At 37.0% G+C, this 72089-nt stretch overlaps 1 protein-coding gene across 1 annotated transcript; it reads left to right on the top strand.

Annotated features, from left to right (window-relative positions):
• The first annotated feature begins 26388 nt into the window (after positions 1-26388).
• SPACA1 (sperm acrosome associated 1) lies at positions 26389-56662 on the top strand. The gene is made up of 7 exons (XM_026666496.2): positions 26389-26723; positions 27277-27333; positions 31808-31909; positions 33594-33700; positions 37435-37570; positions 53169-53289; positions 54600-56662. The coding sequence occupies exons 1-7, from the start codon at positions 26564-26566 to the stop codon at positions 54796-54798; spliced, it is 882 nt and encodes a 293-aa protein (XP_026522281.2). The 5' UTR covers positions 26389-26563; the 3' UTR covers positions 54799-56662.
• Positions 56663-72089: the final 15427 nt, after the last annotated feature.

Below are 72089 nucleotides of genomic sequence, written 5' to 3'. Positions count from 1 at the left end.
ATATAACCTACAGACCCTGACATAATGAAGACATAGTGTTACTAAATTTCAACTTCCAATATTTAAAAAAAACAATGCTTTAATGCTGGATTAATATTACTTTATGTGCTTCTAGGAATTACGATTATCCCTTTCACAGGAAGAACCTACAGTATAGATACAATAGGTTTCACCTAGGTATATTAGCTTCCAAAAAAGGCAATTAAGAAGGGACATGACATTTTCAAATATCTGAAGGGCTGTCACATAGTAGAGAATTCAGGCTTATTCTCCCTTGATCCAGATGGTAAGACTAGAACAAGTGGGTGAAACTTCAAGGCTCTAGAACAATTAATCAGTGGAAGAAATTGCCTCCAGAAGTTGTGAATACTCTTAACACTGGACGTTTTTAAGAAGAGACTGGACAATTATTTCTCTGAAATTCCTGCCTGAGCGAGGGGTTGGAGTAGAAAACTTCCAAGGTCCCTTCCAATTCTGTTATTCTGTATAGATAGAGATTGGTCATTAGGAAGTACTTCTTGATTGTAAGAAATCTCAGTCAATGCAAGAGGTTGCTGCAAGAAGAGATTCACCTTAGGTTTTCACCTTAGGTTTTCAAACAGAGGCTGGATGGGAGATGATGTAGTAAATCCTACAGCGTGAAAGGGACTGGATTTGATGGCGTCTTAAATCTATTCCAACTATGATTCTGGGAATGATCTAGATAAAAAAGTCTTCAGTATTTGCTAGCCAAAAAGAAAAAGGATTGCATTTTCTTTTGATAGTTCTGTATCAGAAGGATGTTTCTTTTAATGAAAATATTTAGGTGGCATGTGGGGTAATGCATACCAAAAACAACATTTTTATCATAAGCCAACAGTTTTTTTAAATGGAATTTATACTATAGTACAGGTGAAACTCGAAAAATTAGAATATCGTGCAAAAGTTCATTTATTTCAGTAATGCAACTTAAAAGGTGAACCTAATATATGAGATAGACTCATTACATGCAAAGCAAGATAGTTCAAGCTGTGATTTGTCATAATTGAGATGATTATGGCTTACAGCTCATGAAAACCCCAAATCCACAATCTCAGAAAATTAGAATATTGTGAAAAGGTGCAATATTCTAGGCTCAAAGTGTCCCACTCTAATCAGCTAATTAAGCCATAACACCTGCAAAGGGTTCCTGAGCCTTTAAATGGTCTCTCAGTCTGGTTCAGTAGGAAGCACAATCATGGGAAAGACTGCTGACCTGACAGTTGTGCAGAAAACCATCACTGACACCCTCCACAAGGAGGAAAAGCCTCAAAAGGCAATTGCAAAAGAAGTTGGATGTTCCCAAAGTGCTGTATCAAAGCACATTAATAGAAAGTTATGTGGAAGGAAAAAGTGTGGAAGAAAAAGGTGCACAAGCAGCAGGGATGACCGCAGCCTGGAGAGGATTGTCAGGAAAAGGCCATTCAAAAGTGTTGGGGACTTTCAGAAGGAGTGGACTGAGGCTGGAGTCAGGGCATCAAGAGCCCCACACACAGACGGATCCTGGACATGGGCTTCAAATGTCGTATTCCTCTTGTCAAGCCGCTCCTGAACAACAAACAACGTCAGAAGCGTCTTACCTGGGCTAAAGAAAAACAGACCTGGTCTGTTGCTCAGTGGTCCAAAGTCCTCTTTTCTGATGAGAGCAACTTTTGCATCTCATTTGGAAACCAAGGACCCAGAGTCTGGAGGAAGAATGGAGAGGCACACACTGCAAGATGCTTGAAGTCCAGTGTGAAGTTTCCTTTGGAGAGCCATGTCATCTGCTGGTGTTCATTTGGAGAGCCATGTCATCTGCTGGTGTTGGTCCACTGTGCTTCATTAAGTCCAGGGTCAACGCAGCTGCCTACCAGGAGATTTTGGAGCACTTCATGCTTCCTTCCGCAGACGAGCTTTATGGGGATGCTGACTTCATTTTCCAGCAGGACTTGACACCTGCCCACACTGCCAAAAGCACCAAAACCTGGTTCAATGACTGTGGGATTACTGTGCTTGATTGGCCAGCAAACATGCCTGACCTGAACCCCATAGAGAATCTATGGGGCATTGCCAAGAGAAAGATGAGAGACATGAGACCGAACAATACAGAAGAGCTGAAGGCCGCGATTGAAGCATCCTGGTCTTCCATAACACCTCAGCAGTACCACAGGCTGATAGCTTCCATGCCACGCCGCATTGAGACAGTAATTGCTGCAAAAGGGGCCCAAACCAAGTACTGAATACATATGCATGCTTATACTTTTCAGTGGTCCGATATTATTCTACATACAATCCTTGTTTTATTGATTGCATGTAATATTCTAATTTTCTGAGATTGTGGATTTGGGGTTTTCATGAGCTGTAAGCCATAATCATCGCAATTATGACAAATCATGGCTTGAATTATCTTGCTTTGCCTGTAATGAGTCTATCTCATATATTAGTTTCACCTTTTAAGTTGCATTACTGAAATAAATGAACTTTTGCACGATATTCTAATTTTTTGAGTTTCACCTGTATATTTTTCTGCTGGATTAATTTTATCATTGGGAAAATAGTTCGGGTCAGATAACATGGACAGTTCTCTTTCAAATCTCTATACTGCCATAAACTACTTTACACTTTAAAGGGTAGTTGAAATATCATTAATTCACTTATGTGGCTTGAACTTTAGTGGCAAAAGTACAGTTCAGTTGTTTATATTTCAGAGGAGAAATCATTTCTTTTGATGGGGCATGTGTGCTATTCAATATTACTTTAAAAAACACGAGGATGGACGATAAGCAAATGTTCAGAAAGGTTTTAACTACTATTACTGTCAAAACATTTCTATCAAAAGGCACTCAACATGCAAAGAAAGGTCAATTCCATTTAAAAATAGGGCAATGCCTTCCATGAGTCACAAGGAAAGTCAGTTTGTGGCACTTTTAAATAATGTCAAATGGTTCATTTAAATATTTTAATCGGAACAGTAGAGAGTGTTTTGAAGATTTTTGCACTTCGGGCTTTAACATTTCCTTGCCTGAGGAGACAATGAACCAAAAAGAGAGAAGCAGTGCATTAAAAAAAAAAAGGGGGGGGGAGAGAAGGTGCTTCATGATACAAAAAAAATCTTAGAAGTGTCAGTCATTCTGGACAAGTGCAGTGCTTGGAGACAACCTCCCTCCCCCTACATGGAGGCAAAAGCATTATTATTATTATTATTATTATTATTATTATTATTATTATTATTATTATTATTATTATTATTATTATTATTATACAGTTGCCTTGAGCCAGGAATTCAGCTTGAAAATATTGGGCTTGCATTAAAAAAAACAAAACACCAGGAACTGCCTAGGAAAGGAATTCTTATTATGTTTTTGTAATAATCTATCTGCTGGTAGTAATTATCCCCGCCCAGATGTGCATCCATACCTTACAATATTTTAGCTGCTTTTTCAGCCATTTCAATGGTATTATTATGCCTTTAAAATGGAACAATATAGCTGAACGATGGTTGCACTTGAGGTGTTGGAAGCTTGCAAGTTCGATGGCATGACCTTGGGAGTGCTGGGAATTAGAACTGTGGGTATATCTTTACTATAGCATGGATAAAACACTGTCTTCATAAGTTGAGCTCCCAGGAAAGGACCATATGATGCAGACTCAGAGCCCTGAGGCTGAAATGACCCCCCCAAAGTTTTGAGGATTCCTTTTAAAATCAAGAAAAACCATGTCTCGTTTCCTCCTCTGTCTTCTCTAGGGGCCCTAAAGATAGGAAGAGAGAGAAAAATCACAAACAAGAGTACATGTGAGAGGATGCGCATGTGACTGGAGGGTGTAAGTGATGGGAAGAACTAGTTGGGAGCTCCAAAAAATATGTTTCCCTCTGAAAGTCTCTTGGCTGTGTATCCTCAGCTCCAAGGGCCACAAGTGCGAGTTGATTCAATCAAATACAATATTAAATTTGAAAAGCTCTGAAGGAGATCAGTGTGTACAAAATGCATAAGGATGTGGAAAGACTCATTTATAGACCTCCTTGTGAAAAGGGAGTCCAATGATTCACTGTATTCCTCCAATTTAAGGAACAAGTAAATAGATCTTGGCAAGGGTTGTTGCTTGAAAGGGAGGGAACTGTCATCTCCTGAGGATATTCTGAAATGAACGCGTGCTTTACTTTCAAGTACACAACTGGTAGTGGGAAAGTACACTCATTCCAAGCATCAGGAAGGTGTAGAACATGCTCCCACCAGGACTAAATTTAAAAAGATGTGCTTGGCAGAGAGGAACATATGCCTAGCATATGGACACGGCTGACAGAAGGGCTTCAAGATGAACACTCACAACTCAGCTGAACCATGGCAAATTTCAAAAATCTACGTCACTTCCTTGCCACGAAGCCTGCATTTAGTCATCTGTTGTCAGAACGTGACAGCAAGCTAGCTTCACTGTTGCTGAAGACTGATATGCTTAGGTTCAGAGCCATCCATCTTAAATGCATCTCACAGCAAGCAGAACTTATCTGCTCTTTTCCACTTGAAAAACATAAGTAAAAATGGTAAACAAGATGATATCCTTTAAACTCTGCTGATGAAAAGCACTACCTGATAAACTCTGCTCAGCATGTGTCATTTCGTTTGGGCTATATTTCTCTCTCCCTCTCTCCCACTCCCTCTCTCTCCCCGTGTGCATGTGTGTATGCATGTGTGTTTATGCGTTAGGAAACATACAACCTTTTGCTCAGCACTTGTTTGAACTGATATAATGCAGTAGCATTTGATACTACTAAATAAAACACTTGCTGGAGAAGGATAAAGATTAAGTGTACCCATGTGGTAAATACTGTAATGCAGTTAGTTCTGTTCTAATTAAAAAAAACAAAACCAGAGTATTCTAGATCACACCTTGTAAAGACTGTAACAGCCACTCTGTAGGATAGACAGGCAGACAGAAGTAAGTCAACAGAATCCACACTGCTATTCAAGGTTTGCTTGTGGTACCCTTTTTACGGCATATGAGCATCAAGAAAAAGATGTGCCATGGGGAATAGAGCAATATTTTTGTTAGCGTATTTAGAATGTTGACAGCATAGAAAATGTCTTCTAGGGAAGGCTGTTCTGATTTATAAAATGGTTGCTATGATGGGCAGAGCTAACTATGAGACCCACCTAACTCCAGGATTTGAATTAGGGTCAATGTAGTAATATACATATTGAGATTCAAGGCCCAAGTTCAGGTCTGCTTCTAATGAGCAAGGTGCTACCTCTTCAGGGCCAGAAGTCCTGAAGAGGTTGGGGAATCACAAGCACCTGTTAAGAGGAGATGAAGATAACACTTATTCAGAAACAGGAGCAGCTGGATGTGAGGCACTGATAACATCACACACAACATGTTGCCATTGGACCTGCCAAGATTGAGAATGCACAGGCAGGCCATTCTCAGGGGGAAGAATATTTTGGAGTTCCCGCCATCCCTCCCCACCCCAATATGTGCATCCTCTTAAATATACGTGTCATTTCATAACACAAGAATGCTTAGAATAAGCATGATTTTTAGCCCTCTTCTCCAAGGACTGCACCCCTTGCCCTAGCCCTATCGCCTTATGTTCAAAGTTGGCATTTTTCACAGCAAAAATCTTAGCTAACAATATACTTATGAATAAGAAGCATTACGCACTACACATACTTACACACCTACTTCTTACTTTATCCAAGTAATAAAAAAAATCCTGGCAATAAGAAATCACACTTCTCTTGGAGAGTAGTTTTGCGAGTCAGTTTTTTATTCTGGTTGCTTGGGGGGAAAATCTGTCATTCTCACCAGTTATGCTAATTCTATAGGAAACACAAGCTTCTGTTCTATGCTGGGGTGCATCACAATTTTCCCTTTTCAGTTTCTGCCTTTGGAGATTTAGCTAATTGGAGGTGCCTGTCTTTGTGATATTTAAACACCTGCTGCATCTAGTAATCCAGATAATATTATGCAAAGCAGGGAAAGGGAAAGCAAGAAGTAAGTTGGGGATTTAATTACATTTGGTCGTATTTTTTCTCTCCTTTTGCAGTCTGTTTCAAGATCAGCTGATCTTCAGAAACTAAGAGGTATTATGGGAAGCTACATAGATGTCGATTTGTTTCTATATGCAGACAGGTCACTGACCCTCCCCAGTCTTCTCAAGGCAAGGGAATACCCATTTTCCAGAAAACGATGCAGGAATGAGGTTGCTTCTTACTACCTTATTAAGCCTCTTAAGATGTTCTCTTGACCCACGTTCAGCTTCTCTTTCATTCTGGATAGGAGGGCACAGAACAAAGCACTGGCTTACCGAAGGAAACCAATTTATTTTCTAAAAAAGCTGTTGGGTCTATGAGTCTAGATTGTACTTTGCTTTGCAACAAGTCAGTGACATCCATGGAAGGTCAAAAAGGTTCAGACCGTGGTTGTGACACATAACCAAAGTTCTGTCTCTTTAGACATGTGTCTACAAACGGGGAAGATCTTTGTGACTCTCATCTTGACTTTTCTGTTTTAACTGTCTCCACAGACACTTGAGGGTTGAGCCAAAAAACCATACTTTTCTTTACAATCTAGCACAAGACTCTTCAAACTTGGCAAGTTTAAGACTTGTGGACTTCAACTCCCAGAATTCCGGAGCTAACATGACTGGAGGAGGAATTCTGGGAGTTGAAGTCCACAAGTTTTAAAGCTGTCAAATTTGAAGACCCCTGATCTAGCAGAAGAGAGCAAGTCCAAGCATACAGACTTGAGACCCAGTTCTCATGTTGAAAGCACACTGCTCAAAACTATGGTACTTGTTGAATATGACTATCATTAAGTGTCGTACCTTATGATTCTCGACTCTTTACGAATATCTTTCATGTATACTGAGAGTATTTACACCAAGAAAAATTCCTTGTGTCCAATCACACTTGGCCAATAAAGTATTCTATTCTATTCTATTCTATTCTATTCTATTCTATTCTATTCTATTCTATTCTATTCTATTCTATTCTATTCTATTCTATTCCTATTTCTATTCTATTCTATTCCCAAACCAAGGGACAGCCAGAAACTGCTCCTCCCCAGAGAGAGTTGTTTCAAGCCCTTTATACTCTATGGATTGGAGAAAAAAAATGTGTTAAATTGAACCTGGATTTTGTAATTAATAAAATTTAGACTTGATGTGTATGCTGGAATTCTTTGTTCTTTAGCTTTTCTGCAGCTCTATGTGTCTCTGAATGCCTACTTCTAGTTTAAGCACTGTTGAGAGAAGCTGGATATTGCTCTTTTGAGTGCCCAGACACATTGTGATAGTACAACAAATATGCATGAAAGGTTTTCCTCATCTTCTAAATACAGATTTAGACAACTTGGCTATGCACAACTCTTCAATACCCCTTATATCAGCCCTTCAAGTCTTGATAATGTGCCATTAACATTTAGTAGCAAAATGGCCATATTGCCACAGTACAATTTAACCTATTTGGGAAGTGCACAAATATTAAATGGCATCCTCTGCCACTTGTAACATCCTCCAGAAAGCGAAAACAAGCAGACACAAAATTCAGCCATAACCCTTCCGGTGCCCTTATATCATTACCGATCTCCTAAAAAATTGGGGAGTTGAGATGCAGTCCCTACCTGTCAAACATTACTATGCCTGCTCTACCATTTCAGAATATTTAGTGCTGAAACTCAGGAAGCAGGAAAATAGGTGATAAAATACTGTTACCAAGAGCTTATCATTTTCCCCCAGCAGGCATGACAATTAGCCCTGGAAAGAGAGATTCAACTCTTAAGAGGCAATTCTACTTCAAAAACTTAACTATGGTCATGTTTACACTAGGGACTTGACAAAATGTTTCCGGTGAATTAAAGAATGCATCACTGCAAGCAGTTGGATAATGCAGTATGATTTAAAGGTATCATTCCTAAAGAAAAATGTGAAACTACTGCTGTTTGCCAGCCTAGTGGACTTCTTAAGCCAGTGGAGAAAGGGGATGGAGAGAGGTTTAGAGTTTTTCAAGATGGAAGAAAAAATGGCAAATTTCATATGGAATCTCTCCCCTTTCAGCACTCCCCCAAAACCCCCCCAATGAACAAAGCTCTGAGAAACTGCATTTTTCAGATAGAGTGAACTATGATTTTCATCCATCCAGCTATGATGGCTGAGGTGATGAGAATTATAATTTAATATGCAAAGGGCAGTTAGGCTGGGAAAAGCTGCTTTCAAGCAGTGTGGAAATAATCACTTTATCATTGATAAATTATCAGTGATAATTTCCAGGCATCTCTGTTACTCTGCCAGTCGAATACCCCACCTGAAAATGAGAAGCCATTTCTAATCTGATGAATGAGACAATCCCGCTGCAATTTCCCCAAACTTTCAAAAACCAATTTTTTCCCCTATAATGTTACAAAATCGCTCTCTTGCATTTCAGCAGACTGTGGAGATGATCTGTTTCCACTGAAGGGGATTTTCTCCATTTCCTGCCTCTAAGTGTACTTAGCTGAATCATTACATGTTTATGTGAAACCCATCTTTTCTTCCTCCCGCCTCTCCCAAGAGATCTAAAGTCTTGTTCAGTATGCTTCTAAGGTGTGGGTCTTTGTTTACAACACAAGTTTCTTCCTCTCATCCCTGCACAGAAGAGCCTTCTGTTATGCAGGCTTGAGCATCATGTCACCAGCAACTAAAAAAAAAAAAAAAGGCTTCCATGTACAGATTTGTTACTGTTAACTAGCTCTGCAGCACCCAGACATCCATTTACCTATTGTCAATTAATGATCTATTCACCTTTCATACAGCAGCAGAAAAATTCCAAGGAGAATTTTCTTGCAACCAGGCAAACAAATGTAGATAAAACAAATATAGAGAAAAATTCATAGCTCAGATCACTGGGAGGTAAAAACTGTTGTCAGGCTCAAAGGATATTTAGCTGTTGGAAACTAAGATGGAGGAAATTAGGGTTAACAAATAATATGCTCTGCAAGTTCTAAACTCACAAGAATATGAATTATTCATGGTTATAGTGCAATGAGTACTGACATATGTCTGGGAAAAATGAAAGACAGCTTGTAGATATTCCAGATTTATTTAAAAATGCATTATACAGGTAGTCTTTGTTAGTGATTGTCTTGGAGAGCAATTGTTTGCTGTTAGAACAATGATAAAGTAACTTGTGGCCAATCTTCACATTTATGACCTGCTGAGGACTGCCTGCAGAGATTTTGGAAACAGAAGACCTGGTGGTCTCAAACTGTTGGTTGTAGATTAATACAGTACACTTAAAAAACAAAAATCAAAAGGAACATGGCAACTAAAAATATTAAGGCTTTGCAGAGAGCCAGATACAGAACACACATGGATGTACATGTATCACATGTGGAAAACTTTGTTTTCTTTCTATCCCAAAATAACTGCTTAATGCACACAGCTATATTAAAAAGATGCAAGGATAGAAGATATCATTTAGTGAAATGACTAGAGTGGTATAGGATGTTCAGTGGCTGAGTATTTGCAACTTACGAATATATAGAAACAGAGCAGAACAAATATGAGGTTTCTGCTAAACGGTACATAGATCACTCCACATTAATGCAGCACAAACAGGCTTCTAAAAGATACACTGAAAAAGAAGATCAAGAAACAGAAACAAGATTATTTCAAAACCCAGGAGAAATAATTGTTTCAAAAAGGTAAGAGTTTATGAAATCATAGCATCTAATACTTTGGATTAAAATGATCCTATTTTAACGGCTATCACAATATAAAATCAGTTTCCAAAATTTCATGTTATTACTGAATTTTCAGTGTCTTTTGTGGGGTTGATCACCCTTCATTAAATATTCCTTCCTACTTTACTTACTTGTGGAACCGAGCCCTCATTTTCACAAGAGCAGGATTTGTATAAACAAAAGAATATAAATTGCTTTCAAAACATGAAAAATACCATGGTATTTCCATTTTATGGCCAAGAATTCTTTGGATAAAAATAAAAACAGCAAGAATTGCAGCTGTTCTTAAATGAGCTGGAGTTAAAGGTGAGCAAGGACGTAGGCAATTTTTGCTGGCAATATCAGATTATTTAGGGTGGATCTAAATTGGGGGTAGCATGTCTTGCATCCTGAGGCAAAAATATCCTAACCATACATACATTGATTGGATCTGAACTAGGAGTGACTGAAAAAGAAAAGAAAATTGGAGTTGAGGTCTGGAAGTATATTATTCATTCAGTCTGAGGGTTCCTGTTTCATATAGGAGATCTTAAGGAATCAAAAATTAAGCCACTGCTCTAACAGTGCCTTTGTACAAATGTATAGTGTTCCCAGCTTGGAATACCAGACGACTGGATATTAGAATTGTCTCTCAAAGAACAGTAGCATAGAATAACATTTCTCAGTTTAAATTCTGGGGGGAAAATGGCTGAGTTTTTTCCCCCCAGAGATGTGGATAGCTGTGGATAAAGCTTGAGTATTGTAGTCCAAGGAAAAGCTCCAAGAGTGACAGTACTAGCAATAGATACAGGTAATCCTTGGGTTACAACAGTTCATTTACTGACTGCTCAAAGTTACAACAGTATTGAAAAAAGTGACTTATGACCAGGGGTGGGATACGACAGGGTTAACTACCGGTTCGGGATTTATGAGGTTCGGTGATTTATGATGTGCTTCCCTGCACGCTGTGAGTGCGTGCCTGTAAATCGTCACCAGCACGCTGCGTGCAGAGAAGCAGCCTTTGAAACAGCCCTTTTTTCCTGCTTCTTTAACTGCAGCTGTGCCTCGCACGGCAGCTGAAGTTGAAAAATCAGGAAATAAAGGTCAGGTAAGAGCACAGATGGGCAGGTGGGCAAAAACATCAGCAGACATAGAACAGGTTCTATGTCTGCTGCTCTTCAGAGCTACCGGTTCTACAGAGGTGGACAGAACCGATAGAAACCCACCCCTGCTTATGACCATTTTTCAGTTACTTTTGTAGCATCCTCATTGTCATGTGATCAAAATTCAGATGCTTGGCATATTTATGACCGTTGTTGTGTCCCAAGGTCATGTGATCGAATTTTGTGACCTTCTGACAAGCAAAGTAAATGGGGAAACCAGATTCACTTAACAGCTGGTTACTAACTTACCAACTGCAGTGGTTCACTTAACAACTTTGGCAAGAAAAAATCATAAAATGGGGCAAAACTCACTTAACAACAGAAATTTTGGGCTGCACTGTGGTCGTAAATTGAAGACTATCTGTATTTATTGTCTGGAAAGGAAAGATTAGTAGCCTATAGAGAATACATCAACTCCATCTCCTATGTGAATTATCAGATATTAGGTGTCATCATGCTGGAACAATTAAGAGAACAGTCCCAAAAAGTTAACCTATATTGTACTATTAGGGAACCCATGTACAACTAGCTATTCATTAATTTGTTTGTTCAAAGAAAGAGAAAAAAACATGAAGAACACCCACAACAGTTAGGGTGTGTCACAAGGTTTCATCACATCTTAAAGGGATACTAGAAAGCTGGAAAAAGACACATGGAAAAAAAATATCCACAAAATTGAACAGGGATGTTTCAAAGATTGAAAATAAGATAAAAAGTGACAAATATATACAACCAGACAAAACTGAAAGGTAGAGATACTTCTTCCTCCTTGTAATCCTTGTCCACTAAAGTGTTTCAATGGTGAAATTTAGGGAATGAAAATATCTTTTCACCCAGCAGATATTTTTGTACAAATAAATACACAGTAATACTGAATCCTACTTTATGATTTTACAGTTATATACTTCCAATAATCAGATGATGCAAACAGCAAACTATTTTTGATGTTTCACTTTTCTAAAAACTCATTTTTTAAATCTCCATGAAACCAAGTTATTTTGTTTTCTCCTTCTTGTATTATGGAACAAAGCCATATTTCAACGAATTCTGTATTTGTGGGCATTTTCATTTTTACTCGAGAGGATTCCTGATATAGTCCCTGCTTTCCAACTATTTTTTATTCAGCCCAGCCTGGGGGAAAGCTGCTGAATGCAGTATTGATAGCATGATGCTCTCACTAGGTTTGCTGCTATATATAACAAATCCCACATGCTAGACTGATCTAGCACCATGGAGAAAAAAAGGCATTTCAGGCTTCTCAATCCATATGCCAAAAATTAATCTTTACTTGCAAATAATCAATCTGAAGGGTTTTTTTGGTAAATGAATATATACCTACAAATACATGGGAGGATGGATCAGGAGCTAGAAATTTTTGCAGCTTCTCTGTGAAGGAAAGTGAGGACATTTGTTCATGAAAATACTCAAAGAACAAGCAATAAACCCAGTGACTGTTAAGTCTGAAATGAGAACATGAACATTAATTGATGAACATTCATCAGCCATTGATTGATTTAAAATAACCAATGACTGGCTGAAAATGCCCTCTGCAAATTTCAGAGGTGAATAAAATGCCAAAGGCATTTTTAAAAAAATCTGAAGATGGTAAGAATAATAGAAGATAATGTGGCAGAACTCAAAATCATGATGTCTGTGTATTATCTCCTGTTGGCATGGGACATAAGCAGTGAGAGGTGCAATGTCAAACTTACAGGCATCCATAAATGAGAAATCCTGAAATGGAAAAGCCTTGGTCTGGCAAATGGGAAAACATAATTGTGATTTTCAAAAGCTTATGCATCATTGGTTTAATAGCAATGGAATAGCAAACACAAAGACACACACGCACACACAAATCTTTTCACAGAAGAAAAATGTATACAGTTTTTCCCCTAATCACCAATTTTCAAATGTTTTGATCTTCCAACTTTTGACAATTGTTTCATCATTTTAAAAAGCTCTCAAAACATTGGAATTCTTCAACTTCTGTTACGTTTGTAATCTTCTTGATCATCATGGTTTCAGAATGGAGCCATTCTTATCTGAAAATATTGACTGAAAAAACCTGTGTGATAATACAGTAGAAATAATCAACTGATGAGAAGCTGTTTGCAGTTATCTGTACATCTCATTGACATAATTTAAGGAAATAGAGGAGTCATTGTTAACCGAAGCTGCACCCAGTTCAAACTCTTACAGTACATACTTATGATTTTTTATAAGTAATCGTTGACTTATGACCAGTTATTTAATAACTATTCAAAGTTATAACAGCCTCAGAAAGCACCATAATAAAATATCCTGTCCCTCCTGCAGTCACATGAATGCATTTTGGGTGCTTGACAACCAGCTGATAATTATGACTAACAGCATGCCCCACAATTATGTGACTGATTTGCTGTTGGTTTTTTTTGCCATTTTCCAGCATTTTTTGCTAGCTTCTGGCAACTCCCCCTCCCATTATTCAGAAGGATGGATTCAGATTTACAATTATGTTATTTGTTTAATAACCAACCATAAAAATGGTCTCAAAATTGAGTCCAAGCACATAGGTGCCTTGTCTTATGACTGTTACAATTTACGACTAAAATTCTGGTCTCAATTGCACTTGAAAGTCAAAGACTACCTGTACGCAGAAGTGAGACCACCATGTTTAATCAGGCTTAACAGAATTACACAGAACTTCCTGTCAGATAAATGAATATAAGCAGAGGTGGTATTCAGCAGGTTCTGACCAGTTCTGGAGAATTGGTAGCGGAAATTTTGAGTAGTTCGGAGAACCAGCAAATACAACTTCTGACTGGAGATTTTACAGTATCCTTCCCTTGCCACACCCACCAAGCCACACCCACAGAACCGGTAGTAAAAAAAATTGAATCCCACCACTGAATATAAGGCTGCATATAATATGAACAGGCTGAAAATAACTGGCCTATTCCTTCCCCTTCTCCTTTAATACCTTCCCCTCTCTTTTATATTCAAGAATTATAGAGAACAAATAAATTAAAAACAGTGGAGATAATCAGTGTAAATGAACATTATAATTTTCTCTACTCTTAATTTGATCTAAAGCAATACTCTGATATTTGCATAATAAGGGCAATATTTCTAAATAGGTATTTCTAAATAGGTATTCTCAGATCTAATTAATTTTAGGAAGCACTTATAATTTAAACAATCAAACTAATTTGCTAGAAAAACAAAAAATTCAATTAAAAACAACCATTAGTAGTACATTTAGAGGCCTTATTTCATTTTTAAAAATTCAGCTGACTCTTTCTCCATCTCATCATGCTAACAATTACATAACATAAAGCATTATTTATTAGATGTGTGGGTTGAATACAAATTTTACAAAGAATTCAGAGAATTCTTAAACATTACTTGCTCTTATCATTTTCTAAACAGAGGCATCTTTATCTACATAAATTATTATTTTCTTAATCTCCAAGTAGGGTATTTTTTTCTGTGTATCCACTAGTTTTGCTACATAAATTGGTGATTATATTTTATTACATGGAAAACATTTTATTGAAATGTAAATCGTGACCTTTCATAATAAGGTATCTGGAGTATATTTAAAATTTTACAAAAAATTATTGCATAGCTTAAATTATATTTGCATACATACTCAAGTGCAATGCTGTTCATCTATCTATTGGGTAGTTTAACTACTAACTCTGCTATAAAGTACTTTAACAAGTGTCTCTTATGCATTTAATTTTGTGCTATAGCAGGAACTATTTGACCACTAGGTTGTATTTCACTTTTCAGAACAATTCTTGTAAATGCACGTACGATATGTACATACATGGATACAAAATAATATTCAGCAAATTGCCAGAATATGATTTTAAAAAAATAGCTTTGACTGCTGGTAATACATTTATAAAATAATTCTTTTACAATAAATAATAATTCTTTTGCAATAAAAAGCTATTTTGTATCCCAAACATTCTGTATTGAAGTATCTTCTTTTTTATTTTCACTAAAGAAGAAAGCCAATTCTTTCTCCATCCATTGTGTAAAGTCTTTTTCCTTTAAAATAGTATTATTTAATGTCCATCTAGATCTTCTTTTTTGTCCTTTCCATTTAATTGTCATTGGATTATGGTCTGCCCATGTACTTGTTTCAATATTTATTTCTTGAATATTAGATATTAATTCTGTTGATGTCCAAATCATATCTATTCTGGACCATGATAAATGTCTATTTGAGTAAAAAGTATATTGTTGAATTTTAGCATTTCTTTCTCTCCATATATCTTTTAAGTTTAATTCATCTATCATTTTGAAAAAGGATTTAGGGAGAGTCTTTCTATTTTGTCGTATTTTGCTGTTGCTGTATAGTCGAGTTTATTGTCTACAATTCCATTGAAATCTTCCATCATAACTATATTAGCATAGTCCAGTTCAATTATTTTCATATGTAATTTTTTGTAGAATTCTTCTTGCTTGTCATTCGGGGCATAAATTGCAACCAGGAGTGTTTTTGTATTATTATCCACTATTTCAACCATACAATGGAGGGATAAAATGAAGGCATATGCGAGAGGATTAATAATAGACTATACAAAGAAAAAGAACGTTAGGAAGAGGCAAACCATTAAAGCTTTAGAAATTGACCACAAAAACTGGAAAAAGAATTACAGAAAATGCCACAGAAAAAGATATTAAACTTAAAATGGACATAATTAAACATAAAATGGTTCAGATAGAGAAAGAAGAATTGGCACAAAAATTAGAAGTGCTAAACAGAACTATTTTGAAGATGCAAATAGGCCAGGTACATGGTTAGCATACAAACTGAGAAAGGAGAAAGAATCAAGGAAAATATTACAGTTAATAGACGATCAAGGCCAAATGTGCTATGGTGACAAGGAGAAAAAGGCAATTATCTGAGACTTTTATGGACAACTATATAAACAAGAGGATCTTGATGAGGAAAAAATTAAACAGTATTTACAAAATGCTAACCTACCTAAGATAGCTGAAGAGACTGAAAAATGCTAGAAAGTACTATAACAATGATGGAACTAACCGAAGCACTCAACAACAGAATAATGGAAAAGCACCAGGTCCAGATGGGCTTCCGGCAGAATTTTATAAAACACTACAAGAATCGTTGAGCATTCCATTGCTAGAAGTCATGAATGAAGTTATGTCAAATAAGAAGATACCTAAAACATGGTCAGAAGCTTACATTACACTTATTCCAAAAGAAGGGCCGATCCATTACAAATCAAGAACTATAGACCTATTTCTTTATTGAATGCAGATTATAAAATCTTTGCTTCAATTTTGGCAGAAAGGCTTAAAAATACTTAAATAATTTTATTCATCCGGATCAGAATGGATTTCTGCCAAATAGACAAATCAAAGACAATATGAGAGTAATTCTGGACACTTTGGAATATTATGAGGCGCATCCTGAAAAACAAATGGCTTTGATATTTCTAGATGCCCAAAAGGCATTTGATAATGTGAACTGGAGATTTATGTTACTACTACTGGAACAGATGGGTTTTGCCAGAAAATTTATTCAAGCAATAGAAGCTATATACTATAAGCAAACGGCAAAAGTAATGATAGAGGGAGAACTCACAGACTCTATTAACATAAGAAAAGGCACAAGACAAGGATGCCCATTATCACCTTTGCTATTTGTATTGACTTTGGAAGTGTTGAATAGAAATATTAGAGAGGACCAAAATATAAAAGGAATGAAAATCAAAAACGAGGAATTTAAACTACAAGCCTTTGCGGATGATTTGGTTTTCATTTTGGAAGATCCTCTAGAGACAGCTTTAAAACTATTGGAAAAGATAGAGATGTACGGTGAGATGGCTGGTTTGAAAATAAATAAAGATAAAACAAAGATTCTGACAAAGAACATGTTATTAAGACAAAGAGAAGAACTGGCAGACCTATTGAAAATTCAAGTCACGAACAAGGTTAAGTATTTGGGGATATATTTGACGTCAAGGTGTACATTGAAAGAGAACTATATTAAACTCAAACAGCAGATAGCATTTGATCTGAAGAAATGGGAAAACCTACAACTGTCATTAATAGGCAGAATTTCAACAATCAAGATGAATATTTTACCCAGAATTTTATATTTGTTCCAAACAATACCAATTAGGCTTGGCAAAGATTATTTTGAAGATTTAAATAAAATTGTGTTGAAGTATATATGGCAAGGTAAGAAAGCGAGAATAAAATTAAAACTTTTACAAGATGCTACCGTGTTTCTCCAACAATACGGCCTCCACCAATAGGAAGCCCCACCATGTTTTATTGGCATAAAATCAAATTAAGCCCCTCCCCCAAATTAAGCCCCATATTAAACATGCGAAATGGGGGAGAGCGGAGGGGGCTTGTCGTAAAGTACTTTTGTTGCATGCCCGGATATGGTGCTGCCTTCGTTGGTGGGGCACTTCATATCGGGAGACCTTCCACCGTTGCTTCTCCCTTCTCCCTTGCTGCCCCTTCTCCCTTGCTGCCGCGGCGTTTGGCGCAGCCACGTGCGGCCAGTCAGGGCTCCTCCTGCAACCGGAACCCTGAGGAGACACTTGGCTTCAGGCGCTCCGTCTTCCCTTTGCTTTCGAAGGTAAAGCGAATTATTTTACAAAGCCTCCCCTGCCTGAGAGGGCAGCCCAACCCCACGTGGGAGGCTAATCTCCCGGGCCTCTTCCGTTCCTCCCGACCTCCCCTACGCTGCGCGCTCTGACGCGCCGCTCCCTTCAGCCCAGCGAGCTCTTCCACCTCAAAGAAAGGCCAGGTGGGCGGCTGCAGAGCAGCAGCAGCGGGTCTGAGCCGCCGCAGCGGAAACAGCCACCACCCGTAGCCTGGACGGGGAGAAGCAGGCGAGGTTAGCGCCCGCCAGCCCGGGCGAGATTTGGGAACGAGGGGCAGGAGGAGGCACGCACACACCGCGGCTCACTTTCCCAGCTTTGCCCAGCCCTTAAGGCTCTGGCGCGGCCCTGGCAGGATGAGCGGAGGGTCCGGCGGGAGGCGCTCGCTGCCCGCCAGGGCGGCGCCAGAGCCGTAAGGGCTGGGCAAAGCTGGGAAAGTGAGCCGCGGTGTGTGCGTGTGCCTCCTCCTGCCCCGTTCCCAAATCTCGCCCGGGCTGGCGGGCGCTAACCTCGTTCTCCCGCATCGGGCTACGGGTGGTGGCTGTTTCGCTGCGAGCGGCTCAGACCAGACTAGATTGTTGACACTAGAAGGACATGACTGGGCTGGCATGCTTTTCTGTGGTATAAGGAACTAAATCGTATGGCTATTTTAGAAGGCATTATATACGGAGTCTTTATGGTTAAACTGGGAGAAAATTAAGAGACAATGTTATTTGAAAATCCCAGTTTGGTTATCAACTATTGAAGCTTTTTCTTATCCTATAACATACAAGAAGGAACAAACAGTTAGATATGGGGAAATACTGGATGAAAAGGGTGAACTTAAAACGATGCAAAATCTAGAAGAACAAGGTATAAAGATGAATTGGTTTTCATATGCGCAAATACATTCAAGGTATGTTAAAGATTCTAAAACAGAGGGATTCTATGATAAATTGACTGACAGATAAGATTTTGACAGGTACTGATGAAAAAGTGATTAAAAATTATATGGTTATTTACTGAAATTAAACTAGAGGAAGAACAAGTTAAATAAACGATGATTGTTTGGGGGAAGAATTTTGGATATGGGATTGATTTAGAGAAATGGCAAAAATTGTGGTCTCAAAATTATAAAATGACAATGTCAACAGCATATAAAAAAATCTGTATAAGTTGTTTTACAGGTGGCATTTCCCCCGACAAGAATAGTAAGAATGTTCAAGAATAAATCTGAAAAATGCTGGAAATGTCATCAGATACCTGGCTCATATTACCATATGTGGTGGACTTGTGAGGATGCTAGAAAATATTGGACTAAAATTCGCATATGGTTGGAAAAAATGACAAAGAAACATATAGATTTAAAACCAGAGATTTTTTTATTGGGAATCTTACCTGATACATACAATAAAAATTTGAAATATTTGATTGTAAATGTATTGACAGCGGCTAGGATTGTATTTGCTAAAAATTGGAAGAGTGAGAAAATACTATCACAGGAAGAAATTATTAAGAAAATATTGGAATGTGCTGAAATGAGTAGATTGACATTTGAAATTAGAGAACAAGAAGATAAACAATTTTATGAAGTTTGGGACCTTTTCTATCAATGGCTAGATAATAAAATATAATAATAGAATATTTAGAATTCTAGGAAACAATGAATATATATTTCTTTTTTTCTTTTTCTTTGATATTATCCTTATAAAATTTTATTAAGATAGACTGGGTATGATTTTATGATTTGCTATAAAATAAATTAAGTAAATTATAGTTATCTCGTTAAAGTATGAATTAATAAAATTATAGTCAAATGATTGTTTAATAATGATATCAGGCTATATAATTGTTGATTGATAATATGAGCTATTATGTAATATAACTACAATTGAGACTATGAAATGGATGCACAAAAAAAAGTGGTAAACCAACCGATACACTGTCTGTAAACTTATGAAGGAAAGATGATGTTTTTATGTTTTATGTGTTTTTGTTTGTTGTTAAAATTAATAAAATTGGTTTTTTTTTTAAAAAAAAGCTATTTTGGTCTAGGGCAGGAGTATCAAACTGGCAGCCCATGGGCCAGATGCGTCATGCGCAGGCCATGCCCACCCCAGCTCCGCAAAGGGGAAAAACATTGTGATACGTCACGTGACGGCAACGTGATGTGGCGAGTTTGACACCTGTGGTCTAGGGGTTAAGGCACTAGGCTAGACAGCAGGAGAACACAAGTTCATGTCATGCCTTAGCCATGAAAACCAGCTGGATGACCTTGAGCCAATTACTCTACCTTAGCCCAACCCAACTCACAAGGTTGCTGTTTGTAGGGAAAATAGGAAGAGGGAGTGCGTTGGATATGTATATCACTCTGAGTATTTTTAAAAATATAGGATATAAATAAATAAAAATTATTTTAAATACCAATGTAAGTTAAAGGAAACACAGACAAACAGAATGTGTATGTATAATTATTAGCAATTGTAAGCACTAAAACGAATCCTGTTGCTATGAAAATTTTCTTTAGTGAGAATTCGTGAAATAGCACATTTGATGGACTGAAAATACTTCAATATGATTTGTCTTTCCTTTTATAAATGGTATAGTCTTTTGTTTAAACTTTAAAGTTCAGATCTGAGAAGCACTTGGTCCTCCAGATTTGGCTGAAGTGCAGCCATTAATTACCTTAGTCAATATCTTCTAATAACAATTTTGCAATAAGTTAAAGGGCCCAAAGTTGTCCACTATGGATTACAATGATTTATAACGAGAGGTCGGCCTAGTGCCTTCAAGATATTTTGAATGACAACTTCCTCTGACAACTGGAGGAGGAACTTCAGTTTGCTTGCCATCTGGTTTTATATCTCAAAAGAAAAAAATACTTTAAATTTCTAGGCAGCTTCAATCCTTTTAGATACACTCTCTAGCATCCAGAAGATACCAACTTGGTTAGATTAGTTACACCAGAAAAAAACTGAAGCCTTTTAATTGGATTATATGGCAAAATAGAAAGCTCAGACAGGACTAGCTTTTTCAACAAGAACAGTAACAAACATCCTGATATTTATCAGTTTTCATCCTGATAATTTTTCATTTAGGAAACAGCTGCCTCCTACATACACATTCAGGCAAACTATTGATCAAGCACTGACAGATCCCTTCCTCCCACTTTTTTTTCTGGATGGTAATCTGTTTCCTCATTTCCCTTACTTGGTGAAGGGAATTAAAAGGGAATTAAAAGAAACTTAGTCCCTAGGGAAATATTGAGGTTTATTGAGGAGAAAATATTGAGGATAAAAAATTGTCCAATTCAATGCTTTGAAAAGCTGATAACTATACTTAGCTTTGTAAGATCTATTTTGCTTTTTACTAGGACACCAAAGTTAATTAACTAGGCTAGATGGAAATAGTGACTCAAATGGGCAGACATATGGTTAAGAATTAAAGGGTTGATTCTGAGCATAGACAGTATTCAACTATGACTGGTATCAAACAAAGAGCCCAAATTCTTTCATTAAAATTCCCCCCCCCCATAGTACTTTTTCAGCAATCTAATTTAGGAGAATATGTGTTTTAGTTGTTGCTACAGTATTTTAGGCCAGTTGGGACCTAGAAAAATTGAACATCTTCTGGCAATTGTTTATAAATCTATAGATCTAAACCAGACTTGAGGGATTGCAGTTTTATTAAAATGGAGCAATCCAAGATTTACAAATAATACACAATCCAAGCTGAGATTTCAATTTAAAGATTTCAGATTAGCACAGTTCTTAACTACTACTCTCCAATATGTTATCATCAGTACAATAGTGAGTTTTCCTTTCCTTTCTGTGGGAGACATTACTGGCAGGAAATTAAGTTAAATTAGTTTTGTTTTCTACAGAGAGGTCTGCAATATTTCCCATTAGAGAAAATTCCCTAATTTCGAATCTAGTTTTCTTTTGGTGTTGAAAACCTTATTGTTACAAAAACTTCTGTAGTCTGATTGACATTTAACAATTCCAAAGGAGTTTTATTTTGGTTACTATGGAAAGAGATGGAAGATCTATGAGCATTCATTCTTGTTAATAGTGAAGTGTTACCTGCAGAGAATGTTTAGAATTAAAATTATTCAGGAAAGGCAAATTAAATTATATTATAGGGACACCATAATGATATAACTGCATTGGATAGGCTGGATGCTTCATGTTGCATAACTAGCCTAAATTGTTTTTGGCAAGAAAATCTGCTAGGGACAGTAGTCCACCATAGTTTCCTCTGCATATCTCTCCTAGTAGGTATCTATAAAAATCTGTTTCAGTTCAAATGGAATGAAAGCTGATCAGGCCAACTTTGATCCAAGAAGACACTTAATGTTAAACATAAATGGTCCTTTTCAACAGAATCACCCTTTCAGGTGGTATAGAATTCTCATGTTTCTATGTTTCAAAGGCTTTTCTTTAAACTTGACATTAAAAAGAAACTGACTACTATGTCCTTGTTTTTGGACAACATTTAGATAACATTTACAAGCACGGTTTAACAATGGAAATAAGTCCAAATTTCAGATAAATTAGTTGTGATTTTAAAAAAAATCAAGGAAGGTTAGATGGAAAGAATAAATGCATTTCACTCTATTCCAATGATGCCAAAAATTCTGGTCATTGCATTGAAAATCCTATGACTTAGAAACAATTGCTGAAAAGTTGTATGAAATTGAAGAATTTTATGAAATAAGATATTTAAAGAAGTACACAGTGGAACTTTACTATATCTATATCTAAATGGCACAACCAAAAAGATAAGTTCTGAACCAAGTGTTTTGATTTGGAGATAGTTCCTAAAATCTTTTTTTTTTAAAAAAAAACAAGTTTTATTAATTTTCAAAACACACAACTCATCATTATCCATTACATATTTAAACCTTTTTCCATTATAAATTTAACAAGTCAGATGAACTATAATTCTGTTTTAAACCATTTCCATATAAACATACGAAAACCTCTTATCCATTTTCTCTTTATTTCTCTTTACTCTTATTCCATTTTATTATTATTATTTCATCTATTTCTTTCTGACTTAGTTACCATTATTCTCATTCTATATTTCTGCAAGGTTTCATTAATTCTCCCCCCCCCAAAAAAAACATATATACACAACACACAAAACATAAAAAAAAATCTTTTTGGAAAGTAACTTGGACCCAGGTATCTCTTTCTTCATGGACTTCAACTGTATTCATGCTCATATTACATATCATTACTTATTTTATTTACCATTCTAGGTCTTCTATATTAACTTCTCCCCATATTTCACTCTTTTTAATTCTATCTTAATTAATCATCTTAATTTGAGTCATTATATTTGTATCTTTTGTCCATTCTTTATTGTACCTTTGTCTCATTCCTTATAAAAAAAAGAAATTTCTCTTGAAATCACTAATCAGAGTATGATGCCTTTCTATCTCCCCACTAAATTAATCAAGTTAATCTTTAAAATAACACCCAATACCCAATCCGATTTTGCTTGGTACATTCTAACTAAATAATACATCCAGAATAATTAAATACATAGTTAAACAATAAATCTAAATATTACAAACAAATACTATAATAAAAATTTTATAATAACATCAATACCATAATCTTATTAAACTCTTTAATTAAAGCTCAATATTCTAAATCTCCCCTCATATTATTAAATTTTAAAACCAATCATTATTAACATTTCAACATTTTAATCTCTTATCAACTCTTAAGCCATTTAAGTTTTCTATTTCTAATACAATACAATATCATCTTATGTACCTTGCAAAATCTCTTTGCAGAAATTATACTTATCCTTTATCCCTAAAAAAGATTCATTTTTTCCCATTTAATTTCAAAACTTTGTAGCTTTTCTCCACCTTTTCCCTTTCTTTCTTCTCCCAACAAACCTTTCTACCCCCCCTTCTTCTAGCCTCTGCCTTACTGGCTTCCCTTCTCTGTCGTATTCCTCTTCCCTTTTGTTTACCATCATTATATTGATTTTGCACCTTATTTTTCCCTTTCTTAAATGTTTTTTTAAATCTTAAGTCCTTTATTTCTCTTCCTTTCCCTCTTCCTTCCCTCTTGGTCGAGTTCTGAGATTTATTAAAGATGGCTTCCTCTCCTTCTTCTTCTTCTGCTGTCTTCATCTGTTGCAATGTTTGTTGATAGTTAATGAGCGCCATTTCCAAAAAAAGGCAGGCTTCTTTCAAACCAGCTTTACCATTTTTTTTGCTTGCTCATAGTCCCTTCTCAGTTCCTCAATAGAAGGAGCCATTATAAATCTTTTCTTTTCTTTTCTCTTACAACAACCAAAATATTCCAAAGGAAAAATAAAACAATCCCAAAGTTATCAATCAGTCCAAACCAAGACAGAGTTCCCACTCTCTCCTCCTAGGGTAGTATCAATCAGAAAAAAAGAAAGTCCAAATCTATTTCTTAAAATCTTATTGCAATATATTTTAGTCTTTCAATCCTTAAGGCATCTCCTCCAACAAAGTCTTAGCATACAAATATATTTTTTTTAGTCCTCTCTTTTCCCACTCATCGCTTAGAGCCAGTTTTCACCTAAAAAAATATAGGTTTCTTAATATTCACTTTTATTCCGTAGAAAAAGAGGGTAAGCTATCCTTTCAGCACCATCAAACTGCCGCTTTTTTCCTCTTCTCGAAGGTATCATTCAGCAAGTCATACTTTTCAGGAATTTTGTTAAATATGTCTTAGAGTCCTAGGAACCAAGAAAAACTTTCTCCTTTCAAGCACTTTCTCCACTTCCTCCTGCGCATTCTTACCCGGCTGCCAGCTTCTTTGTGGCGGCCATTACGGACCGCCGCTGCACCGTCCTGGGAAAAGGGGTTCTGCCGGCCGGGAGGGGGTCTGCAACACCCCAAACCCCTCTCCGGATCCCCCCTACCTTCAGCTGCCCCTGCAGGGCAGCCTAGCTCGCACCCATCCGGATCGGAGCCCCAAAAACGGCTAGCGGCGGGCAGGGATCGCGCAGCTTCGCGAAATCCCTGCCGCTCGCGAAGCCGACAAACCGGAAGTAGATAGTTCCTAAAATCTTGAAATGATGTTCTTTGATACACTGCAGTCCAATTAGCAGTGTCCATCTGTTTATGTTCATTTGTTACAGGAGATGGTTCATTCAAAGTAAAGTTTGGAAGCCACATTCCAATGAAATATTACATCTATTAGTCACTTTGCATCTCTCCCCATTATATATTTCTATGGAAAAAAATGAAACAATATACAATAATTCTTTCAGTAGACATGTTTGCCTGGCATGCCTTTCTGCATTAACAGACATCAAAGATCATTGAATCACACAGCTTCTCAATACTTTTGAGTTGTTTAGCTTGTAAAAATTGTGGTTTGCACCTTGACTAGCTACATATGCAGTCTTCCTCTCACCAGGATTTGAGATCTGACCACATACATGGAACACCCTAATATTTGCCAGCTAGCTAATTTATTTATAGTCCTACTATAGTTTGTTAAGTATTCAGAGTAACTAATATTAAGCACAGAATTATTTTTGTCTACCTCCTGCCCTAAGGTTATCTAAATGTATAATGCTGTCAAAGCATAACATTCAATTTCATTGGGTAAACTTGTCATTCAAATATGCTGACAGAATAAAATTCTTAAAGACACCATTCTTAAAGAACCCTCATGAGAGCCATACCAGCTCAAAGACCGATTGTATATTTAAAGCACAGGAAGTAGCAAGGTGTGTAACCTCTGTGACATGCTAATTTATTAAACAAAGCTTAAAAAGCTTCAATACTGAAAGTGTATGGTAGCAACAGGAATCAAGCCATCTGTAACTCACAGATTTTTTGCAGGTTTTGTTGCACAGCCCCATTTGGGATCTCTGAACTGCACTTAAACTCAATGATCATGGCTAGTTTGAGACTAGGCATAGAGAGTTACTGGGAGTAAAATATTCCTCTGCGTCCCAATGGCTCTACTGCAAATCCCTTACTTAGCCCATCATTTCTGTTCTACAAATGCATGCCCCAGGGCCCAATAATACTTGAATAAAAGCCTGAGGCAAGAGAGAGCCAATGGAGTATGAATTTACATGTCCAGAAAGCAGCTCAGGGACAACCAATCCATGATAAACAAACGTCATTTTGGCAGAGGTGCTGGACGCTGGAAAGTGACAAACCATAGCCTGAAATTACACCAGGCCTTCTGGGATTGTTCAGACAACAGGTGTCTTAACCATTCCAGCATACACCTATCCATACAAGAGAGGCTAAGAGACCGGCATGAAAGCATCTAATAAGTTAAGGGAACAAACACAGGTTAAGTCCTTGACATTAGGTTAGTGACTGTTCAAAGTTACAACAGCATTGAAAAATGTGACCTATGACTGTTTTTCAGAGTTACCACCTTTGCAGGTTCCCATGATCATGTGATCAAAATTCAGATGCAAGGCAACTGGATCATAGTTATGACTTTTGCCATCCCCCTTTTGCAACCTTCTCAAAGTCAATAGGGAAGCCCGATTCACTTAACCTACTAGGCTACTCATTTACGAACAGCAGCGATACCACTTAACTGGGGCAAGTCATAAAATGGGGCAAAACTAACTTAACAAATGAAATTTTGGGCTCAATTGTGGTCGTAACTCTAGGACTACTTGTACATTAAAATAGAAAGGTGTCCCGATTTGCCGTTTCGAGGAAACTCCGCGCAAGGAATTAAAACGTAAAGAAACCTACGCTGAGTCGGCCAGCTTCAACGTGGTTTTGCGCAGCGGGGTAATTGCGGTTGGTGTTTGTTTGTTTTTTTTGTCCCTACGGGGGCTGCTTATAAGGTCTCTGGCAAAGAAGAGGGGAAAGACGCCTGGGGCAGAAAGCATGGCCTCATCTTTACAACAAGGAGAGATGGCCTTAAAAAAAGAAAAAGGAAGGAAAAGGGCGCCCGCTATCTTTTTTTCCCCTCCCGCAGGGAGCCTCCCTTCGAACTCTGAGCGGGTCGTATTGTGACGCCTGAATGGTAGCCGCCAGTGTGGCTCCCGCTCGGCTCGGCTCCCGCGCGGGCTCGGCGCAGTCAAGGCGCCGCAAACAAACAAAAAATGGGGTTCCGCAAAACGGGAGGCGCGTGCACGCTCGCCTTCTTGCTGAACCTGTTGTTGAACCTGCTACTAGCCGAAGAGGAGCCCGACATCGGCTTTAACGACTCGCTGTCTCTCGAAGCGGCTTTAGCCGAACCTGTCGTGAGGCTGGTGGACTCGGGTGAGGTACTCGGGGCGGCGCAAAAGGGCCTTTCTGAGGTTTCCCGAAAAGAAAGGGAGGAGCCCGCGAAAGGCGGGCTGCCGAGAAGCACGCTTGCCCCTCGGTTTAGGAGGTTGTGTGTATGGCGGCTTGGATATCATGGAACACACAACAGCTGGAAAAAAAATACTGTGCATATATTAACATATGTCCCTGGTGTTAATATTCTCATAATGTGTTCTTGTTTAAATTTACATAGCTGTATGGAATAAATGCAGTACTGGATTTTGAAAATTTAAATTTAAACAGGCCCCATAGAAAGATATGTATTCTATTTCTTTAAAAGCAGTTTTACATTTAAAGGATCAAGTAATAAATTGAAATTTAAAGAACTATACACTCAATATATGCTTGGGTAACCAAACTGAGGCAGAGTCCAGTGTGTTTGACATTATGTGGGGGTGGGTGGGGCTGGAGCAACTATTCGCATTTCAGGTGAACTGCACTAAAGAATTTAGGAAATACGTTTAGGTAACTACATCTTACCAGCTTGTGGTAATTCATCCTTTTGCAGGTGAAAATTTGACAGAACCTAAAGAAGTAGAATTTGGAGAATGCACTGTTACATGTGGTAAGCATATATATATATATATAAATAATGCTAAGGGTAGTTTTTAAAAATTATTTTAAGTTGCATTTCCTTATTTACTTTATGGTGATTTTCAGTAATTGTTAGATATAATTTACCAAAACAATCCAGTTGATTGTCATTAGAAATTTAGGTCAGATCTGTTAATTTCACAGCCTGCAAGCTCCTTTTAAAAAGCCAGTTCCTTTCTTTATTGGTTATGAGCTGCTTTCACCAAAGTAACAATTTCCCTCTATTTGTGAACATCTGTGAGATGTTCAGAAGCTGAAAACTTTCTGATGCATCATCTCACAGATGTCTTCCCACTTACAATATTACCAGCTCTATTAGCACAAATCACTTCTCTGCTGTAGTCTATTCAGCACTTATACAATTTATTAGTTGTGTTATGGGAAGTTCTGGCCTCAGAAGGAGTAGAGGGTTTTAGAAGTAGAGCACTCATTGTCTAGTAACAGATGTCTGGCTTCATGCAGAGAAGAGCAAATCGGATAGGTGTTTCTCGGATAGCTGTTTATTTCTCAGGTAGCTGAGATAGAAAATAACCCAGCTTGTTTGTTGTTGGGTTTCTTCAGTAAAACAGGAAATATCTTCTATCCAATGCAACATTTATTGTTAGTAATATAATATTTAAATTGTATATATGCATACACCTTAAAATCATACCTGCCACCCAGTTGGTATCTATTTTATAGTCAAATGATCTCTATTCTTTCTGTATCCAAATAATTCAACAGTTCTTTATTCTGATCCACCTATTATCCCAGTTCTTTTCATTATACAATGGTTAAGTTTTCAGCAATTAATTACTAGCCATAACTCTATAACTCATTCTCATTTAGAGTTTTTCCACTCCCCCAGCTCAATCAATAATCTTTATCTGGGTTGTATTTTATTTCAGAAAAAAATATTTGTATGGTCCTAGCTTAACCTGCTGTAGCTATAAATATTTTAATGTGCATTTTATTTAAGGATTCTTTCTTTTTTGTTTTGAATGACTGTTGACTTCTGGTGACTTCCTAAACAATTTTGACAAGGTTTTTCAGAAGTGGTTTGACATTGCCTCCTTCCTAGGGTTGAAGGTGACCTAGCTGGCTTTGTGTCTAAGGTGGAACTAGAATTCATAGTCTTTTGGTTTCTAGGTGCCTTTAATCACTACACTAAATTGACTCTTAGAGACTCTGCAGTCAAATTAATATATATCATCTTTCATGGCAAGATTACCAAATGGGTAACCTGTTATCTTTTTTTCTGTATCTCCCCATGTTGCAAAAACCTACATATTCCTGCCTTGAAGTGGCCTTTTTTGCTATGGAAGAAGGTTTCCTGTTCTTTTCAAGTTGCTATTTCCAGAAGCTCTTGCTATTTCTAATCCACTTAAGAACTATTCTTTTTTCTCTCTTATCTCCTTGATCTTCAGAAATCAGTTGTGAAATACATACCTATGATCTATTTAAAATCTATGTAATCATTTGATTGTATTTTCTTCAGCTGGATTCTAAATGCTTTCATTGCACTTAGAAATCATCCAGTCACTTGGCTAGTTTCCACAGGGCTTGTATTTATTGTATTTATTGTGAACACACACACACACTCCTACTACCTTTGTCATCATCAGTTTTTGTTACACTTTGTGTCTATGAAAAATATTCCATAGGCTTGCAAAACAAGAAAATATTTTCAATACAGGTGTCAATTCCTAGCTATTTACATTTCTAGTTATTGTATTTTTAAGTGGAGCCATATTCAGCCATGTTGTAGAATCCTTATTTTGTGACAGTTCCAATAAATATTGTTCCTTCCCTCTGTCAGTTGAAGTAATATTTTATGACTTACATGTAGTCCAAGAAATATTATAGTATCCATCAAGTTGTGCTCAATAGATTCAAAAGTACAAAATATCCAAAGTTATTTTTGGCATGTCTACAATATAATTCAGTATTACAATAATTATTATTATGTTTATCTCTAGGTCAACAAAACATTTTTAAAACCTTCTTTGCTCGTATTGTTCAATAAACAAATGTCTCTATAATGGATGATAATTTGCTGCTTCTAAACATAATATTCTTTCCTCCCTCACATTATTTGTCATTTTAGCAGGCAGGGAATGCAGTAGTTGGCATAAGAGGAAAGAAAAAAGCGAAGTAGCATAGCATTTGTGTTTAATATCTTTACATTTTTTTAAAAAATGGCATGGTATTGCTAAGTGAAATATTGACAATAGAAATTTGGGACTGTATCTGATTTAAATTGCATATATATGCATCGCTCTACTGTTGGCTGGGATCCTCTGCATATTCTCTAGGAAATATGTGCTCTTAATTTTTTTTTACGTATTCCTGAGTAAAGAAGATATGTGAAAATCTGAAATGATATACAAAAATTGATTTACAACAATTCATTTAGTGACCATTTGAGGTTATAACATCACTGAAAAATTTGACTTATAACCATTTTTCACACTTTTGACTGGTGCAGCATCTCCATGGTCAGGTGATCGAAATTCAGATGCTTGGCAACTGGCCCATATTTATGATGGTTACAGTGTTTTGGCATCATGTGATCACCTTTTGCAAACTTCTGACAAGTAAAGTCAATGGGGAAGCCAGATTCACTTAACAACCGTGTTACCATCTTAACAACTGCACTTAACAACTGTGGCAAGAAAGATCATAAAACAAGGGCAAAACTCACTTAACAGCTGTCTCACTTAGTAACAAATTTTGGGCTCAATAAGCAATAGTGGCTTGTTGCTTCATTGCATCAGATCCAATGATGGCTGTAGGGCAACATTCATTTGGACGGCTGGACTTTGCATAGCATATTCATGGCTACACTTCAAAAGTAGGCTTGGTTTTGGAAGAAATATATATTTTTTTTAAAAGAGGAAAAATTGGTCTTTTAAAATTTTACAAGTTTTAAGGCACCAGCTTTGCCTCTTGACAATCTCCTCCCATGCCAAACTTGGTCCTGTTTTATTCAGGTTTTGGAGTGTTACCGAGATGATGAACCCAACCCTCTTCATGTCAATTATTTTCAGAATTCCATTGAAATACATATTGCTATAGTTCCAATTACCAAAACTACATTTTGTCAGATAAATAGAGAATGTTTGGATATTTAAACTTTGCTCACTGGTCAGTTAGATGTGTTGTGTGTGCTTGATTGGCCCTTCACTGCTCAAGTTCCTTTGCTTTGCTAATTCGGCTGAATGCAGAAAGAGATTTTTTTAAAAATCTGTTTACTTGCCTATAGTCTTAAGCATTCAATAGTAGGAGTTTGTGTCCCTCTGCCTCACCTCGGAACTTTTTAATATAAAATAGGCTGTGGAGGTCATTATTATACTGTACTGTGGCCAGTGGTGTGCTGTAGCTAGTACCAGGTTCCTGATCGTTAAAATTTTCTGGAGTTTGGCAAGCTGGTGAAAACTGCTAAGCTATGATACCTGGCATGCTATTTAGCTGACAACACAGCAGTGGCAATGGAGCCATCAGTATCAGTGAGGCCTGGAAGTGTTGGGGAAATGGTGTGGAGATGGAGGAACTGGTTGTCAAATATTCACATGCACACCACTGACTCTGGCTGTACTATTCCAAATCAATCATCTCTACAAATACTGAATTAAGATTAATATCTTACTCTGAGAGAATGTAAGTTTGAATATTTGATGGAAGCAGTCATCAAAAACCACCACAAGTACAGATCATGCATTCCATTATTTTCACTCTAAAATGTAGAAGATGAAATGTATTCAACATCTTAGACATTAATTTTAAAAACCCTACAAAAGATATAATCCGTTAAAAGGAACATTTTGAATCTAACAGAAATTCATGCTATTCCTGAGCACACCATACACAGTCATACAGACAAATGCTATTTGGTAAATAATTTACAAATATCATTTATCTTACAAAAGTTGCTTAGAGGTTGAGATGAATGTGACATCTGAAACATCCGTAATTTGTATCTTCTTTCTGGAACTCCTAGATCCCATAACATGTTTACTATTCTGATTTTTCCATTGATATCAATAAGCATTAAGGATGCTTAGTACCTGATTGGAATGAGCTCATCAGAGCAAAAATGCTTCAGGCACCAGATGGTGGGTGCTTTGAAAGGCCAGGTTCATGAAGGCTGCAAGCTAACGTTGATATTTAAATTTTAATTAACTTGTTTGTTTCAGTAGTGTACAAAATGAAAGTGCATATCAAATTCAAGTAAAAAGAGAACATTTTTGCATTGTGAGATGGTGATTTTAAGAGATGGTTTTAAGCAGCATTTTACTGATAAAAAGACAATGGGTTTTTTTTTCTAAAGGCCTTTAGATTTTTGGCACTTTTATTTTAAAACATGGGATTTCCAAAGAGAGAAAATTAAAATATGGACTGGGGACATATAGAGACAATAAAACACACAGGTACACACAGATTCTTTTTAATCATTTTGATCAAAGGTATTGGCATTCGAGAAGTTATATTAACCAATGGATGTCCTGGAGGTGAAACAAAATGTATTGTTCGTGTTGAAGAATGCAGAGGACCAGCAGATTGTGGCTGTAAGTCATGATGTAATGATTAATTCTAGTTAGCCAAAAAGAATTTAATGGCTCCCTTCCATAGTAGCATGCATTCATTAGGAGCTTGGTTATTTATTTGCTTAGACTTATAGGTCACACCAATCAAAATCAAAACTCTAGGCAACTCCAACAATGTATAACTGTTAAAACTAAAACTGCATTCCGAAAAAGAAAAAAAAAAGAAAGGAAAACAAACAGTGGGGAGAATAACACAACTAGTTAGCAAAAACAATACAGAATGCACAACAGGAGGCCAGATCACAAGCCATCCTCTTCTAGAACCTGCTGAAAAGAGCCACATCACCAAAAGGATCAAACTTTCAGGGGAAATATTGTTTCTGGAGTAGAGACACAGCTTCAGAAAAGCTTTTTCTCTGAGGTTCCACAGCAGCCCCTGGACTGAGCCAAATCTGCCAAGTCTGATTGGACAGAATGAAACAACTAGTGTGAAGCCCTAGATTAGAACAGTGATGGCAAATCTTTTGGACTTTACAGATTAAAAAAATTGGAAAATGCCTACCTTGATTCTTCTGACACCTCTCTCTCCCTCCCCCTCCCTCCCTCCCCCCTCTCTCTCTCACACACACACATATACATACAAACAAGTGAGAAACAGTTCTGTAGCTGCATCAGGGCCACCCTGAAGGGTGGCAGTCAGCATTAGTGCTGCGCCTGGGATAAAGTAGAAGCCCATGCTTAACTCCAGCCCCAGCTGTGACCACTGCCATTCAAAAAAACTGCTTTGAGCTGTTCCCCAAGGCATATAAGCCTTGGGGAATATCATGGTTGCCCCCACGGCCCAGGATCTGCCACATGCTACTTACCTTCAGGTGGTGTATTCTCTTTCTGATGACAAGCCTACCTGAGGTTGCTCCAGATTTCACCAAGGTCTCTATTCTTGAAGTGGCTTCGGAGAACACTCTTCTGCACCTCTGCAGCCAGCCTCCCAAAACCAGCTGAAAGCACACCTTGTGCTTGTGTAATTTTTGGAGACTGCACAAGAACACAACCCTTCCTCTGACTTCCAGAAGGTCTGGAGGCCATGCAAGTGTATACTCCATTTAGCGTCTGCAGCCTCCAAAAATTGTGGAAGAATGGGGTGTGTTTTTGAGAATAGTTATCAGGTGCTGGTGAACATTCACATGTCACCCAAACCTTGTGGTGTGACAATCTTGACATGCGCATCATAGGTTTGCCACCACTGTCTTTATAAATGACAAATAGCAACCTAAATTGCATTTGGATGTGGTCCTCTAATGTTTTAGGTTGGAGCCACTTTATAAAAGAAGTAAGGATAAGCATGCTTTTAAAAATTATTTTAACTTTAATTATAATTCCCAGAGTTTTAAATGGTTGGAATGAAAAAGGAGAGGCTAACCTCAAATTGAGCTAAATTCTTGGTGATTACATGGATCTATCCATGCAGTTTCCACATAAAAGTGGTTCACCATTGTAATAATCTAGAATGCTTTTTTTCAGTTCAGTTCCTCAGTTTTGTTTACAGCTCTGGTGGACTCATATCCAAGTTCTAACCAAGCCCAACTCTACTTACTTTCAAAAAAATCATTAATATAGTATGTAGTATCATATTGTAACATTATTTAATTATTTAATAATATTTTAATAATGGCATAAAGTGATTATTAAAGCTGTTTTCTTGTAGGGGGCAAACCTATTTCTGAAAGTCTTCTTAGTGTGAAGATACCATGTATATTTGTACCTCCAGAAAATCGATTTCAATACATTTGGAAAATGTTGATTCCAGACCAAGTAAGTAATACTGTATGTTTGTATCTTGTGAATTTATTAAGTGATTTTGCAAATTATTTCCGATTTCCTTCATTTTGTATCTAAATTATCTTAGTTTAACGATTTATTAGGTAGATCTAAAATTAATTCTACTTTTACCTGATTCTAAATAATAGAAAAAGATACAACCTTGAATGGTAAAATTCAAAGTTAACATGAAAGATACATTCAAAAGTCATTTAAAATGGTTCATTCCTTCTTACTTTCTGATCTAAATAAGGCACTATCTCTACTCCTTGTATCATCCATTACATTTCCTGGAGGAAAGAATTATTTTTATTTGCAACAAATCTCTCTGTAAATCCATCTCCAAGTTCAACCACATTATTTTCCTCCATGTCAGGTCCAGATGAATTCTGTCTTTTAAAATATTTTATTTAGGATCAAACTGTTCACTCTTACACGGCAAAAACATATGGACGACACAACTCGACCAGGGCAAAGCAATAGACGCAATCTACATAGACTTCTGTAAAGCCTTTGATTCAGTGGTACACGACAAACTACTCCTAAAAATAAAATCCTACGGTATCTCTGGACAACTGAATAACTGGATAGAAGCATTCCTGGCAAACAGACAACAAATGGTCAAAATTGGGAGCGTCCTATCAAATTCTGTACCTGTCAATAGTGGTGTCCCCCAAGGCAGTGTTCTAGGACCAACTCTCTTCATACTCTACATAAATGACCTCTGTGATCATATTAAGAGCAATTGCGTTCTTTTCGCTGATGATGTAAAGCTGTTCAATACCACAGACAATACTGCTACCCTACAAAAAGATCTTGACTATGTATCAGAATGGTCAAACAAATGGCAACTTCAAATCTCAACAAATAAATGCTCTGTCTTACATATTGGCAAAAACAATAAGAAAATAAAATACAAGCTGAATAGTCAAGATCTTGTTGATGACCCAAGCTCTGTAAAAGACCTTGGAATACTCACCTCTAATGATCTAAGTGCTAGAGCCCACTGCAACTACATAGCCAAAAAGGCATTAAGAGTTGTTAACCTAATCCTACGTAGCTTTTTCTCTGGTAATATCACACTACTAACCAGAGCATACAAAACATTTGCTAGACCAATACTCGAATACAGTTCATCAGTCTGGAACCCACATTACGTATCTGATATTAGCACACAATTGAGAAAGTCCAGAAATATTTCACAAGAAGAGTTCTCCACTCCTCTACTCGTTGTAGAATACCTTATGCCACCAGACTTGAAATTCTAGAACTAGAAAACCTTGAATTACGCCGTCTTCGGTCTGATTTAAGCATGGTATATAAAATCATACATTGCAATGTCCTACCTGTCAATGAATACTTCAGCTTCAACCATAACAACACAAGAGCACACAATAGATACAAACTCAAAGTTAACCGCACCAAACTTGATTGCAGGAAATACGACTTCAGCAATAGAGTGGTCAATGTCTGGAATACTCTACCCGACTCTAGTTTCTTCCCCAAACCCCAAAAACTTTAACCTTAGACTGTCTACTATTGACCTCACCCCTTTCCTAAGAGGTCTGTAGGGGGCGTGCATAAGCGCACCAACGTGCCTACCGTCCCTGTCCTATTGTTTCTCTTATTCTTTTATTTTTCTTATATGTACCCATTTCATGTATTCACAACTATGTATACACTTATACTTATTATCTTGTAAACAATTGGCAAATCAAATAAATAAAATAAAAATAAATAAATAAAAATAAATAAATAAAACTGAGGCAGAAGAAGAATATGAGAATAAACTTAATTGTGGACTATATACTAGTTATTATTTTTTGGAGACTGCACAAGAACACAACCCTTCCTCTGACTTCCAGAAGGTCTGGAGGCCATGCAAGTGTATACTCCATTTAGCGTCTGCAGCCTCCAAAAATTGTGGAAGAATGGGGTGTTTTTGAGAATAGTTATCAGGTGCTGGTGAACATTCACATGTCACCCAAACCTTGTGGTGTGACAATCTTGACATGCGCATCATAGGTTTGCCACCACTGTCTTTATAAATGACAAATAGCAACCTAAATTGCATTTGGATGTGGTCCTCTAATGTTTTAGGTTGGAGCCACTTTATAAAAGAAGTAAGGATAAGCTGAGCTGCATGCTTTTAAAAATTATTTTAACTTTAATTATAATTCCCAGAGTTTTAAATGGTTGGAATGAAAAAGGAGAGGCTAACCTCAAATTGAGCTGAATTCTTGGTGATTACATGGATCTATCCATGCAGTTTCCACATAAAAGTGGTTCACCATTGTAATCATCTAGAATGCTTTTTTTCAGTTCAGTTCCTCAGTTTTGTTTACAGCTCTGGTGGACTCATATCCAAGTTCTAACCAAGCCCAACTCTACTTACTTTCAAAAAAATCAGTAATATAATATTGTAACATTATTTAATTATTTAATAATATTTTAATAATGGCATAAAGTGATTATTAAAGCTGTTTTCTTGTAGGGGGCAAACCTATTTCTGAAAGTCTTCTTAGTGTGAAGATACCATGTATATTTGTACCTCCAGAAAATCGATTTCAATACATTTGGAAAATGTTGATTCCAGACCAAGTAAGTAATACTGTATGTTTGTATCTTGTGAATTTATTAAGTGATTTTGCAAATTATTTCCGATTTCCTTCATTTTGTATCTAAATTATCTTAATTTAACGATTTATTAGGTAGATCTAAAATTAATTCTACTTTTACCTGATTCTAAATAATAGAAAAAGATACAACCTTGAATGGTAAAATTCAAAGTTAACATGAAAGATACATTCAAAAGTCATTTAAAATGGTTCATTCCTTCTTACTTTCTGATCTAAATAAGGCACTATCTCTACTCCTTGTATCATCCATTACATTTCCTGGAGGAAAGAATTATTTTTATTTGCAACAAATCTCTCTGTAAATCCATCTCCAAGTTCAACCACATTATTTTCCTCCATGTCAGGTCCAGATGAATTCTGTCTTTTAAAATATTTTATTTAGGATCAAACTGTTCAAAACTGAGGCAGAAGAAGAATATGAGAATAAACTTAATTGTGGACTATATACTAGTTATTAATGTTAGTTAGATTTTTTATAGAAATTTGCCCTATCATCTTCACTTTTCCTTATTTAATTAAATAATAATAATTTTAATGGTAATATTTTCTTTAAACATATTTTTCTGGAACATACAGTGTAAAAGAAAATTAGTAAGAGTTATAAAATTATAATTCATTCTGTACTTTATCATCATTAACACTCTCTTTGCCTTCCAGAAGGTATTAAAACCTGGGTTTCTCTCCAAATGTTAGGTCCAGAATATGAAGAGAATATATATGTGCATTTGTTTTTATGAGATCATAATGTAGTTACCTTTTCTTTTTTAATATTGATTTGTATGGATTGCTAGCAGCCAGATTTATGTATTTAAAATAAATAAACAAATTACCAATTTTTGTCTCTCCAATTGCTGCCAAATAATTCCCAGCAATTATTTGTCACTGTGGAAAATTGTGGGGTGCTTAGCGTTGTGGTTTGGCAACTATTACAGAAGCATAGGGTCCTTTTTTGTGAACTAAAAAGATATTCTTGTTTTGGGTATTATAAGAGACCGCAGGGAGAAAAGCACCAAACTTTTCACAAGATGTTGATGTAAATTCCTAATTATGACATACGTTTTGTCTTTTTTATCACCTTTGAATCAATAGCAATCACTCATTATTCCTAATGATTCAGCTATTTTGGAAGTACACAGAGATACTCATCCTGTTGCATTTGAGTGTGATACAATAGAACATGATGAATTGATTGCATCTGTAAAATATACAGTGTACACCACAGCTGGTAAGTTCATGAAATTCGTAACTGTTTAGTCAGACAGTACTTCTCTTAAGTGAATCTTTATGGGAAGAACGACACACTTGTTAATTTATTTATTTTCAATTAAATGTTTAAGGTGCTCAATCCTTTATGACGCCTATCAGCTTAAAATATAGATGATTTAAAATAACAATCTACACCATACAATAATACAAAAGGGGTGTTTGGGGAAAACAGCCATTATCAAATAGAACTTGTAACTCCAAAAGACTCTCCACTACTTCAGACAAAGGCCTGGGGAAAGACCCAAGTCTTAAGGGATTGTCTAAAAAATAGATTAGAGTGGGGTCCATACTGATTTATATACACATCCACTTCCTGGTTCCTGTCAGGGGGCATTGTTTAATTTATGGGATCAGAAGCTTGCTAAATCTGCTGGATCACATAGGGCATTTTTGTATAAGAGACCTAATATCTGAAATTCCATTAAAATAGGAATTTTTGGACTGGATGACACAAAAGAGTTGGTGTTTGTGTGTGTGTGTGCGTGTGTTCTTTGCTGCCATCTAATCCCATGCAGTTCTTCAGTTCAGATATGGTGGCCATGATTTAATGGAAAAATGTTTATGCTTGATTCATTATTCCTATTGAAAACAATATTTGTATGGCACCAATCCATGTTTTCTTTCTTTCTTTCTTTCTTTCTTTCTGAAATGCCCATTTTTAATTTGTACTGTATAACATTTAATCTAGATTTTATCCATAGCATTTCAGAAGACAGGAACAACAGAAGTAGCTGGTGTCACCTTGCTTAGTTCTCCCCAAGCCCTTTGTAAATATCTTGAAAGACAGGTAGTTTTTAACTTACAACAGATAAGATAGATAACAGATAATCAGAGTTGGAAGGGACCTTGCAGGTCATCTAGTCCAGGGGTCTCCAACCTTGGCAACTTTAAGACTTGTGGACTTCAACTCCCAGAATTCCTCAGCCAGCAAAGCTGGGAGTTGAAGTCCACAAGTCTTAAAGTTGCCAAGGTTGGAGACCCCTGATCTAGTCCAACAGTTCACTTAGTGACTATTCAAAGTTTCAATGGCACTAAAAAAAGTGATTTATGGCCATTTTTCACAGTTACAACCTTTCCAGCATCCCCATGATCGTGTAATCAAAATTCAGATGCTTGGCAACTGGTTCATACTTATGATTGTTGCAGCACCCCAGGGTCATGTGATCACTTTTTGCAACCTTCTGACAAGCAAAAGCAATAGGGTAGCCAAATTGACTCAACAACCAGGTTACTAACTTATCAACTGCAGTGATTTACTAAACAACTGTGGCAAGAAATGTTGTAAAATGGGACAAAACTCACTTAACAAGAGAAATTTTGTGCTCAATTGTGGTTGTAAGTCAAGGACTAATTGTATTACAGAGGAAAATTGTAGTGATATAAGATGCAAGACAACTTGCAGCTGTCATCTTGCGTTTTGTACCCAGAGTAGATAATAATTCCAAGGCTTCAAATGAAACTTCCAATCAACATGAAAAAAAATGCCCTCTTCTTTTGAAATAATGCTGTTCTTTTTCTACTGTAATTATGGCTTATTCTTAACTATGATAGATAGGTTTTTTTTTAGAAAAGCTCTTGAAAAAGCTCTTATGTACACTGAACTTATGCACTGAAGACAAATTCCTTGTGTGTCCAATCACACTTGGCCAATAAATAATTCTATGCCACTCCATGCCAAAAGCTGTCATTTGAAAAAAAAACAGCATGGAAACAATTTATATTGTCTCTTTGTAAAGAAGACAAGTACATGCAGACTACAATGAGAACATATATATTATAGTGAGTATAAAACAATGCCTTTAATTATTGTGTAGAAGTAGACATTTTATTCCTTTAATCTCCATACCTCTTTTAAAGCCTGAGAGTTTCATCTTGGTTTGCATTTACCCATCTTACTCATAATTGAAATTTGTAAAGTAAGAATCAACCTTGACAATTTGTAAAGTAAGAAACAACCTTGATAACAGAAAATAGAATTGAAATGAATGTTCCAACTCTATTCTGTTACTCTGTTTCTGAGACAGTATTTCGTTTAATATATATACTGTAAGTGTGCTATTGTTTACTTGATATATTTTAAGCTATGTGAGTTCACCGTGGTAATGAAAATTGTATTGTTTTTAATATTGGGTAAATCAAACCTTATATTAAATTGACTTCTGCTGCCAATGGCAATTTTGCTTCTCTTGCTCCTACATATAACCCATATGTTGTATATTCTAGAGAAATGAGACATAAAGTATAAAATTCATTTTAATAATGTGCCGTGAATTCTCATGTATGTTGATAAAAAGTAGGGGAAAGAAACAAGGAATATTGCTTAAACCGAACATTGCTATATTTTTATCTGCCTTTTTTATACATAGTTACTAAGGGGGAAGATTTATATGATCTGAAGAGAAACCAGTAGTTATACATAACTACTAAAATGATTTTTTATCCTTTTCTTTAAAAATAATATATAAGTTGACTCTTTATTCCTTGTGAGGTTGATCTATCTCCCAAAGTAGGAGTACTGATTCTCTTGTCAGGAAAGTGATATTATAGAATTCATTTAATTTTTATTATCTTTTTTTCCCCTTGAGTAAAGGCTATGGATGCCCTATTTTACTTGATGTAAAAGAAAAGTAGAGACTATTACTATTTATCCAAAGGAAGGCACTGAATTTAAGGCAGAGGCAATCTTCCTTTTATTGATAAGGAAGCTCAGTAGTATAAAATTTTTTTGTATGTGTTTATAAACTTTTTTCCTTTGATCTTTTTTTTTAGAAATCTGCCTTAAATTCACATTCTAAAAAATAAAGATTAAAATAAAAGTTTATAAACACATACAAAAATCTTCATATTGCTGAGCTTCCTTATAAATAAAAGGGTGTTTGCTAACTTGCACTAAGAATTAGGATAAACTGACTAGCCATAAGAAATACTTTTTAAATTGTAGGGGCAGGAAAAAGGAATACTAATGATTACTGATTACATTTATATGCAGTTTAAAGCACCTCATTTGCAAGATTCTCACCGATACAGAAAATAAACACTTCATCTATTCTTTCTTATATAAACCACTCACATATATTCATGCATACGAACACATAATTATGAAGGAAAAAACTGCAGAAATCTGATTTCAGCCATCTTAAGCTTGCTTCTCCCTCCCTCCCTCCCTCCCTCCCTTCTTTCTTTCTTTCTTTCTTTTTCTTTCTTTCTTTCTTTCTTTCTTTCTTTCTTTCTTTCTTTCTTTCTTTCTTTCTTTCTTTCTTTCTTTCTTTCTTTCTTTCTTTCTTTCTTTCTAACTCAAGGCAGGCAACATACCTCATACTCCATCCTCCTCCTATTTTATTCACAATTACCCGATGGTTAGTGAGTTGGACTGAAAGAGATTGATTGCCTCAACATCACCCAACCGGCTTTCATCCATAAGGTGGGACTAGAATTCACAGTCTCCTAGTTCCTAGACCAGCACTTTCATCATTACACCAACTCTTCCACTTGTTCATGTCTGGTTCAAAACACATATGCTTTGTCCAACTATAGATCTAAATCATGTATGTTTGGTTTGTGCAAATGAGTCTCAGTAGAGGCATTTTAGGGTGAGAAGCGGTTAAGAAAAATAGTAGCCAGCAGTGAAACCAATAGGAGGTAAGAGAAAGGAAGGCACTGTAAGACTACAGAGAAGAGGCACAGAGAGACCAGTTGGATGAGATACATTTGAATTCAAGTATACTGATTAAAGGAAAGCATTGGCAGGATGTGGGATTTTAGTTTGGCTGAAAAGTCGCCTGTGCAAAATGGTCCATTCAAATATCTGATGAGCCAGAACGTGACTTTTCATATACAAAATATGCTTTCCATTTTGTTTCGTGGTTGAAATAAGAAATTTAATCAGTAATCAGCAAGTAACAAGATCAGTTATGTAAATTCCAGTGAGTTAGATGGCTTTGACTTCCAGGAAATTAGGACTGCTTACTCTGTTCAGTTTGTGTATTAATCTCATCTTCATATCATTCCCCCACAATATGAGTTTCTACCATCAGCCTCTGTGATGATGAGACACCATCAGTTGAGGTTCATAATTTATAGATAGTGTTTTCATGAATAATAGTGGTCCCTCATTGCAAACATTCATCCTATACTTATAGACAGCAATAAAGAGAGCAAGGCTGGGCCTTTTCTTGCTTTCTTGCCTTCCTTTCCATCATTCTATCCGTCCAACCCTTATGTTTGCATCTTCTATTCTTGGTGATAGATATGTACAATTATGATTTTCCCTGAATTCATAAATGATTATTTAAGACAAAACGCTCCTTTTTTCCAGAAAGTAAGGGCATTTTTTTCTGGCTTATGGCTATTCATGGATACTTGAGGAGGTGAGCTTTGCATGCATACCGTTTCACAATTTTTGATGTATTTTTTTGAGCTATTATAGTTTTGCAGCATTTATATTTCCTATATTAAAGTTGTTTTGTCTCCTATCAGCCAGTCTTATTGTCAAACAGTCGTAAACAGTCATAAAGATATCAAAAAAAACCAGCAGCATGGTATTTTTAGTTTAAGGTTTTCTCAAAGGATTCTGAGAATGGATTAAAAAAACTGAGTTGGCGGGGGGGAAAAATCTTATTAGCCAGCTCTCCCCCATCCTTTTATAGGTTCTGTTTTGCTGCTGTTAGTGGTAGTTTTCCTACCATTAGTGCCCCAATTTAATGCTATCAAGTAGAAATGCAATTTGGACACAATTGCTATTTTGTAAATAGAGTCTTCTCTTAGGATGAAGAAAGTAGAAGTGCAATTGTCTTTTATTTGCACACGTTAAAAACTAGAGATAAAAAACATTCTTCAAATAGTTGGAATAATATAAACGAAGTATCATTTTCTTGCACATCAGGTACAATTCAGAAATTTTCATTACGGATTTGGAGACAATAGGGCAGGCAAATGTAAAAAGCACATCAACTATTATGAGGAATCTTTCAGTTTTGAGGTGGATTTAAGAATAAAACTAGTATAGTGTGAAGCTTTTGGACAAGGTTTGTTTTCTGTGTACCAATTTTATTTTTTTGCGTTCACAAGTATCTTCAACTTCTAATCATGTATGGCTCAGAAACTGTCAGTTTTAAAACTTTGTTTTTGTTAAACATGAGTTACAGCAACTGGATTCTGTTGCAAAACACAAATACTTCTAGAATAGAATAGAATAGAATTCTTTTTTTTTTTTTTTGGACAAATTTTATTAATTTTTAAAGACATACAAAACATAAATACACAGAAACACAAAACAAAAGCATAAAAAATCTCTTTTCTGAAAGTTGCTTAGTCCCGGGTTAAAACTCTTGGTACAGACACAAATTCAAATTCATATTCATTTTACATACCATTCCATATCTTATTAGCATTTTCAATTTTCTATATAACTTCTCCCTTTTAAATTTTCTCAATTTTATTTTATTTATCTCCTCTCAATTCGAATCATAATATTTATTATTCTTTGTCTGTTCTATTTCCAGCTATCCATTTATCTTTCTTCTTTGAAGAAAACTTCTCCTGTACACTAATTGGAGTATGATGCCTTTATCTCTTACCCCTATATTTATAATACTTAATATAAAATACATAGCTTACATTGGGATTCTGTCTGGTACGTTCTAAAATTATACAGTATTATCAAAACCAATACAAATCTATTCATTAATATTGATATTCATTTATATCTTAAACATTTAGCACATTACTTTTCAGTTAAATCACATACTTTTATGGGAGCACCTGTTTTCCATAGTTATTCCCCCCCCCCCACATCACATATTATAGATCATTATTTCATTATGATGTTCCCCCTTCTCCTACTTCAAATCTCTCATTTCACAAAAAGTTTCACTAAGATAACATAGTCTAATCATTAATATTAACAATCATTTATATCTTAAACATTTTACCCATTTCAGTTAAATATCATGCCTTTGTGGGAACACTTATGCTTTCCAAAATTATTTCCCCCCCCCCCCCCGACATCACATATCTTAAATCATTGTTTCATTGAAGTACTTCCCTTTTCTTAACAAAAATTTCACTAAATTATACTAAATATTTTATCACATTTTAAATTGCATATTATTTCCAATTTTCTATGAATATTTCTAAGTACAAATGTAGAAATACAATCTTATGTACCTTTCTAGAATCCCTTTTTCAATAAAATTTATCCATTATCTCTAAAAAACTTTTGCTTCTTTGCATCTTGCTCCCCACCATTAAGGCTTCTCATCCCTTCCTTTCTCCTTTGCTTCTTCTTCTCCTTGTCCTCTTTACCCCCTTGTCTCTCCACCCCCCTTTTATTCTGCTTTCCTCCTTTCTGTTGTTTCCTAACATAATATCCCCTTTTCACCTTATTCTTCTCTTTTTGGATTGTTTTTCCAGGTCTTAAAGTCTTCTTCTCCTTTTTCTCTTTCTTTTTTCCTTCCTCGACCAAAGTCACTTGTTCATCAAAGATGGCTTCTTCTTTGTCCCAATCATCCTGTTGCTCATTCAGCTTTACATAAGTACAAACCGCCATTTCTAAAAATTGAAAAAGAGTGCCAAGGACATCTTTCCCTTCTTGCTTTTCTTTTTCATATTTTTGGTGTACAAGTTTCAGTCCATCCACAAGTGATGCCATTATGTAGAGAAAAAGTTTTTCCAAACAACCACCCCAAGTGCTTTTAATCAGAAATAATTATCAGAAGTTCCAAAATCACCAAACACTCCAAACAAGCTGTTTCTTTTAAATACTTTCTCCTTCTTCACTTTCTCTTTCTGGGGTTAAAGTTTAGTCACAAAGTTCCCTTTAAAATATATCTTTTAGAAGTCTTATTGATGTTTAGTAACTCTTTAGAATTCTGGGCAATCTTCTCCTTATTTTCAAATTTTGCTCCAATTTTTTTTTCTTCTCCCTTCCCACTCACAGCCAAAAATATTTTTTTTCCCTTTAAATGTTCAGAAATCCTTATCCCTTCAGCATTCAATTACCTCCAATGCAGGTTTTCGGATTTCTCTTATGATTCCATCTGCTGTCACGTTAGGAAGGAGAGTGAAACGAAAAAAAAAAAACTTTCCCTTTTAGGATATTCGCTGCTTGTAACTCTCTCTGGAAACAATGTATCCTTAGCAGCCTTCAAGATTCCAGGGCACTTTCTCTTGCCTTGTCCCGGTCGAAAGCCACTTTCATAATTCTTCCAACTTTCTCCCTCCTGCACCAGCTTGTCCGGCTGCAGGTTTCTTCGAGGCGGCCATTGCTGACCGCCGCTCCTCTGCCTTGGGAAAAGGGGGTTCTGCTGGCTGGGGAGGGGGTCTGCGACACCCCCAAGCCCCTGTCCGGATCCCCCCTGTCTTCAGCTGCTGCTACGGGGCAGCTATATCCCCCAGATCCAAACGGATCGGGGGAACCTTGGCGGCGAACGCATCAGGGATCGCACAGTATCGCGAATCCCTGCCGCTGCTGAAACCTTGCAAACCGGAAGTCCTCAGAATAGAATAGAATTCTTTATTGGCCAAGTGTGATTGGACACACAAGGAATTTGTCTTTAGTGCATATGCTCTCAGTGTACATAAAGAAAAAATAAAATTAATCAAGAATCATAATATACAACACTTAGTGATAGTCATAGGTTACTAATAAGCAATCAAATCATACTAGGAAACAAATAAAACAATATAAATTGTAAAGATACAAGCAACAGGATTATAGTCATAAGTGGGAAGAAATAGGTACTAGGAAGGATGAGAATAATAATAATAATACAGTTTTAGTAAATAATTTGACAGTGTTGTGGGAATTAGTTGTTTATCAGTGATGGCATTCAGGGAAAAACTGTCCTTATGTCTAGTTCTAGAGTTATGGGCCAGGAAATTGCTTTGCATATCGGGATATACGTACTATGGACATACCCCATCTTTATAAAAAGTCACTCCTGAATACTCCACCTCCCTCCAAAAATTTAGGATGGAAAAAACATTATTTTTGCTAATATGTGAGAATTTTTTAAAAAAGCCTATGCTGATACTACAGATTGCTGGAGATCTGTCAGTAGATCTTGATCTACACTACTATTGCCTATACTAACAGTTATACCTAGTAGAACTAAACTAAAACTCTTTATATTTTTAACTTTTCCATCATCTCATTAATAAATGAATTTGGTATATGGGCTTGTTGTCGCACTGCTGCTCTATTTCATACACTAGCCTATTTTGGTGTGTAACTTGCTTTTGACAAAACCAGTGACATAAGGCAGTTTATTCATGTTTTCTGATAATAGTTCTGCGGGGGAAGCTGTGTGTTGTAAGTGAAAGGGATGATTCTTCTTATCTTGCCATGTGAGGAGAAAGCCAGACAAGAGTCAGAGTGTGCTCCTTGTTCTGCCACCCATGTGAGTGAGTGTGTTGGCAACAACAGGGGAGGAGGTGGAGGCGGCAGCTGGCCAGTTTTCATAAATGGCAGCATCTCCCACATGAACATGGCACAGTTGGCTGTGCTGAGGCAATTCCGCACTCAGTTTTCATTAATTCAGTCCATTTCCTTTGCAGGCAAAGGCTGTTGCTTTGCAACATTTTGCCCTGTAAAACACATGTGGCATATTAACTAGATTTGTCATTATCTGGAATGATCTAAAGAGGTTCAATAATAGCGATAACATCTAAAGAACACAATATTCAGCCGCTTTGCTGTTTCTGCCGAGAAACAAAATATTTCCCTTTGCCTTCCACAGATGACAGCTGTCCCAGCTCATAATTTTCAAAGAAATCTTCTCTCTCCCCTCCCCTTGGATTAATATCCACACAGGATTCCTTTTCCTAGAGATACGAAGTCTTCAAATACTCAAAAGTTTTTTTTTCTCCTACAGAAAAGGAAAAGTATTGTTCCATATCACCCTGTAAACAGGATATGTAAGACCCAAAATTTGGATTATCAAAGTTAAGAGTTTGCACCATAGCAAAAGATAATGTAAAAACAAAAACCTTGTAACCATGAACAAGAAAGAGAATACAGTGCATCCTTCAGACCTGAAGGTGATCAGTTTGAAGTATTCCTGCTATCTTTATCACTATTATCAGGTGTCAAGTTGCTAAAATCTTTTTTAGAACTTTGGGCACAAGTAGAGTAATTTGGGAAAAAGCCCCAATACAAGCCTCATATAAAACACACTAATAGTATCTGAACTAATCATAGCTTGAAACCTTTTTTTTTTAAAGTAAGAACTACCAGATCTGTGTTGCTGCTGTAAGTTTTGGGATAAGATCTAATTTGAGAAGGTTCTTATACTCTTTTTAATGTTTTCCATAACATCCTCAATAGGGAGGTTTTTTTTTTTTTGTTACATTGTGTATATTGTACAAGTTAACATTGGAGCTAAACAATTCTTAACTGAAATTCTTAACTACTGTATATGTTTTGCTGGAGCATATTTTCAAGTTTAGGGAACAAATAACAGTATTCAGACCCCTTCTGCTCTTGTGGTAGCTTCTGACAAGTAGCAGAGGAGAATTGGCTTCTGCTTTCCTTATTCTGAAGATAATATTCTAAATATCTTTTTAAGCTATTATATTACTGGAACAGAGCAAAGCTCAAATGAGAGTGACCCATCTCTTTATTTGCAGCAAAATCAAAAATAATCCTGATTTGCTCATTTTCCTGGTTTGCCAGCAGCATTTCACTAACATTGGCTGGTCTCAGAAATCTCAGCAGGATCATATATTTGGTTAGTATTTTGATGAAGATCCCCAGGATGATTTCTGGGCTATAAGCTAGACTGAGAAAAACCATCCAGGAAGGCATCTCCATATTGTAAGGAAACCATATAGACACTCCATGAAATCATTATGAATTGAGTACAACTTGAAGAGAATTTTGGCTTGTATTCTCAATTTATATATGCCTGATGCTATTTCCACATCTTTGAATCACAAGTATGTTTTTCCCTATCACCCTGGTCTTTGATCTCTTACCACCATCCTTTCAAGCCTCAGTTTGATTCATTGCACTATGGAACCCCAAACTTGTTCTCCCAGGCTCTGTTGTATCTAGTGTATATATCAGAAAAACTCAAATAGTGTTTGTACTTCCTTATTCACTTATAGAATGTTTGATGAGAATGTTGCATATTTGATGAGTGCATATTACATTTTCTGCAAAAGGACAACCAAAACCCCCCCCAACCCCCGGAAAAAACAAGAACAGACCCCCCCCCCCGGGAGGGGAAGAGGGCCGCAGGAAGGAGGGGGACCGGCCCGCCGCCCCCCCCCGCCCGACAACGGCCCCCCCACGAGCCCCCCCGCCCCCCGGGCGGGCGCGGCGGGGGGGGGAAGAGGGCCCCGAAAGGAAGCCCAAGAAGAGGGGGGGCCCCCCCCCCCCCCGAGCAACCCCCCCGACCAAAAGAAGAAACCCCCCACCACCAAAAAAAAACTATACTTATGTATTGAGGTCCAGAAATAATTTTGTCTGCGTGCACAGAACAAGTTTATTTGTAAATGTTACATTTACAGATAAAAGCCACCAATCTTAACAGATTTCCATATCACATGTAAGAAATTAGAATAGAGTTGTATCAATTACAGTTACACATACAGAAATTTATCATATGTGATACATTTGCCACAAAGGGATGTTTGGGGAAAGGCCACAGTGACATCTACTCCATGATAGCAAAAATTCATTAAAATGTAACCATTCTGTAACTATTTAATATGAAGCAAATGAAACCTTTGAGTAGATGATGACACAACTCCTAATAATTAAATTTATTTTAAATTTTATTTAGTATTTATACTAGACAATAGTGCAAGTACCATTAGTTTTATGAATAAAGTCAAATGGCTTAATTGTCTACAAATGTTTGCCTCTAAAAAGAACATTCAGTTGATTTCTTGATTCTACCCTACCTGCCAAATTGTTTGAAAACCTTTGAATCAGAAAGATCCTGTATTATTTAAAACAGAACTCATAATGACTATAACGAACATTTCACAGGTGGGAATCAGCAGGTTCTCACCGGTTTGCTTGAACCGTTAGTTAATTCCTTATGTAGTTTGGAGAACCGGTTAAACATAAAAGTGCAAGAGAGGGTTTTTTCTTCTCTCCCTTCAGTTAATAGCTCTGGGCAGACAGCCAAAAACCACTTAAAAAGTTGCAGCTGGAATACAGCCAATACATGCTGAATCAAGTCAATAAACAACAGAAACTGACAGTATTAGGGCAGGGAAACCCATCAATCACCCATCTAGGGGTGGGATTAACCTCTTCCCTTCAGGAAGGACAAGATTACAAGCATTTTCATTATAAAGAGTATTAAGTAACACTTCTGTGATCAGTTGATACTCCTAGGAGTTCCCCAAGACCTTTTATAACTGCTGCAGTGTTGGCTACTTCTTGTTTCTTCCTGGGGGAGAAGTTACAGGAGGGGACAATGATGCAGCTTGATCATACAGGATGTGAATTTAATGCATATTTGCTCCAGCAAGCTGTATTGCTTCTGCTGTGAAACATCCAATTTAGAACATAGAGAACATGGTCCTTTCCAACTCTGTTATTCTATTCTAAATATTGGAACAGTGCTATTTTATTATGTTATTTTATTGTGAGTTGGACTAAGGAGAAATTTCCTAAGTGTGAGACCAATCAAGTTGGCTACGCCCACCCAGTCACATGTCCACCCAGCCACACCCATCCAGTCATTAAGGACAGAGAACCAGTTGTTAAATTATTTGAATCCCACCACTGGAATACTTTTTCTACAATGTAGAATTCAACCTGTGATTACCCTGTTTCTCCAACAATACGGCCTCCCCCAATAGGAAGTCCCAGCATGTTTTATAGGCATGAAAAAAAAAATAAGACCCGGCCTTATTATATGAGAAACATGGTATTAATATCTTTGTGTATGTTGCAATCCCTGAATACGTTTTAAAGCAAAAAAAATAGGAATAGGAATTTTCTACTGGTATTTTGCTTCTGTTAAAAATGTTTATTATCAAGTCAACAGCACTGATGATTATCTCAAGGGAGAGATTCTGGCTTCTTACTGGTTTCTAAATAGCTAACCAGACTATTGGAAGCCAGATGATTACGTGGTCCTACTGTGCCATCAGAGAATTGTGTGGCTCTAACAAGCATTGTGACCATGAATCTAGAGAGTGAACGTTCATAGCCTAATAAATACAATTGTTATGATTAAAGAAAAAAAACATCTATTAGGTGATTACCGGTTGTATTAACATTCTTAGGGGAGTAATATGTAGGTTGAACTCATTGATTCCTGCTGAATGAAAAGGACTATACCTGTTGTTTGAGCCAATGCAAGCTTCCCTCATCATGTTTCAGGAGAGCACTGTGAATCTAGTCTGGCAAGAAATAGCTTTTTGCTATGGTTGTAATCCAAGTAATATTTTGCAGTTGTAGTTTGCATTTTAAAAGCCATTCACCCAACAATTAATCATAAAATATGATTTGTCCAATCAAATCTGAGCTTTTCTCACATTTTATATGAAAAACCTCCTAACCTAATATCCTCCATATAAACTTAGAACACAACTGCCAGAACTTCCGACCAGTTTATTCAAATACATTTTGATGTATTCGATTTATATAATTCCTAATTATATAAACATGCTAGGCTTGCAGCATCTTTTGTTACCAAAACATTTTTATTAGTTTGTTTGGGGCATCTTTAATAGATGAACTACTGGCCAAAACATGAAGTGTTTTCAATATGCAAATGAGATAATAGTGACTTACAACGTTTCTGTTTAATTTAAAATAATGCAGTCTTTCATGTATTTGCAGTATCACTAAAATAATGATATTACATCATCCGTGACTATCCTAAGATATATTCAGTCAAAATTAAGATTAAAGAAATTAGATTTTAACTGTCAAAGAACCTAGATAGTTTGATAGCTGCAATTGTTATTTTTCGTTTGGTATTAATCTTACATAGAAAAGATTACAATAGTTTTGCTTCAGGATTATAAAACTTCGGTTGGTCTTTGTTGACAGTCTTCAGGAACATGGCTTCTGCTGATTGAAGAGCAAGTAACAAACAAGGAGAAACTTGACACAAACATAAGTGAGAAACAAGGATATGTTTGCCATAGGACAGAAACAACACCTCAGTTGGGAGGGGCTGAATTCAAATGATATTAACCCTGAAGAAGCATTTCAGTGCAAACTGGAAGGTATTGGATGCTATGCTTGGGAGAAGATAAAAATACAAAAGAGATTGAAAAAGAGCTATGAAAGAAAATGAGAGGGGGACCAGGGAGGAGGCTAAAAAGTAATACAACGATAGTGGAGAGTTTTGGAGATAAAGCCAAATGTTTTGCTGAAGCAATGGTATGACAAAGATTGCATTTTAAAAAATCCATTGAAAGGGAAGGGGGCTTGTGGCTTTCTGCATGTTGCTGAACTCCATTATCCAGCAGGGCTAGGCATCACGATGAATAGTCAAAGGAGAGTAGAAGATGTAGTTGGAGAACTTTATAGAGTATTACCTTAATCTCTGCCTTATTGGAAGATTGGACGGTGTAAGTAAGGAAAGCTTAGAGCATAGATTGGTTAGTATTTGAGTTTCCAGTTCTCATTGCCCACAAACAATAGGAAAACAGAGCAAGTGAGCTGATCTTTATTACATTAATGAAGGGTCATAAACTAGTTGGTCCAAAGGCCAAATGTATTCCAGGCAATTTATAGTTCCAAAGAGTTGCGCTGTAGCCTAGAACAAGCAGGGATATCAACTAATGGCATACAATGGAGTGTGTGGATGACCTTAAGAGGATGAGGGGAAAAGATGTTGCCCAAGAAACGATCGGACAAGAGAGGCAGGAGTGCCCACTGGCTTAGTGGTCAGAAAAAGAAACACCCACTCTAATTTATCAAGCAGTTAAAAGTGGTGGTGGAAAGTTTGTATCTTCAAACTTGCAAGATTACACTTAATGTAACCTTGTAATAAAGTAGGATTACCTCATCTAGCGGTGTTTTCTGTCTGGTTTACCTGAAAGGGCTGACAGGTATAACTACTTCTCATGTGCTTTCCCATACGCACCTACACATACGCACTTAATCCATAAAACCTAATGATGCCCCATTCTCTCCCTTACACATTTGTTCTATTCATATTCATATGTCTAATTAACATACTACCTCATATATGCATGTAAAAAGGACAGAGAACATAATTGTTATAGTGACTTCTGAAAATGAATCATTGTGGAATGTTTTAACCTTAATCATTACAAAGGGCAGAGGAAGCTGTCATCTGTAACCAGTTGCTGATTAGAAAAAGGAAAGTACTTCAACAGAGAGACACGACCTGGTTTTAAATCTAGTGGGTTACTTAGTAAGCCCCCAGAAGGTTTATTTGATTAGGAACAACTACTGTAGACCTGAACTAAATTCATATTTTAAATGTGAACAATTATTCTTCAGACATAAGAGTAGAAAACAAAAATAAAGATTTTATATCCAGTCTGGATACAATTATTTTGGTCCAATATGCTCAACCAGTATAGTATACTACTATAATTTTTTATTTTAAGTTTCAGGCATGATCTTTGAGGTGTTTAAATAGAATAATTAAAATGTAGTTTAATCTGGTTAGAGGATAGAGGAGTATTTCTTTTAGTATTTTTTGAATGTCATCTAGTAATTCAGTCTTGTGACAAATGTGTGCTATTAAGTTGTCATTGTGTATCACCATCTTAAAATAACATTTCAAGAATGCCATAAATAGAGATGTTCAGATAAAAACATCCAGTATAGGAAAGTATATTTTTAACATAATAATGACATGCAAAAATTTCCTTTGTTGTTATTTAGTTCTGTACTAATCATTAACTTGGAAGTATAGCACTTTCCACAATTTACCTTACTTTAGCATTTTCTGTGTTAGAATCATTCTTTGTATTATATAAAGAATAATTCCAATAGTCATGACTTGAACTTCAGCTTTACTTCAAATATTATGTATTGTTTCGAACTGTCAGTATTTTATTTACTTAACCCACCTGAACCTCACACTCGTTAAAATGTTTTATGTAACACTTCACAGGACTATTTAAGTCAGTTTTTAAGGGAAATCTTACTGCAAGCAATTGTATCTATTTATTTTTCTAGTTTTCCACACGTTCTTTTGAATTATTTCTGCTGCTATACTCTTAATCTTATCAGAGTGAGGCAGCTTTTTTCCAACTATTTGAAGGTCAGTTTTGCCTAAGAGTGTGTGTCTTGTTATTGATCTTACTATTAAAAGATACTCCTTTATATGTCTTGCTGTATCACAGAAACTGCACAATTTTAATTGAATTTCCTTGTTCATTTGCCGTTTAGAACTGTTCAATCAATATAAAGCAACCTATGATAGTGTAGGTGTACAGCTTCCTTTCTTTGTACTTTTGAAATTTTCATAAAATACTATCTAGCCCTTAAAATGCATGGAAAATTAAGATCCTCTTTTCTAATTTTCATCTAGTTTAATTTTCATGCAGTTTATTTTTATAGCAGGCATCACAGCAATGAGAATTTTCTTTTTCTTTAGAGCTGGAAACGAGACGTTTCAAGAAGCCAAGTACAGATATCGTATTGGTGTTTGTCCTCATAACTGGCGTTATAGTCTGTGTTGGAGTTATCTTTGCAATAACCTTCATCATTCTTAATTGGTAGGTAGAGCATACCTAAATTTTAAGTGCATTAGGATTTGCACTTGTAACAGTTAACATACTATCCCTCCTCTCTCCAGAAGCAGTGCTGTACTCAGGAGAGAGGTAGGATGATGTGTGAACTCCAGAAGGTAGTTGCAGTATGTTCAAGTACAAAACAAAAACACTCATACAGACTTGTTTCTCTGGCAGATAAGAGAGAGAACAAGATTTCTAGCACTGCCAGATGCTTTTAATTGAGATGAAAAGTCTTGCACATGCGCACATACATACATAGTCATGCATACACACATCAATGTGCACAAAAACTCATGCACAAAAACTACTTCCTTAATGATAGTCCTTCTCAGAATTTCAAAGCAAGTATTTATAAGATCAACCTTCCTCGGAATGCAGATAGAGCTGGTGTAACCTATAATAGAAATTTCTCAAAGAGATCCAGGAGAGGCATGACACTATGCTGAACATTAAGGAGATGGTTGAAAAAGAAGAGGAAGTAACTTGACCATGAGTTAGGAAGAGGATGTGTGCTCACCATTGAAAATTCCATGGCAGAAAGCATACAGAAATGCAAGAAAATTAAAAGGCAAATTAGCAAAGACAGAAAGGAAAGAGAGAGAGAGAATGTAAGAAAACCAAGATAGATCAGAAATTCAAATATTAGAACTATATGGTATAACGTGAAATATGGCTGAGTTATTATTTTAACAAAGTTACATTAAATAATATACTTACTGTATATCTGGAAACTCCTACAAAAATGGTTGGATTGAGAAATTGGATTTCTCTGTTTTTAGTTAAATAGTTAAATCCATGGCTCAGTAGCTGAGCACATTTTTTGAATGGCACGTGATTCAAGTTTACACCCTAGCATCTCCAGTTAGAATTGAGAGAGATTATGTAAAATGTGTTTTGTTTTGCTTTTTGCCAAAGAGTATGCTTAAAATTTTAGGGGGACTGAAGATAATAAAATAAATTAGCTAACATATTCATGATCATGATTGGGTCACCCTCACCCCTCTGCCCAATTTTAGAACTTACATTTCTGTTGTTGTTTGTTCTCAATCTGAAAGTAGCAAAAACTGCTGCCCATTTTTAACAGTCATGGCTAGATGATTTCTGAGGAGTGCAAAAAAAAATAAGATTTGGCTACCCAGTGTGATAGTGCTAAGCTAAAACAATTATAAGAAATGTACCTACAATACAGGGAGAGATTCCTTTTGCTAATTTTGTTAATAATAGCGTATCTAAAGTATCTAATATCTGGTGACATTTGCTCAATTATTGTTTGGATGTGATTTTTATTACAGGGCTGCTGTGAAAAGTTTCTGGCAGACAAAAGTTTGGAAAAATAAGGATGACTTAGGTTCAGTGAGAACATCCATGGGGCCGGCAAACACAGTCGAAGCATCTCAGGTGTCACAAGCAGAAGCCTCTGTACAGGAACAAGGTTCCTATCAGGAATGGAATGCAGCAGGTGGAGAAGGAGAAGGGGAAGGAGATAATTAAAAGAAAGAGGAAAAAAAACTATTTTATATCGAGATACTATATTAAAAGATGCCCAAAATATTAAAGAGTACCACTTCTAAAAAGTGACTTTTGCTGCTTTGATGAACATTGCTTTGAAATGTTGAAATAATGTGGTGTGAAACTGTAGGAACCAGATTTAAAGGTAGATTTCTGCTGTTACGATTAATGTGTTTCACCAAAGGTTTTGCCTTTCTGGGTTCTTGAAAACCAAAAATGAAATATTTTAATAAGGAGTTACCAAACTTGCAATAAATAAATGGCACTCTGATTCTAAATATTTATTTTGTTGTATCTTTCTATGATGTATTCATATTTTACAAAATGATGACAGTAGCTTTACTGATATATGTGATATTTTAAGGAATTTATGACTTATGTACTATATGTGCATTTGGCTCTATGCCAGGGCAGACCTTTGTTCCTGATTGCTGTTAAATTCACTGCACTATTCTGCAATTATATTTAGCAGTCTATGAAAGACTTTTTAATGATGTGACATGTTAAAAATATTTTTGGATATATGACATGATGTCATCTTATAACAAGCTTATGTATTGCCCACATGATATAGTAAACATGGAAGAAGGATTCACATACAGAGTTAAACAACAATAAACATTAAGCATAGATTGTACCAAAGGTGCTTTTTCAGAGGTAACTGGACTTTCTTGTTTTTCTTTGAAGACGTTTCACTTCTCATCCAAGAAGTTTCTTCAGTTCTCATCCAAGAAGCTTCTTCAGAACTGAAGAAGCTTCTTGGATGAGAAGGGAAATGTCTTCAAAGAAAAACAAGCAAGTCCATTTGCCACTTGAAAAAGCACCTTTGGGACAACCATGATCTGGATGACTGAGAATCTCCATAGATATTAAGCATAGGTTGTTGAGCTGTTGTGCCATGGGTCAAACACACGAAGTCAAAATGACTAGGACCATACATTATGCCACATTTCCCCAACACATGTTACTATTAAATATAATAGAATAGTGTGGTTAGCATCAAATCATGTTCAAGTCCACGGTCAGTTATTACTGAATGACTTTGGATTGCTTACCATCTCCATTCAGCCTACCTCAGAATTGTAGAGATAACAGTTGAGAAAGAGCACTGTATTTACTGTAGAGTGCTGAGATCCTATAACAGGGCTGTCAAACTCACAGCATTGCGTCACGTGATGTATCATGACATTTTTCCCCCTTTGGTAAAACGGGGGTGGATGTGGCCAGCGCATGACACATCTGACCTGCTGGCCACAAGTTTGACACCCCTGTCCTAGAAAAAAGGCAGGACCTAAATATAAATCATAAATTGTAGAATTCAGATAACTTATTTTCAGTTATCCATATACTGTAAATTTGCATGTTTCTGGTGTCAGACAAAGGGATTAGACTATGAAGATGAGGGGTATTTTTAGATCAATTTGAGATCTTTACAATTATGTCGCCAGAAAAAAAATTAAAACTGTGTAAACTTAATTATGAATAAGGTAGGACATCTTAAATATGCTACAATAAGTAGCCATTGCTGAATTTTAAAAGGCCCAGAATAATTAATAACAGCTTAAAAGAGTTATACAGTACTAAAGATATAGAATTGGTTATGGTGTACATCTTCTTTAAACATTCAGTAAATAAATGTGAGAGTTCCCTGAACAAAGTAACCCTTACTTATTTTTCTTCAATTCAGAAAGTGATGAAAGTCTTCTAAATGCATCCCCTGTAATTCCCTAAAGCACTTGTCAACTGTTTCTGTACATTTATTTTTAAGAAACAAAATTAACGTTATTGGATATAAAATTCTACATTTAAAAATGACATGTTGTTTTTCCCTAAGCAGACTTTGGCAACCAATAAAAATACATTTGTATTCTGAAATGGGCATGGTTTTCTTGTGTCATTTAGTGCACGAATTAGAGCAACCTAAAATTAGAATTAGAAGAACTTTATTGTCATTGTACAAGTACAACGAAACTGTGGATGCACCCCAGCAAAACTGTTCGCAATACAATAAAACCAAAGCACTTAAAAATGAAGATAAGAAAGATAGAGTACCCACGTCTCCATTTGCAATTTGAGAGTACAGTATCTACGAATATGCACAAAATATACATCCAACAATCCATCTGATTGAGAGCCAGTTTGTCATAATGGTTAAAAGTGCAGGACTAGAATGTGGATGGCCTTGGGCCGTCACTCTCAGGGAAAATAGCAAATGTCCTCTTTTAAAAAGTTGCTAAGGAAACTGAAGAGTGCAGAGTGATTCAAAGATATATATACATAGTCCTCAGTTAAAAACCATTCTCAGTGACTGTTTAGAGTTACAGCAATGCAGACAAAGGAACTGGTCCTCAGAATTCTGCTGTCACACTGTCCTTGTGATCACCTGATGGTGATCTGGATACTCCTTCCCCAAATGATATCCCAGCCAAGAGAGACAACAGCTCTGACAAGAAAATGTGGGAGTCTGTGTTACATTCCATCTGGAGATCTGTGGGTTACAAAAAGCTCTTGCAGGCAGGTGTGCTCACCTGCACAAAGGGAGTTTGATTTCAGTCCATTCCTATTTTGTCTGAGGGTGATATCTCCTTTCTGTTTTGCTCTTTTGCTTGGGAAATCTTTTAGTAAAGATCTTGCATTCCATCTGGGGGGGGGGGGATGGCTGAGTGGTTAAACACGCTGACCTTGATAGTCCAGGTTCGAGTCCTGAGTACTACACAATGGGGTGAGTTCCCATTCCTGCCCCATCTCCTGCAGTTCAAAAGCATGCAAATGCAACAGAGGTGGTATTCAGCAGGTTCTGACCAGTTCTGGAGAACCGGTAGCAGAAATTTTGAGTAGTTCTGAGAACCAGCAAATACCACCTCTGACTGGCCCCACCCCCATCTATTCTCTGCCTCCCGAGTCCCAGCTGATCGGCTGGGTCTTCTTTCGTTGCCCTGTACAGGGGAATGGAGCTGGAAAGCAGGTTAGTGGGGTGGGAAGGGAAGGGGATTTTTACAGTATCCTTCCCCTGGAGTGGGGTGGGAATTGAGATTTTACAGTATCCTTCCCAGCCGGCCACGCCCACCAAGCCACGCCCACAAAACTGGTAGTAAAAAATGTTGAACCCCACCACTGATCAATGCAAGTACATTAAGAGGTACCACTTCACTGGGAAGATAGCAGCAATCTGTGCGCCTTTGACGTGTAGCCATGCCTGGCCACGTGACGTTGGAAAATGTCTTTGGATAACGCTGGCCATAAAGAAATAGAGATGAGCATCGTGCTGTAAAGTTGGACATGATTGGACAGGGAAATCTTTATGTTTAGTTCACCTGGGACAGCCAGTTTGGTGTAATGCTTAATGCACCAGTCTAGCACAGAAGACTTTGAATTCTAGTTCTGCCTTAGGCACAAAGCCAATTGACGGACCTCGGGCTAGTCCCTCTCTCTCAGCCTTAGGAAGGAGGCTGTGGCACACCACTTCTGGAAAAAAAAATTGCCAAATATATTACAAGGACTTGTCCAGGCAGTCTCTGAAAATTGGACACAATGAAATGAAAGAAAAGAATATCTGTACATCTACTGTGTATTTCTCCAGAAATTGAAGGTAATGTCAATGTTTAAAAGATCATAATATATGAACTAGTTTCACTTGATGTGGGATCTAATCGCGTTTAATGGATGTTCTCTTTTTTACAGTTTTATGAATGCCTAACTCAACACGAAGGTAATGAATCCGAAAGATTTTCATTATATTTTATTACTTAATTTAGTCACAGACATTTAATAAAAAAAAAAACAGGAAAGCAACAGGGATTTTTTTTCCTCCCATGGTACTTTGTAACACTGATATCTTACCAATGTCTTAAAATTTTCATGCTTCATAGAACAAATAAAAAATAATTATGGAAAGAAACTATTTAGTACTTGCATGATCAGTGAAGATATTTTCTCCAGGGTGCTTAAGATTCAGGAAACTATAATTTGAATTGTGAATCAAACACTATTTTCAGCCAAACAATAAAATTTCTAAAAGTTTGCATTACCGGTAGTTCTTGACTTACAACCATTTGTTTAGTGACTGACTGAAGTTACAATGACGCTGAAAAAAGTGACTGATCATGTTTCACACTTATGACCATTGCGCCATCCCCAAAGCCACACGATCAAAATTCAGACACTTGGCAATTGGCATGTATTTATGAGGGTTGCAATGTCATGTTCAGTGTTACGTTTCAAAACTTTTTACCACCGGTTTGGCGGGCGTGGCTTGGTGTCCGCGCTTTGCATGCGCACGTGCCAAATGCGCACTTTGCGCAGGGGCAGAGGCTTTTTGACTCACCTCCTTCAATCCTGCACTCTCCCTGTCGCTTCAGCAGCTGCCGCGCACCAATCTGCTGTGCCGTGCAAAGCAGCTGCACCTCAAAAGCAGAGGATAAAGGTTAGTATGGGAGCCCGGGCAGGTGGGTGGGCCCAACAGCAGAGCGGTGGAGAGAACCGGTCCAGTCTCCGCTGCTCATCGGCGCTACTGGCTCAGCAGAACCAAGCCAAACCGGTAGAATACCACCACTAGTCATGTGATCAACTTTTGCAACCTTCTGAGAAGGAAACTCAATGGGGAAGTCAGATTCATTTAAGAACCATGTTACTATTTGAACAACAAAGTGATTCACTTAACAACTGTGGCAAGAAAGGCCATAAAAGGAGACAAAACTCAATTGTTTTGCTTAGCAATGGAAATTTTGGCTTCAAGTGTGGTCATAAGCTGAGTAATTACATTTGTGAATAATGTAAGTTCAGAGTGGAATTCCCTTTCTTTACCACACACATCAGCCTAGTATTTCCAGACAATAAAAAAGCACCTGGAAGATTTCAGATTTTACCCATGTTTATTTAGAAGCAAGTATCATGAAGTTCAGTGGGCCTGACTACAGAATAAATACATGTAAGATAGTTTTTAAATTTGCTGTCTGGTGACTGTACAAAATCCCAAATGATCACAATGTTGCTTCTGGATTGACTGATATAGGGTTATGCTACATGTATAAACCAATATGTTTTCTTAATATAAATCTAAACAATATGGCATTTGTATCTGTATTTGAATCTGCCAATTTGTAAGAAAATGACTGTTTCCTTTTCCTTTTAATAGTTAGTAGATCAAAAACCTGTCAAAAATATTATGTAAGACAAAAGCAAATATTTAGATACATGTGGTCTAGCACAGTAGTTCTCGACAGGTGTTGTATATACCACAGATCTCACAGGTAGTTTAGGTGGGAAACACGATATGCAATTTTAAACTTTAAATCTGAAAGCTTACCATAAATTACATTAAAATTAAATACCTATCAATTTATAACATCTTTCTTGAGGAAGAAGTGGACTTCTTATTCCATTCATGGTGCAAACCAAGAAGTTTGATAAGACAGCATAGAGGCAAAATTTAGAACCATTATTTATTCATTACATATATGTGTACAGAATAATATAATATTTTGATTAATTGATTAATCATGCACTATCAAGTTAGGGTTAATTTTTAGCAACCACGAAGATCTTTTCCAAGATGACCTACCTCCAGCCTGTCCCTACATATATTTCAGCAATATATCCATCATCACTGCAAAGTCCATCCAACTTGCTGCTAGTTCTCTTTCCTTCCACTTTTCTCAGCATTATGGGTTTTCAAAGGAGCTGGGTCTTCACATAATACATCTGAAATAAGCTCCAATGTCTGCATTATGGCTTCACATGGCTTCATAGCGGTGAGCTATGGGGTTTCAAAACGTATGTATGTATGTATGTATGTATGTATGTATGTATGTATGTATGTATATTTTTCCAGGTTCAGTCTGTGGAGGTAGACATTGAGCTGATCCACAGTTCTGCTTACTCCAATCTGAGGATAGGCTACTTACTATTTTGGGAGAGCTAAAATTGGATGAAGGTTTCCTCAACCTGCTCCGAGTCTGTTGGAATGGCGCTCTCAATCTGAGTATCTTTTGGTTCTGCATCAAAAGTTGTATTTCCTTCCTTCCTTCCTTCCTTCCTTCCTTCCTTCCTTCCTTCCTTCCTTCCTTCCTCCCTCCCTCCCTCCCTCCCTCCCTCCCTCCCTTCCTCCTTGCCTCCTTTCAATTTTGCTAAGCTTACCCTCCTAACCCAAGTGACAGTTATAAAACAGTTGTATTTTTCCCCACTAGTCCTCCAAAGACGTGCCCAACTGATGCTTGCTTTTGGGCCATGAAAAGAGGAGGAGAATCCACAAATCAGGGACTTTGTTGACTATGGTAGGGTCAGAACACCTGGCATCACTATGGCCAAAGTGGAGAAAGAGCCTGAAACCCAAAAAACCACCTTTTAAAAAGCTGGCTTCTTTTCCAACCATCTTATGTACAGGAGACATTGCAGATCAAGGCCATAGTCTGGAAAAGCACATTGTATGTTTCTCTGATCTTAGTCCAGTAATATCTTAAGCATACAGTGAACTTAATTGTTCAGCTCTATTTCCTTAATCCCTTTATAATACCACTAATCTTAATGAAGACAGGAAACCTGAAACTTGTTAATTAAGTAATTTATTTCCTCTGCTTTATATCACAAAAACACCATCTAATTATTCCTGGGTTGTTGTTGGGTTTTTTTTCCCCCTTTGCTTTCTTTTTTCTTTTTATTTCTATACTACCATATAGAAAGTTCTTTGCACTCCCTTTCTCTTTTTTTAACAAAAGTTTTTTTTTTTTTTTTACACATCTCTTCAAGTGAGCAACGTGCTGCACTCCCTTTCTCATTCTCTCCTATTCACCCTGCACTCCCATCTCCTTGCTGGTATTTTTACAACCAACACGCTGCTCCCCCCACCCATCAATTTTTCTGCCTTTTAATTTGAGAATCTTTTACTTCCGACAGATACGCAAAACAAAAATTCTCTTATGGTCACTTCTGCCCATGAACACCTAAGATGGCTTTAGGCAATCTACTTTACTCAAACTTCCAGCAAGAGCAGCTGAAAAAAAATAAATTGGGTGGGTGAAAACACCAAAGAAAAATAAAGATGACACCAGTCAAAATTCCCTGGGAACTGAATGCCAAAGGAAAGCTCATTCCTTGCCTTCACCTTGATCTCAGAGAAGTGTGATGCTTAGAATGGGGTGGCAGACACCTAGCTCAATAGTCCAACAGTTTTTATATGGACAAAAAAATCCTTTGGGCGCCCTTCTCTGATATGTATTGAAAAACCATCTGGAAAGGCTACAGCAGGGGTGTCCAATCTTGGCAACTTTAAGCCTGGAGGACTTCAACTCCCAGAATTCCCCAGCCAGGGAGTTGAAGTCCTCCAGGCTTAAAGTTGCCAAGGTTGGACACCCCTGGGCTACAGTATGTACCTGCCAGGCAAGTGGTATGACAGTTTATTCTATAGGCATACTTGTGTGGCTCAATGACAATGAGCACATCTCCCTTGCATCTTGGAGATTCCAAGAAGTAAAGACAGAAATGATGGACAACTTCCAATGAGGAATTTGTTTTCTACAGAACTTTCCTTTAAGCTTCTGATCAAAGAGTTTTGGAGAAGGAGGAACAAATACATCCCTTGCTATCAATGGAACCATAAACAACCCCACAAATGGATTTCCATTCATTTTACATGGGAATTCTGGGAGCTGAAGTCCATACATCTTAAAGTGGACAAGTTGGAAAAACACTGCTCTACTTAGAAGTTTGCTTTTAACTTCTATGAGGCTATTACTATCATGAATTCTGTTTTCATACAAATAGTTCATAAAGTCACTAACTCTTTTCCTCTGATCTCTCTGACAAATTCCAATGGACAATTTCTCTTGCACCTATTTTCCTGGACATTTTCTGACTATATATACTGAATAGATAGTAGCCCCAGTGGGGCAGGGGGAGAAGAGGGGAGACTGACAAAAGTTGTTTTCTAACATTGTGCTGCAAACTCTAAGCCTTCTCTATCAGCATTGTGATGCCACACCATATATATGAAAGGGGTAGAGCTCGCAGTGCAAAACAGTGACACTGCTTTCATCCTTCTGTTGACAGCAGAAAGCTTCTGCAGATGTCCATGCTTGCAGAATCTCATCCATTTATGCTATATATTGTCTTCAACATGACAAGAAGGAGAACATTCATTTTCAAGTTGGAGTTGTGCAGTTCGATCGGCTTGCATTCCAAAGTCTGAAACATTCTTTCAACTCACACCACTGCTGCGTATATAGTGTCTCTATCCATGAACTTGTTGTATTTTACCTTAATTACAGTTTCCAATGATAGGAGCTTGAACACTATCATTACTGAAATGTAATAGTCTAAACCAGGGGTGTCCAACCTTGGCAACCTGGTTTTACCACACCTGGGATGCCATGCCAATGGCAAAACCAAGTCTTTAAGACCTTATAGAAAGCCAGTATGATTGGGGCCTATCTTGTCTCTGGGGAATGATATCCCAAGGCATAGGAGACATGAAAGGAAAGACTGTTTTCTTGTGCTTTATCAGCTGGCACTCCCTACCAGTTGGGACCCAGAGCATCTCTCTGTTGATGGATCCAGTGAGATGTGTAGCTGCAGTCCCCCAAATAATTATTTCTTCTCCCATACTACATCTACAAAACTGATTAGGTCCATCAGGAGAGAGATGCTCCAGGTCCCAACTTATAGGAAATGCAATCTGGTAAAACTCAATAAGACCACCTTTTCTCTCTCATGTCTCCTGCAGAGGTCTGACATGGAAGGAGTTAACTGAAATTCTATACACATCTCTAGGGATGTCAATATCCAGGATACGTTCAAAGATATTCAGATACCATGATGTGCTTATGCCTACGAAGGACAGCATCATGCAGGCAGAGATTCCCCAGGACATTCTGTGAAAGCAAACATTGGACTTTGAAGAACCAGGATAGCAAGACTACTGAGGTTGGAAAAGACTTCAGAGAATACCATGCCAAGAAATATAAAAATAAGTCATACAACAAATCAGTCCTAAGGATAACCAGGAGCAAAGACTTGATTACAGAGCTAATGGGTGCATCATTAGAAGATGTGAAACGCCAGGTTGGGGACCTCTCATCTGGAGCTCTATCTATATGATCAAGAACAACTTGTCGGCACATAACTTGAGATACAGATTAACTTATGCAGTCAAGGCAAGCTGCATAGATAGCGCTGTTATTTGTCTTCTAATATCTTGCTGATTTACCCATACAAAAGAGGGAGCTGCCCTACTCTGCCTAACAGAGGGCTGGTCCAACCACACATCAACAAAGCACAAGATATGTCAGCATAATAGAGGTTCCTGTTTTTTCTTTAAATAATATGAATAGAGGGTTGAAAGTGTCACTTCGTGGCACTACAAATCTATTTCGATACAACCTCTGAGTTGCCGTACAATAATTCTTTATTTTGTACAATTTGTAGTACATAGATAAGTGCTAAATAAATGGTAATCAGTAATCATAACAGTATAGTAATTCTCAATTACTGGCAGAGTTTCTTGTGAGGAGTTGAATTTGTTTTAGTTTTGGCTATAGGGACACCCTGTGATTTCTGAACGTACAAAATCATGTTCATTATCTTAACTTGAAACAGGAGCAAGGCAAAGAGAATTAAAAATGTCTTTGTAGCAATGAATTAATTTATTTTGATTATTTCCTTGCATCCTTCCAAAGAGCAGTTAATACCCAAATGAAACCTTTCTGTGGAATAATTTTCTATGAAAATGAGTCAGGAAGTATGATTGATTAGGACATGCAAGGCAGAGGTGATATTCAGAGGGTTCTGACCTGTTCTGGAGAACCAGTAGCAGAAATGTTGAGTAGTTTGGAGAACTGGCAAATACCACCTCTGACTGGCCCCGCCCCCATCTATTCTCTGCCTCCGGAGTCCCAGCTGATCGGCTGGGTCTTCTTTTGTTGCCCTGCACAGGAGAACAGAGCTGGAAAGCAGGTTAGCGGGGTGGGGAGGGAATGGGATTTTGCAGTAACCTTCCCCCAGGAGTGGGGAGGAAATGGAGATCCTTTGCCTGCCACGCCCACCAAGCCACGCCCACAGAACCGGTAGTAAAAAATTTTGAATCCCAGCACTGATGCAAGGTAACCATATTCTCCCCCCCCACCCAAATATATTCATTTAAAGGAAACACAAAATTACCAGTTCCTCTTTTGTTTATAGCTTTTCTTATTTGTAAGCTCAGAGAGAATAAAGGCCGGTAGCCTACAGATGGCCATCTTATTTATTTATTTATTTATTTATTTGATTTGCCAATTGTTTACAAGATAATAAGTATAAATGTATATATAGTTGTGAATACATGAAATGGGTACATATAAGAAAAATAAAAGAATAAGAGAAACAATAGGACAGGGACGGTAGGCACGTTGGTGCGCTTATGCACGCCCCTACAGGCCTCTTAGGAAAGGGGTGAGGTCAATAGTAGACAGTCTAAGGTTAAAGTTTTTGGGGTTTGGGGAAGAAACTACAGAGTCGGGTAGAGTATTCCAGACATTGACCACTCTATTGCTGAAGTCGTATTTCCTGCAATCAAGTTTGGTGCGGTTTACTTTGAGTTTGTATCTATTGTGTGCTCTTGTGTTGTTATGGTTGAAGCTGAAGTATTCATTGACAGGTAGGACATTGCAATGTATGATTTTATATACCATGCTTAAGTCAGACCGAAGACGGCGTAATTCAAGGTTTTCAAGTTCTAGAATTTCAAGTCTGGTGGCATAAGGTATTCTACAACGAGTAGAGGAGTGGAGAACTCTTCTTGTGAAATATTTCTGGACTTTCTCAATTGTGCTAATATCAGATACGTAGTGTGGGTTCCAGACTGATGAACTGTATTCGAGTATTGGTCTAGCAAATGTTTTGTATGCTCTGATTAGTAGTGTGATATTACCAGAGAAAAAGCTACGTAGGATTAGGTTAACAACTCTTAATGCCTTTTTGGCTATGTAGTTGCAGTGGGCTCTAGCACTTAGATCATTAGAGGTGAGTATTCCAAGGTCCTTTACAGAGCTTGAGTCATCAACAAGATCTTGACTATTCAGCTTGTATTTTATTTTCTGATTTTTTTTGCCAATATGTAAGACAGAGCATTTATTTGTTGAGATTTGAAGTTGCCATTTGTTTGACCACTCTGATACATAGTCAAGTTTTTGAACATAAGATTTTTTCAGAAGACTGTGGTGAATCAGAGCCATTTCTAAATAGGGTATTTAGAACTTGAACAAATCTATATCCCAAACATATAAATCCTTAAAAATTGAGCCAGGTTTGCACAAAATATCAAACCACCCAAACCACAAAAGTTCAAGCTAACTCAGCATGTTGTGGAATGTATTAGTTAGACCTTTATCAAACTTGGCATGTTGTGTGAGGGGCATACACAGGAAGGGCAGCAATAAAATTTGGAATTTGCCATAAATGTGGATCTTTTGTGGTAGGTCGTTATCATCATCTGGGTCATGACTTTAATTGAATTATAGTGGTGACTATACAACTATAGACAATATATAAAGAGGAGGAGGTCAACTTATTCTCCAAAGCATCTGAGGGCAGGACAAGAAACAATGGATGGAAACTAATCAAGGAGAGAAGCAACCTGGAACTGAGGAGAAACTTCCGAACAATAAGGACAATTAACCAGTGGAACAGCTTGCCTTCAGGTGCTTCATCACTGGAGGTTTTAAAGAAGAGACTGGACAGCCACCTGTTTGAAGTGACATAGGATCCCTTGCTTGAGAGGGTCTTGGACTAGAAGATGTCCAAGCTCCCTTCCAGCTCTATTCTGATTGATTGACCAACATGGAGGGAAAAGGAGACAGAGTGAGAGAGAGATGGGGGAGGAGAGACAGGGAGGGAGGGACTGGTAAAAAATAGATTTTGTATTTACAGTTCTTACATATACAGTATACTAGTTCATTTATAAAGTAAGAATAATGTAGCGTGATGGGATGACACTTTAATCAACTGCAATTTATTAGATTTGGAATTCTGCATTGTTCTCATTAATCACTTCATTTTGTAAAAAAAAAAAAAAGGTAATAAAATCCAGACAAGTAAATGTATTAATCCAGATAAATAAATCTATTAATAAAGTCCAGATTAAATAACATATTTTATATTCATATTCTCATACAAGGATTACTAATTATTGGTTTTGCAAAGGAAAGCACACATTTATTTCCCATATCCTTTTATAGTAGCTATAAAGTATATTTTTTATGAAAGTGGCCATTTGTAAATAAACATGAAAGTAATGTAATGATGAGATAACAATGTGTGTGTGTGTGTACACATACTGGATATACTACATATATACATTCTACAAATATACTTGTTTTAAAGAAAGCACCTTTCTTTAAATTATTTAAGGCTAAAATTGTTTTTTGCAAGAAATTTCAGCAGAAAAGCTTAACAATAAGCAAAGAGAATTTTATTTTTGAATATTGTTCCTATATTGTGATCACATTTATCTGACAAATGTGGTCTAAAGACAAAAGATACTGGTAAGTCAGCATTTTGAAAAGCTTTCTGCTTATTTAGGTTTCAGTTAGGCACTCAGGATTCTAATTTTAGGCATCCACCTTCTAAAATCTAGGTCTGCTTTGGCATTAGCTTATCACAAGGGAATTTCCCTTGTCCAATTTCAAGCCTGCTTCGTAACAGCTCTGCAGACGGAGCATTTGTCATAGAGAATGCTGGAAATCTGAGAAATATCTTTTTTTAAAAAAAAATAATAATAAATTAAAGCCAGGGCAAGTCTTATTTTAGATGCCAGAGATCAAAGTGATAGCTTTCATACAAGTTTCCCATAAAATGTTACTTAATAGCACAGCAATTATGTTCATTGTTCGTGAACCAGAAATGCATTTGCGGCCAAATCCATTCTTCTTCATCAGTATAGAAAATATTTGTGATGTGATTCATGGAAATATAAATAATTAATTCCAGCCTGGATTCTATTCTGCTCAAGATTTTTCCTTTCTTATACTGAAAGAGAGGTCATTGTGTTTCCCACAAAGAGCTACAAGGATGGCTGCCATGCCAAACAGGTTCCATTCTGTGATAGCCTTTTCTATGCATAATTTAGAACCATCTTTTCCACATAGGTTCAATACTCCACAGGAGGGTCTTCAGACAGTTGGCAGGAGCTCCAATATCCAATACTAAGCAATTATGGTTTATTTATTACCTTTGTTACTTTGCCATACCCCAACCGGTTCAGAAATCCAGCTTTTTTTCTCCTCCTCCTCCTCCTCCTCCTCCTCCTCCTCCTCCTCCTCCTCCTCCTCCTCCTCCTCCTCCTCCTCCTCCTCCTCCTCCTCCTCCTCCTCCTCCTCCTCCTCCTCCTCTTCTTCTTCTTCTTCTTCTTCTTCTTCTTCTTCTTCTTCTTCTTCTTCTTCTTCTTCTTCTTCTTCTTCTTCTTCTTCTTCTTCTCTTCCTCCTCCTCCTCTTCCTCCATCTCCACCTCCTCTCTTCTTCTTCTTCTCCTCCTTCTCTTCTCTTCCTTCTCCTTCACCTTTTGTTCTTCACGATGGATGAACTTATAGAGCAACAATTTCATTTACCCACATAACATCTGGAAAAGCCTGTGCAAGTTGAGACAATCAAGGGCAGGCCTCTGAGGCCACCCCTCCTCTGTGGTACATGATTCCTCAGCAGCTGAGGATATGGACCACATAATACTTTGGGGGGGAAAATAGTAGTTGCTGCTACCTTGTCTTCTCACTGAATGTGGGAATGTACCATCAACTCAATATGTCTAGTTCAGATCCCAGCTAAATGACCATATCCCATGTCGATTTAAGAGTCAGCAACTCTAGAAGACAATCTAAAGAAAGAATTCATTTGCTATTTCTCTCCTGCATCTACTTCTTAAATGTTTTTAATAAACAAAGATAATTCTTTTCTGAGATCTTTCTATGATTATATGCTTCTGAACTGTATGATCATCAGGATCCACTACTCAAAAGCCCCTTATTTCAGATGTAATAGAGTTTTATACATATTTTATACATTATATATTTTCACTAAACTGAGCTTGAAAGGAGCTTACAGTCTGATTAAGATGAAAAGGGGACAGAATATTTAACAGCCTCTGACACTTAATATGCCAAACATGAATACACAGGATTGCCCTATGTTTTAATTATCAGCTGTATCAAGTTCTCTTGGTTAATGAATGAAATATTTTCAAATAGACATTTGGACAAATGTTTAGTACTTTATTTGGATGTCATTTTGATTCCTTTCAGAATACCCTTATTTACATTCTACTCATGTTAGGAATGTGTTACAGTGACTACACACACACACACACACACACACACACACGCTTCATGCTGAGTTAGAAAATGTGTATTTGATCTTCCTCCATTTGGCGTATTGGATTACTACAGAAGGAATGCAGATGGATTCTGCAAAATATGTATTGGATTTTTTTAAAAAAAGATTTATATGAGTCCCCACCTTATATAATATAACACCATGTGATTGAGAATAACATTAAAAATAACATAAAACAAGAACTCCACAGAATTGAAACCAAACAATGAAGGTGACACAGCACTCCCATGCCAATTAGACATATGCTGGGCTCCACTCCTATCCTGGCTTAATGTCTTTGTTTTCAATGCCAACTAGAAAGGGGAATGACGGGGGGAAGCTATTTCCAAAGGCAGGCACTGCTATGGAGAAGATCCAGCTTCTACTGTAAGTCTTGCTTCCTAGGATGAAACAGATGATATCTTTTAATGGAGGACACTTGGAAAATGACCACTCTATCTGATGTCAAGGGATGGGCAGATGCTCTCAGGGTATCCATGCAATTTCAATTCATGTGTATATGGCAGGTGCCCCAAACATTTAAATTCTCAAGTATTCTCTCAGCATGGCTAACTTTTAGATAGATGATAGATAGATAGATAGATAGATAGATAGATAGATAGATAGATAGATAGAGATAGATAGATAGATAGATAGTAGTTGCTATAGAGAGATAGATAGATAGATAGATAGATAGATAGATAGATAGATAGATAGATATAGATAGATAGATAGATAGATAGATAGATAGATAGATAGATAGATAGAGATAGATGATAGATAGATAGATGATAGATAGATGATAGATAGATGATAGATAGATAGATGATAGATAGATAGATAGATAGATAGATAGATAGATGATAGATAGATAGATAGATAGATAGATAGATAGATAGATAGACAGATAAACAGATGGATGATAGATAGACAGATAGATAGATAGACAGATAGATGATAGATAGATTATTAGCCAAGTGTGATTGGACACACAAGGAATTGGTCTTGGTGCAAATACTCTCAGTGTACATAAAATAAAAGATACATTCATCAAGAGTCAAGAATCATCAGGTACAATGCTTAATAATAATCATAGGGCAATCAAATCATACTAGGAAACAGTCAAAATAAATCGTAAGGATACAAGCGACAAAGTTACAGTCATACAGTCACAAGTGGGAGGGGATGGGTGATAAGGAGTGATGAGAAGATTAATAGTAATAGTAGTGCAGACTTTGTAAATAGTTGGACAGTGTTGAGGGGATTATTTGTTTAGCAGAATGATGGCTTTCAGGAAAAACTGCCCTTGTGTCTGGTTGTTCTGGTGTGCAGTGCTCTATAGCGTCGTTTTGAGGGAAGGAGTTGAAACAGTTTATGTCTGGGATGTGAGGGGTCTGTAAATATTTTCACAGCCCTCTTTTTGACTCGTGCTGTATCCAAGACCTTGTTTTTTTCTGCAGTCCTAATTATCCTCTGAAGTCTGTGTCTGTCCTGTTGGGTTGCAGAACCAAACCAGACAGTTATAGACACTTATAGTTTTTAAGAAGATTCACCTCTGGGGTTTTATAGAAGGTACAAGGCCACTAGCTCAGCTTCTTAAAGACATAAGTTTAAATGATCTACTCAAGAGCAATCTGCCTTTTATCCCAGCCAGCACTCAGACATTCAAATCCCAGCTACTCCATTTGTTGAACAAACTGTCCTTCCCCAGGACAGACAAAGAATGGCTCTTTCAACAGTTCAACTCTTCTTTCAATGGAGGTGTGGAATGAACTTTCACATTGCACTCAGGAATCCACCTAACTAAATGGAAGTAAATGGAACAGGGGCAGGGGTGGGATTCAAATTTTTTAACAACCGGTTCTGTGGGTGTGGCTTAGTTGGTGGGTGTGGCTTGGTGGTCATGTGACTGGGTGGACGTGGCTTGGTGGTCATGTTATTGACTGGGTGTGGCCAACTCAATATCGCTCACATTGAGGCATGCATCTCCTCGCCTGGCCTCTCATGACTGTGGGGATGCTGCAACAGTCATAAGTGTGAAAAAGGGTCATAAGTCACTTTTTTCAGTGCCATTGTAACTTTGAATGGTCACTCCACACAAGCAAAGTACCAGCAAAGGAGGGGGGAAAAACTCCAGAGAAGTTCCTGAGACAGGAAGTCTAGTTCTGCTAAGAACGTAATAAGGGTTAACAGAGAGGCAGTTTCTGTAAACAACACCAGAATGTTTCCTTCCTGCCTTCCTTACAGGATTAGGCCAGTAATTTATTCTAACAACCGGTTCTCCGAATTGCTTAGAATGTTAACAACCGGTTCTAGCGAATAGGTGTGAACTGGTAGAATCCCACCCCTGAACAGGGGGTTGGACTAGAAGACCTCCAAGGTCCCTTCCAGCAATATTCCGATTGATTGATTTAACTCTTATATCTTCAGTAGAGAGCTGCTGGTTGTAAAAGCAGCATTTCATCAATAGAGAGGATTCTTAGAAAGACAATCTCATTTAGTATAAGTGCAAGCAGAATATAATTATTTGGAGCACCAACCAAAGTCATGGACCTGCACACATCATCCATTCAGGTGGATGCAATTTTTCTTGTATTTCAATTTATATATTGACATTATATACATTCTTCAGAAAGTAAACTATGGAATGTTCTATCACACAAATCTGAATTTGACATTCTCTAGTCATTCCATTTCTCCCTGATCTTGGCCATTTTGACTCGCTCCCCCTCAGGGGTGAAATTCAACCACCTCGGCCCACCTTGGCAGAGGTGGTAGGGATGATTTGAATCGGTAAAAAATTGCCCCAATCGCCCCTGGTTCCTATTACTATTATACCAAACCACGCCCACAGAGCTGGTAGGGGAAAAATTGAATTTCACCCCTGCTTTCCCTCCCCACAAAAGAAGAGACATTAGGAAGCAGTGAGCAGGGAGACAGACAGT

The sequence above is a fragment of the Notechis scutatus genome, chromosome 1 (assembly GCF_049901735.1).
Source record: "Notechis scutatus isolate UNSWTSFEM ecotype Mainland chromosome 1, rNotScu1.2, whole genome shotgun sequence".
Lineage (NCBI taxonomy): Eukaryota > Metazoa > Chordata > Lepidosauria > Squamata > Elapidae > Notechis > Notechis scutatus.
This window is presented reverse-complemented; position numbering and strand designations above follow the sequence as displayed.

Excerpts from the sequence above, each read along its gene's own strand:
- SPACA1 (XM_026666496.2), top strand. The coding sequence starts at position 26,564 with ATGGGGTTCCGCAAAACGGGAGGCGCGTGCACGCTCGCCTTCTTGCTG. Across the intron at positions 31,910-33,593 it reads AGGACCAGCAGATTGTGGCT|GGGGCAAACCTATTTCTGAA; the intron begins GTAAGTCATGAT and ends GTTTTCTTGTAG. Across the intron at positions 53,290-54,599 it reads ACCTTCATCATTCTTAATTG|GGCTGCTGTGAAAAGTTTCT; the intron begins GTAGGTAGAGCA and ends TTTTTATTACAG.